General features: G+C 44.8%; 2 pseudogenes; both read left to right on the top strand.

Annotated features, from left to right (window-relative positions):
* Window positions 1-7,523: 7,523 nt before the first annotated feature.
* Window positions 7,524-8,456, top strand: Smokyl-ps1 (sperm motility kinase Y like, pseudogene 1; annotated as a pseudogene).
* Window positions 8,457-29,184: 20,728 nt separating this feature from the next.
* On the top strand, window positions 29,185-42,671 carry LOC148007026 (sperm motility kinase Y pseudogene; annotated as a pseudogene).
* Window positions 42,672-59,897: the final 17,226 nt, after the last annotated feature.

Raw genomic sequence — 59,897 nt, forward strand, 5'->3', positions numbered from 1 at the left:
AGCTGAAAGCCACAGCCAGTCCTCAGATGGAGCTCGGGAAGTCTTGTGGAAGAGTGGGGGAGAGTGACAAGCAAACTGGTTGGGTCAAAACACTACAAGAAGTCCCCTATAGTCAGATAACTTGGACCATGGAGTATGCTAGAGCCTGTGCAACCAACCCCAGAGCCGGCTGTACCTATCTGCAGTTGGTCTCCATGTGGGTCATCTAACAAGTAGATCCAGGACTGACTCAGTCTCTGTTGCCTCCATGGGATCCCTTCCCCTACCGGGACTGCCTTATTGTAAATCTGTGGGACAGAATGTGCTCGGTCTACCTGGGAGTAGATGTCCCGGGGTGGTGTGGTACCCAGGGTGTCTCCCCTTGTCTGAAGAGAAGGGAAGCATTATGATAGAAAGGATTTGTAAGGTGGGACTTGGAAGGGAAGAGGGAGAGTGACTGGGATCAGGATGTAACCTGAATAAAGAAGACATTATTGGAAGTAAAAAAGTTAGCCTGGAAAATGGAAAGATTGGTAAGTGGCTAAGAGCACTGAATGCTCTTCCACAGGTCCTGAGTTAAAATCCCAGCAAACACATGAAGGCTCGCAAATGTCTCTAATGACATCTGATGCCTTCTCTAGTGTTTCTTAATACAGCTACCCGTACTTATGTATAACAAATGAATGAATGAATAAATAAATAAATAAATTTTACCTGGTCTTAGTTTTCAGGCAATGAATAAAACGTCGAGATTGTGTTCCTAAACATGTCATGGATTGCCTGGATCTTTTAGATCTGCAGGAAACATCTCAAGGAAGAACAAGAGAGGCTGGAGAAGGATGGGGAAGGGTTTGATCCCTGAAGTTCCGCAGTGTCCACTAGCACAGCACTTGTCCTGGGGAGATGACATCTTTCACTCTTCCAGACTGTTGCACCAATCAGAATTACAAGCTCTGTGGATTGACCTGTAAAAGAGGACAATTGCTTTTGGGCCAAAATGGAGGTTCCTGGCCTCTCAGCAAGTTCACTGCTGACTTTTGAGGTCCCTGGTAGGTGAGCAAAATGAGGAGGCTCAGATCAACATCAAGTTAAGTCAGCCAGGCCCACAGGGCTCAGTGGTGTCTCTCAGATTCCCAGGCCCTCCCTGAGATTGAACACTCTACACAGTGTAAGAGGATTAGGGGATAACCAGGAAATGCAGTTGCTCAGGTGGCTGACTCTTTAGGAGGGAAGTAAATCAAAGTGGGAAGCTTCAGGACAGTTAGGTGACCTGAGCCCTCCACAGAGTCTAAGTCCAGACTCACAGACATTCATGTGTCCACAAGTCTCCTAAACACAGGCCTTGTCTGAACTGCAGTCCAGAGTAGGTTATCATACAGTGTCCCTTAGAGAGAGGACATATTTTCCAGTTAGGCCTCTTCTGTGTCACACTGAGACTGGGTTTGTGGTACAGGTGATGCAGATGGGGACTGGCCACAAGTGGCAGTCTATCGCAGATCATGCAATAAATAAATAAATAAATAAATAAATAAGTAAATAAATAAATAAATAGATAGATAGATAGATAAATAAATAAATAAATAAATAAATAAATAAATACCCACTTATCTCACGGCCTGCAATCCTCATTGTCACCACAAGGGAGCGCTGCTTTGACCTTCTCAGAAATAAAAGCTGACTTCCCTCAGAGAAATGGATGGATGGATGGATGGATGGATGGATGGATGGATGGATGGATGGATGGATAGACAGAGAAGTGATTTGACTTAATCAGTTTCTTCTAGTTCTTTTCTGAGCAAAAACACACTGGACATGTCTGCTGCAAATGCTTTTTCTTCATTTCTGCTTTCTTTGGCTTTTCATTCAAGTCAGCCCACTTAGAATCTGCTCATCTCAATAAATGCCCATCTGTGGAATGTATAGTTTCTCAGTTAGGAGCTCAGGGATTCTTGGAAGGACTTCCCAAAATCCCCTCTGAGGCAGTTGCCAGTGTTCTCTACTTCAGACAGAAGCTGCATGTAGCAAACAGACACCTGTCTAAACATTCCAGCTTGGGTGCACGTCACAGTGCACCTGCCCCAGGGTCCCTGCCAGTTGCACATGCCACAGGGCCACTACCATGAGGTCCCCTCCCTAGGGCTCCTGTACCATTGCACCTGCCCCAGGGTCCCTGCTCCACTGCACCTGCAACAGGTTCACTGCACTGTTGCAGCTGGCCCATTGTTCCCACTCAGTTTTACTGTCCCAAAATCCCTGCCCAACTGCACCAGCCTCAGGGATCCAATCTCATTGTTCCCACCCTGGAGCAGCTTCCTGAAAGTGCCGACTAACTATCCCGAGGTGGCATATTTGAAAATCTAACTCAAAGATCTCGCCAGTCAGAACCCATTTTCTTTGCTGACACCAAGTAGATATTAGCAGGGCTTCATCGCCTTCCCTTTCTCAATCCCTTCTCACAGTTGGCCATGTGGAAGCAAAGAAACTAGCAGCAGAACATGGGATAGTCACCCAGGATATCAGCACTCCTAGAATTCTCATGAGATTGGCTGCTCTGACATGTGATACAGGGGTGGCAGGTAGGCTTTGACATTGAAGAAGCCCAGGCTGCTGCCTATGCTCACATGGGTGCCAGCACCTTAGCCTGACTCTAGATGTCCTATACTCTGAGAGGAGGAAGGAGATCATCCTACATAGAGGCTGTCCTCTTTGTCTGTGCTGGCCAAGGTCAAGCCAGAGTGTTTGAACATGCCAGTTCCAGCCACTGAGGGTTCTCTACCTGCCTGGTATTTTGCTGTGCTTTACGTCTGGCACGGTGAAGATGTGGTCCATACTAGGAATATCTTTGAAGGTAGCTGCCCTGGGTTTCCATGCTAATATATATCTATGGACTGACATGGACCTAAATACCAACAACAGTGCCAGGAATGTGAATTCCATAAAGAAGAGCAAATGGGCCCTTGATGCTATCTTGTGCAGATCTGACAGGAGTCAGTATACACAATTCCCAGTACATCCAAGGGCCCGTGGGAAAATCCTCTGTCAAGGGCAGGTGATGCCTCATGAGAGTGAAATGTCAGGGTAGGACAAGACACTTGGGACTACTGTCCTGAACTCACCAGTCTCAGATGAATGGGCTTTGAAAAGTTTTCAGAACTCAGAATAGGGGTGTGTAAGCAAGGGCAGGTAATCTTTGGGAAACACATAGTTCCTGAGGAGGTTCTGAGAACTGTTGGATACACTCCTGGAGAAGACAGTATTGTTTCCGGGAGTACAAAGCAGAAGCCTGCTGATGCTATTCACAGTATTGCAATGGAGCAGTAACAACTCCCTTAGGAGCAGGATATCCTAGCACTCTCAGATCAAGCAGACAGCCTACAGCCTCTTAGCCTCATAGTTCCAAGAGAATGTGCTCATGTGTGAAGCTTCTAAAGTCTGAAAGCTGGGGAGGGGAACATGGACATTGTCTCAGTTAGGGGTCTACTACTGTAAAGAGACACAACACAACCAATGCAGCTCTTATGAGGACAACAGTAATGAACACAGGATTGCAGGTTCAGAGACTCAGTCCAGTATCATCAAGCTGGGAGCATGGCAGCAACCAGGCAGGCATGGTGTCAGAGAGAGTGAGAGTTCAACATCTTTATCTGAAGACTGCTTGGGGAAGATTGGCTTGCATGTGGATAGGAAAAGGGTCTTAAAGCCCATGACCAATGTGACACACATACTTTAACAAGGCCATGCCTCCTAATAGTGCCACTCCCTGAGCTAAGAATATACAAACCATCACAGACATCTTCCAGGAGGGGGAACTGTTTTATCAGAGAGAAGTCTCAGCTCCCATTAATATACTGAGTTCAACCCTAGATAGGGCATAGAGCAATCCACACATCATGGGATTCAATGGGGCATTTTATGAAAGAGCTATTTCCCAGGAGCACACATGTGTGTCAAGGCCTCCATTCCAGCTAGGCCTTTGGAATCTCCAGTGTCTCTTCCTTTGCAGAAGTGAAGCCTAATAAAAATTCACACTTCACAGACAGTGAATAGCAATAATGGCGAAAGGTGTAAATAGAACCGATTAGTACCAGAGTATGTGGATTGATTTTATATGAAATGTGTTTGGGTGCAGTGCAGTATCCTCTTCCATGTACCTACATACTGAGCAACTACCCTGTACAATTTCTCTCTAGACAGAACCATCTGGAATTCACTCACTGAGGGACTTATGCCCTGGAGTGGCAGCTACAGGTAGGACTTGTGCATCCATGTCACAGAGCGAAGAGACAGAGATGCATAGATTAAATGTAGAGAAGCAGACTGGAATGGTGGAGAGGCTAACCTGCCAACAACCCCAAACCCCCAGCAGGATGAAAATGGAGAACTGCAAGCTGTTTCCCAGCCAGCCTCACTCTCCATAGCCAGACTTCTTCCAGTCCTTCTGTTTTCCCAAGGAAAGAAAAGTTCAAAAAGCAGGGACAGGGAAAGAAAAACTGCTCTACTCCCAGGAGCCAAGGACAAGCACCCTGGTACCTCCCTGTCTGAGCCCATAACCAGCCACAGCCCAGTACTGGGATCATCTCTAGAGGCTCAGGGACCCAGACAGATGAGCCCTTGAATCACAGACGGCTCCTCTACAGCATTCTATGGGTGTCAGTCCTGAGACCCTGAGCCTGAGGTGCTCTGCAGAGCTATTCAGAGAAGCCTTCTCCTGATCTCTGTACAACGATCTCTCTGTTGGATGTCAGAGGAGAGTGTCCACCCAGCATGGGTTGGGACTCTGGCCCTCTAATCTGTTGGTCCATGTTAACTTCTCCACAGAGAAAGCTTATGAGCTTTGCTGATGCATCCACTAGGCGTTTTGTGGATTCAAACTCAAGTCTATGCCTAGTCCTGCAGCTTTGTCTCAGGTGTTTGATGATAACCTAGAACCTTTATGTGGACTTATAAGAACAGCATCCTCTTGATGGGTCAGTTTAGAAACAACTTTGTCTTTAGAAAAAGAAAACTATACCATCAGTTTGAGGCTAATCCTACAGAATTCAAAGAAAACATGACACCCTGAGTGTAGACATGAGGACTTTAAAGCAGGAGGCAGAGGAAACATTCAAAACAGAGAACCATGGACAGCTAAACATCTTACAGGGTTTTATTTCTAACAGCCTAAAGCATTCCACAGCCCATAGAAGCCACAGTCTCAGAGTCCTTCCCAACCATGTCATGACAAGTCCTATTGTGACCTCATGAGGAGCGATTGTGAGGCGGCCCAGCAAACAGATATTAAGCTGTTGCCAGGCCTGGAATTCTTTGAGTGCTTTGAGAGGAGGTGTGGAGTGGAGCCCTCTGCAACTTGGTTGTATCTAGTGAGCTGTGTGTGGTTGTATCGGATTTTACTGTATGTGTATATGTGTATATATCAGTCTGTGTAAGAGAGTGTGTGTTCACAGATTTGCCTGTGTGTGAGTGTGTGTACACTTTTGCCTGTGTGTCAGTATATGTAGGAGTGTGTGAGTTTACAGGTTTGTATGTGTGTATGTGTTTGTATGTGTGTACGTCTTCTTGTGCGTGTGTGTGTCCCTGTTTGTATGTGTGTAAGTGTGTGTGACGTGTGTTTTTCCAGGTTTGCTTGTGTGTAAGTATGTGTATTTTGTGTGAATCTGGGTGTTTGTAAGAGTTTGTGTGAGTATAAGTTCACTTCTGTGTATTTCTGTGTGTGCCAGTTTGTGTGCCTGTGGTGTGTGTGTGTGTGTGTCTGTGTGTGCACATGCCCATCCCCTTTTGCCCCTTGTATCTATATTACCTGCACCTCAGTGCAAGAGAGTGTAGAGGCCAGCAGTCAACCCGACTGCTGTTCCTGAGGTAGGTCCTCAACCTTTTTTTCAATACAGGCTCTCTCACTGGCCTGCAGCTGCCCAAGTATTTGGGCTGGATGACCAGTTGCTCCCAGATACTTGGTATGCCAACCCCATAATATCATTTTAAAGGTCTATGTAGATGACTGGCTGCCTATTTCTTGATTGATTGATTTTTGGATGATTTCAAGAGTAAGAATTAGGTCACATATTGGCAAAGGCACTGGCTGTTTCCTTATTATGGTGTTGATTTTTATTCATGCTTTCTTTCTTTCTTTCTTTCTTTCTTTCTTTATTTATTTATTATGGATTGCTGGATTCATTTTTGTGGTGGTTTTAATGTTTTCATGCGGTATATTATTGCTTTGATTATATACATTTGTGTACTCGGATGATTCACTCTATCTCCATTTTCAATGTCCTGCGGTTTCATCTTTTTACATTATTCCTGTTTCTCTATTTATTGAGTACAAGCAATCATTGGCTTAGACTTGATACAAATTTGCCCTTTGTGACACTTTGACTCTTCTGCCTTTGTTTAAGGTTTACTATTCACTGATATTTAACTGCCTTATTCCTTGTCGTTGGTTAATTTTAATTTTCAGTATTTTGCTCTGGAGAGTTGTGGATTTTTGTGGATCACTAGGTCCTGAAATTCAATGGAGTTTTCCCTTAGTGTTGGCTTTTTATATTTGTTTGTTTTGTCTTATACTAAGTCTTTCTCCTCTCATTTCTTTCATCTGACCTTTTTCTTCAAACAATCCATTCACAGTATTGATCAGCTTTGGCCGCCCAATCCTATTGTAGTATGACGATTTTTATTTTCATCATTGCATTTAGTATGTGTGTGCTCTTGGCTTTCTCTTTTGGGGTTGGTTATTTGGCTGGCTTTTACGTATGTTTCTTCATATTTTCCCCCTTTTCATAATTTTACTCTATTTTTCTAGTCTAGTCTTTTCTTTGTTTTTATTTTTTTCTTTTTGTTTGGTTTGTTTCTTTTAGGTTCCACATGTGTAATTTTAGTTCCTGAATTGCTCCATCTTTTTCATTATTTGATTCCTTTTTTGTTATTTTTAGGTAGCATTAGTACTGATAAAATGCCTACAGAGACTTAGGAGGAGTTACCACCTCCTAGCCCCGATCCCAGTATCACTCAGGAGTGAACCTTTCATTCCCAATTTAAAGTATTGAAGACTATTGGAAAAGGAAGCCATGCCAAGGTCCTCCTGGCCCACCACCGGCTCACAGGATCCCCGGTGGCAGTCAAAGTTCTCTGAAAGGACAAGCAGTGGTTCCAGCCAGCCATGAAAGAAGAAAACATAATGAGAAAGATCAACCACCCCAACATTGTTTCTCTCTTACAAGTCATTGAAAACAAAACAAGAATATACCTCATAATGGAGCTGGTGGAAGGCCAACAACTCCACCAGTACATCAGAGAGTCACGGCACATAGAGGAGGATGAGGCTCGGCAAATATTTGAACAGATATTATCAGCAGTGAGCTACTGTCATGGAAAGGGGATTGTTCACCGAGACCTCAAACTGGACAATATAATGATCGATATAAACAAAAAGGTAAAAGTCATTGTTTGGGCTTTGCACCGAAACACAACTTGGACAAATGCTAAACCAGCACTGCGGTGCGTACTCTTTTGGTTCCCCGGAACTCTTCCTTGGACTTCTGTATGACGGGATGAAGAATGACATGTGGACAATAGGAGTGGTCTTGTATTATATGGTAGTGGGAAAGCTCCCATTTGATTCAGTGATCATCCAAGAATTACAAAAACAAGTTGTTGCAGGGGTGTATCCTGCCCCCTGTGGGGTTTCAGAAGAACTGGAGAACTTCCTTAGTCAATTACTAACAGTAAATCCAATGTATAGACCAAAAGCCAGCGAGGTGATGAAACATGCCTGGTTCAAAGAACATGGAAAGGGGTTCACAGGTCATTGTGAAGAACTGCTTCCCCTCAGGCCAGACCCTGAAAATTTGGGTGCAATGAAATGCATGGGATTTCAAGCCTCTGTAATAAAATACTCCCTAATAAAAAGAAAACATAATGAGGAAATTGCAACTTATTGCTTCCTACAACAGCAGGCTCTCCCAGGATATGGTTGCACAGCCCAGGCACATCAAGTGAGTCCCGTTACAGCCCCATTCCCTAGCCTTGATCCTGCTGCTGCTTTTAGATTACAACGAAAGAGGAGTGGAAGCCTGCCAGTTCTTGGCACCTTGCAGGTGTCATTCTCCCACGGTCAAGTATCTCAGTATGGCCAGAAGGCTCATCCAAAAGCAGGCAAAAGAACCACTGTGGCTGGTCGTCTCAGGCCACTACCGATGACACCTACACAGGACCACTATCACAAATGTGCCGTGAGTGTCCCATGCATTCAAACAAGCATCTTCAGTGAGAAGAGTAGCAATAAGGAAATCAAAGAAGACAACCTACTCTCCCATAGAGCCCCATTAGAGGATAAGCCCATCCCCAGCAGAGTCAGGGTCCGGCACAGAGGTTTTAAGGTGTGGACCAGGAATATAGCAAATGCCCTGAAAAATCTTTGTTGCTGCTTGCCAAGGAGAAAGAAACCTCGCCTGGGGCAGAACAGCATCTCACCCGAGAAATGAGCCATAGGGAGAGTCCAGAGAACAAGCATCAGGCATAGCCCAGGTACCTTTGTGCTTTGTCCTTTCCAGTTTGCTCTATGCTCCTCCTTCCTCTTGTCTCTGGTTTCCATTTTCCCCACAATTCTTACCTTGTATCTTCTCTAAGTTCTTTATGAGGTTTCTCCAAAACCAAGCCTCCTGCCTCTTCTTGATTTCTCCTCTTCACAGCAGGGACCCAATAGGATTGATGAGTTCCCCACTCTACAGAGTTGTCTTTTTCCCCTAACCCTTCAGATGGACTCCATCCCCCCCTTAGGCCAATAGCTCCTACAGGGTGAGGACTAGAGGTTCATGGGCTCATGGACTCTTCCATGGGCTACTGGTCCTAGCACATGTGATCATCAATCCCAAGTGCTGCAGAACAGAGTCTTATCTTTTCAAATGTGACATCCCATTCCATTAAGCCTTAAAATTAATAACAAGGTTTGTCATTGAATAAGTATCAACAACCTAGTTTGTGGGTTATTGTTGATGGTCAGAATCCTGGATGCATGCATAGTTTTTTGCATACTGATTTTTTTTGTTCCTAAGGCCTACTGATTGGTAACATTTCTAAATGATTTCTTTCAAAAATCTTAACTGAGAAGTAGAAGAGAAGAAGTAATAAAATAATAAAGCAATCAAAGCTCCAAATGGTAATCTAAGTATTCTACCTCATATTTTTTTTGCTTAGAATAAATTCTTTTTTTCTTTCACAGTGCCATCTTGAAATTCTGTCATATCCTGTGTATAAACAGGTGGTGATTTCAGACACATGGCCAATGAAAAGACACCAGCAGAAGCTACAGCACCAACAGGAGTAACAGCAATAGCACCAGCAGCATTAGCAGTAGCAGAAGGAGGAAGAGGAGGAAGAGGAGGAGGTGGAGGAGGAGGAGGAGGAGGAGGAGGAGGCAGAGCAGGAGGAGGAGGCAGAGCAGGATGAGGAGGAGAAAAATCTGGAGGAGAAGGAATAGGAAAAATGGAATAGGAGGAGAAGAAGGAGGAGGAGAAGGAGGAGGAGGGGTAGGAGGAGGAGGAGGACTTTGCTTCCCTGTCCTGGGATAATTGCTGAATGACTTCTTTTGGAGACAGATACTATGCTGAGCAATGTTTATGAAACAAATTATCAGAATATTAACCATTCATAGAAGACATGTCAATATTCCTGAAGAGGATCACCCCTGGAAGACAGAGTTAGATGGCAGTGCAAGCTGTGCGGAAAGTCCTTAATGAGGACGACTTTCTCAAAGCTGATGATGTAATAGTTCTGAAGGAGCATTTTGTGGGAGTCAGGGTCCCATCTACCTCTGTCTGGGCACACAGAGCTCCTGGCCTTGCATCCTGCCTGAGAGGTGACCTGGATTATTGGCTTCCCTGGTCCCCACACGGTCCTGGATTGCTTGGTTGCCCCTCATTCCTGGTCTACCCTGTGCCTCATGGTGTTTGCAGCTTCTATGGGCTGAATTTAATCAGTGATTCACTGGAGCTGGATCTGAACCCAAACCACAGGGAAGCCCTGGGCACTGAGGACAATAAGAGCAACAGAAAACATCTCCTCTACTGCTTCTCTCTCTGCTCCACAAGGCAAGGCAGCTCTCACACAGGAGGCATCCAGCCTAACTCCCAGCAGGGAGAGTGTGAGATGTCTGTGGATGAGCCCACATTACAGTACGATTCTGTGGGAAGACATCTGGTAGCTTCTGATGCAGCTGCAGCAGTCAGGACACATGGAACTACAGTGGAGGTGAGCTATAGGACCAGGTAGCAAAGAGTCTGATCTGGCGAATGCTGATCTGAATCCCTGGGTGCAGGCAGGAACGGTCACTCTGGGCTACAATGAATGCCAGTCATGGGCATGCAATGTGTCACTAACACTGTGTGTGACCACATTCTCAAAGACTTGTGCAGAAAAAAACAAGTGGTCTTGAGCACTGAGTTTCAGTCCCGACTCATGGGGTACAGGATAGCAGATTGACTTGAGTATGAAATTGCATGAATATGCCCTCTGGCTTCTCCCTCGGCTCAAGATAGATGGGCCCTGAGAAGGCACCATTCATGGGTCCGCAGGAGTAGGGGAGAGCTTGGCATTCATGAGCCACTCCTAACCTTTTCTTGAGCCACTCTGGGGAGGAGATGGCATCATTTGTGAGATGGGCTTATGTGGGACAATATGCTTTGATGTATGGCACAGACTGCTCCCGTCCTTCTTGCTGACAGTTCAGGCACAGCTGTCCTCATCTCAGACACTCCCATGAGGAGTGGTGTTTGGTTCCTGCTTTACAGTTAGGGCAGGAAAACACCTAGGATATGATGGGCCACTGCAGTGAGTACGGGCCACGTGCCTGTCATGTCCTTGCTTACTTGTTTTTTCCTCTTCCTCCTCCTCTACCTCCTCTTCTTCCTCCTCCTCCTCCTACTCCTATTCCTCCTCTACCTCCTCCTCCCCCTCCTTCTCCTCCTCCTTCTCCAACTCTTCCTCCACCTAATTTCAGGAACTACCCAGAGACCTTCACAGGAGTGTAGTTCATGCTAATCAGAATGCAGGGCTGGAGATCAAATTCTGGGTAAGGTCTCAATCCAGCCCTGTTTGCTCCCCCACACACCTTCCCTACCTGAGATTTCCAAATTGCGTTTTCAGGGTCGTGGAGAATCCTCTACAGTTAGCCCTGCCGATACAGCCAGTTTCTTGGGAACACTGGGTTTAGCAGGAATCCTCTCCATCAGGCTCAGAATCTTAGAGTGAGTGAGAGGGCTTGCTGAGTGGCACACCAGGACCAGAAAAGTGTAGAGCCCTCCAGTGGTAGACTTGAAGTACTGCAGGAGTTTATTTTCTGATTTCTTCATCTCTACCTTGTTCTAAAGCCTTTTAAGGGACCCATAGGGACCTAAGAAACTTGACTTTGGACCCCCATAGCGCAACAGAGAGACTAAAGCAGCAGCCCTGTGAAACTTCTGCAGGGGACAGTGTGGACTCTGTGTTTATAGAGTGACTCTGGACTGGCATGTAGGCTGACTGACCAGCCAGTCACAGAGAGCTAGGGACAGTTAGATTCTTGGAGGAGAGAGCATGAGCGGCAGACACAGCAGAGTCGAGGCCTACAGAGGAGCCAGCTCATTTAATAGAGAAGCATATGCCCTCCCAAAAGGCTGTCAGCTCATGACACTGCACTGAAGACCTGACCCAGTAACATGCCTCATTTACACATCACCTACCTGTGCCTTGTGTAGGGTCCTCAGGTTAGATCCTAAAGTCCATCATGACTTTAAAGCAGAAGTTTGTACATCACTGCAATGTGGAGGCTACTCTCAGCTGATGGGACCCACACAGTCTGTGGACAAGTTTGCTTAAGTGAAAGTTGGCCGTCCTTGAACTCTCTGGTCTTCCAGGGTAGTGTGTGTTGACCACATGCAGAGCCATTCCTGAAGGACATAAGTGCCAAAATTCAACAATAGGGAGAGAATCCTATACTGGATGGAAGCACTCGGCTCAGTGTGGACACAAAGACATCCTATGCCATGGCATGGAGGCTCCCAAGAACTTCTAGGATCAATGTGAGGCACACAAGAGCCCACAGTGCAGCCTGGGAGAACATTAAAGTATCTGGAATTATCAGGGACCCTAAGGTATGTTGGGCAGGATATGGAGCTGATGCATGCTGGGATGCTTGGAGGAGACAGCCTGAGGTAAAATAGAGGGCAGTGTGTCACGAAAACTAAGACAGAGCAACCAACAGGATGGCTTATCTGGCCCAGGACAGATCGACTCTGCCAGAATTAGATGGTCTATGTAGAGCTTCAGTCCTGGGATTGTAGGAGCATAGAAAGCGCCAAAAGTCAGGGTGCGGACTACCTCCATGTTTTCGTATCTCCCTGTAGGTTGAAGAGGCAGAGAACAACCACAGAGGTGACCAGTATGTCCTTAGCCTGGACAACAAGTGTCTGCTCAATCATACAGACAGCTCACGACTATCTCACCAAGTGAAACCTGAGACTGCACACTGGTGGACCACCTGGTTCCTCAAGAGGTTAGCTCTCTCAATGGCATGAAGTTCAGGTGCTACCTCTTCCTATACTGGCCTGGTGAAGACAGAACCCTGGAGGACATTGTGGTCTGGGCAAGAGATATACAGCAGCCCTTTCTGTGCCAGCCAGCCTTGAAAGTTGCTTGAGATCATTCCAGCATGACCAGTCTCCAGCCTTTTCCAAGCAAGTAAGTTGTTGCCCCTTACCACTTCTGCCCACCACATCAGTCGCCTTTCCCTACCCACTTGTAGGAGATGGGACTAGCTCTGACTTAATCATAGGGCTTTGGATGGGCTCTATTTTTCCTGTTTCTGGTTGTAAGCTACTAGGATTCTCAGGAGCATAAGTGTATGAGAGAAACAAGTGTCTTGTTAGCCCTGAAGCAGCTTGGGCTCTGGTCTTATCTGCTAGAGATGTCGTGAAGGGACATGGGCAGTAGAGGGAGGTCTATGACTGCAAAGCCTGCCTAGGCTCCAAGAACCCAAACTGGGTACTGCAGAATTTCCTAGATCACAGCTCTGCAGTTACCCTTCTCATGTCTTGGTTTTAACTACTGCACCCAACACAAAGCCTCCCTTGCAGTATGTCTCAGATCCATTTGAGACTCCGCAAACCAGACATCTTTGTATGGAATGGAAAAGAACCCTTACTGCACATCTCAGGTTGTGGAGGCTGGTCCATCCTGTCTGACAGTGTTTCTGAGTCACTGGTATAGGGCTGTTTGGGGTCTCCTCTCCTCACCTTAGCCAAGGAGGTCCAGGGTCATCAAGCAGGTACAGTCCATGGGCTCTGATATGGTTCATGGTATGTTATCTACTCATGGAACCCTCAAGATTTCTTTACTGCCCAGGGTCCAAAGAAGTATTTGATGTCCCTTTACTTGGATGAGAGGAGACTTGAATGTCACTGCTGCTCACAGGTTCTTGGTATTTGAGCCCAATAGTGGATGCCTTTTTGTGAGTCATATCTGCACGTCCTCCTAACATCTGTTAGAGTAGAGGAAGTCTGTCTGGCTGGGTGGGGCAGTACCTCCTCATCTAGGCCTTCTTGTGTGCATCTTGACCTCGGCCAGAACATGTGGAGTTGGGACAACCATTCAGGATGTCAGCTGATGCAATGCCTCACACAGAGGTGCTGGCAGAACTGAGGGTTCTATTCCCTGGACATTGTGACACGAAACAGACTGGGAACAGTGGGAAGAGGAGGGTCCACAAGACTAGCTCAGGCTCCAATCTCTAAAGATCAGATTTCATCTTTCGTGCAAAATCTGGTGAAGTAGTCCTGTACGAGACGCATATTACCTTCCATTAGAAAACCTTTGGGAACAAAAACCCTAGTGTAAAGTGGGATCTGTGCCAACTGTGGGTGCCTGGCATCGGTCAGGTCTGGTGTCAGGATAGGCCCATCCACAGACATACACAGGCACACACACACACACACACACACACACACACACACACACACACACACACACACAAACAAACACATCAGTTCATGCAAGCCTACACCCCCCCCCCAATCACCTGCTATCTTGGGATTTGTCCAGGCTGCCTCAACTTAGCTTCTTCCCAACACATATGTCCCTAAATTGTGTGAACCAGGGGTGGTCACTCCCCTTGCTGGGTTCCCTATTCCTCAAGTTCAGGTGAGGTCACTCTGCTCCTCCTGATCCTTTCCTTGTCTAGAGCTTGTCACTTGACCTTCTGGTTCACAAGTGCGCCCAAGGAAGGAAAAATCCATGTCTCCATGTTTACTTGGTTGCCCATACTGCTGATTCATGGCAGGAGTCAAGTGTGGAAGGGTACATGACAGGGTCTTGGTCCTTAGTTTGTCAGTGTCTCCATGAACACAGCATTCCTGTGAGACCAAAGCACTCCAGACACAGCTTGGGATATGCTGAGTGGCATGGCAGAGTATGCCCCTGAAGAGCAGGCAGGCCCAGCATGGCCACAGTACAGCCTTGGATGTGCCTGTCTGCCTTTCCCACCAGAGCATGGCCTGTTGTAACAGGTGCTTGTCATTATCTTGGGGAACACAGCAGTGAGAACCCTGCTGGGGCTTCTGGTCTCCAGGGAGCAGGCAGGGGCCTTGTGCTCACTTGTCCCTCACTAGTCTCCTTGGCCCAGGGATTGTGGTTTTCAGGACTCCCAGAAGCATCAGAGGCCAGCACAAGTCATCCTTAGTGTGTGCAGCAGCTACAGGTGCATGCAGGTCAGGACCTGTGATGTGCCCTGTGTCTTCAGAGATAAGAAGGAGCCAAGAGCATTGGCTTACCCTGAGAAGCCACTTGGGTCTCATAAAGATTCTATTTATGTCCTTCCTCTGGGCCTGTGGAGACATTGTAGGGAACTATGCCAATTTCTTTGGATGCCAGGCTGTGCAGAACTGCAGACTGTGGTCACAAAACATAGGGAATGGACAGGACAATTACAGGCCACGCTCTGCCATGCCTCTGCCTAAAAGTGTGCAATGGGGTCAGGGTATGGGCATAAGGAGGAGCCCATGCAGATTCGAGTCTCCTTCCAATATTCATCTGTGGGCTGGGTAAAGAAAGCCAGCACAAAATCACAGTAACTTTATATGATTGTCTTTTAAAAGAAACATCAAAGATAACAGGTGTAAATCATGAAAATGGCATCTGTGTGTGCGTAGACAGCTGTTTGCATGTAGAGTGTGTACCCACACTCCAAGCACGGACTACAGGCATGGGGAGTGTCTGTCTACACTTGGAGCAGAGCATACATGCTATCAAACACACAATAAAGGCCATCATGCCCAAGCCTTGCGTCTATAAGCCACTGAAAGCCTCTCACTCCTCAGTGGGGTCTGATGTCCAATACCTTAGAGACATCTGCAGACTGTGCTGTCAGAACATGAAGAGCCATGAGAGTCTCCCCTGGGAACTCTGTAGTCTTGCTGGAAACGCAAGAGGAAAGCCCAGCCTCTAGGCCAACGTATAGCATAGTTCATACAAGTATCACTGACACACAAAGACGTTGAAGACAACATGGCAGGGCCTGGCAGAGCTGTAACTTGGCCAAAGGTGGAGTGGCTTGACAAAAGAACAATCATGGCTGTGGTAGCTCCCTAAAGCCTGGATTTCTGCCCCCTCTATTATGGGGTCTCTGAGGAAGACAAACGGATGGACTCCTAGAGCATCCTGTTGATTAGCTTGCTGTTCAGATGTGGGATGTGGTCACAGTGCTCTGACAAGGCCACAAGAACATCCATGTGAGTGAAAACTAGCCTAGGTGTGTCCTACTGTGCCCAGGGATCTGCACTCTGGCTTATGGTGTGGAGGCCCAGGGTGCAATGGGGTCAAGGTATGGCATAAGGAGGAGCCCACGCAGCATAGCATGTGAGTCCTTGAACTCACTGCATTTAAGTCCTGGGGTGAGTCTCATGTGGTCAAACTCTGCATGACTCAGGTGGCTGACATCTTACCTGCTGTGATTGACATCACTGGCTTTTACAATGTGGGTGTAGCCTTAAGAACCATGTTATATACTTGTCAACTGGAAAACAGAACTTGTGTTTCACTTAGGATGGATGTGTGTCCTTCCAAAGTATGAGTGTACCATACTTTTGTTTTCTTCCCTCCCTCTCCACTTCCAAAGTCTGGAAGGCCTCCTTGATGAGGGCTCTAGACCACCAACGCTCACTGCAATGATCACTTGGTTTTGCCATGAATGAACTTCTGTACTGGGAACTGACCTGGCACAGGGCTAGGCTTCCCTTCCTTGCTGACCGAGCAGAAACCTGTGACAATCAAGTGACACCTGGAAGAGTTCCTGTGCACCAAGTTGGGGTGCAGTTCTCTGAGTTGCATGCCTCTGTGGATGAGCCCCACAAACACCAGGGCACTGGTGACAGGCCTGGAAAAGGACAGCATATGTCACAGGAGACCCCAGGTTGATCTGGCAAGGGATAAGCACTCTTTGCTATGATTAACCTTATCTTGCTCATTGACAGACAATTCTCATTTGAGCCAAGTGTGCTAAGTTTAAGAAAATAGGCTGGGGCTGGAGAGCAGGCTCAGTGGTTCAGAGCCTGGCTGCTCTTTCAAAGGTCCTGAGTTTGATTCCAGTCACCATATTATGGATACTAACTAACTATAGTCAGATCTGATGCCCTCTTTGGACACACAGATGTACATGCAGATAGACCACTCAAATAATTGAATCTTAAAAGAAAGGAACAAAGGAATGAAAGAAGGAAGAAAAGAAAGTTAAAGAATGAAAGAAAGGAAGGAAAGTATGAAAGAACGAACGAAAGAAAGAACGAAAAATCAAGAAAGGAAGAGAGAGAGAGAGAGAGAGAGAGAGAGAGAGAGAGAGAGAGAGAAAGGAAGAACGAAAGAGATAGATAGAAAGGAGAAGAAAAGAAAGGAGGAAGCAAGCAAGCCGGTCAGCCATAGAAAAAAGGGCCTGTAATACCAGACAATCAAGACACACAGTAGGGAGGGGGATCAGAAGTTCAAGGCTAGCCTGGTCTACAGCATGAGTTTCAGGTCTGCTTGGACAACTTAGTCATACCCTTTTTCTAAAGGTGAGGAGGGCTAAGGCTACTAACTCAGTGGTAGAGCACTCGTGGGGAAAGCAGACTGCTGTCCATTGATACCTCTCCTTCCTTGCTCTGAAATACACAATGGTATTAGAAGAGTCAAAGGTTCTTGGCCTAGTATCCACTATTCTATTTGCTACATCGTTAAGGGTGCAGTTTTTGGTATTTTGGTCAGGGATCAAATCTATGAAATAAAACTTAAGCAATACTCTTATTTCTGTCAGAGTGGCAGGTGGATGTTAAATGCTTGCCCACCAGCATCAGTACAAACTGGTTCCTTGGACTCCCTGCAAACACATCACTGCTAACTGTATGCCTTGTGTAGGCTTTTCCAGCACTGTACATAGCTTGAAAACATTCCCTGCTATGGACCCTTGAGTGGGCATCCTGCCTCTCAGTCTCAGAATGGAGCACCTGGTCACCTCTAGGTTCATAGGTCAGGGACCTCTTCCATCCCATGGTGAACAAGACTGGCACGGCTGCACACACCTTGAAAGAACAATATATTGGCAACCCTTAACGAAAAAGATGGTTCTTACTTTCCATTATGGCATTCTATAAAATACGGGTATTTCCTGGTACAATCACACATGTCATTGATTGTGTGTGTGCGTATGTTTTTGGAGGTTGGAGGGGGATAATTAATTTCTCTAAGCCCCTTCCTCAATGCTAGGCGAAAAACATTGACTCTCATATAGACTTTTAATAATTATACAGTTATTTATATATTTTTAAGATTTGTTTATTTTTCCAACTTTTTGTAGCGCTCTCTCTCTCTCTCTCTCTCTCTCTCCCTCTCTCTCTCTCCCTGTGTGTGTGTGTGTGTGTGTGTGTGTGTGTGTGTGTGTGTATGTGTGTGTAATTAGATATAATACTCAGGGTCAGTACATCCTACACTTGAGCTACCCTAAACTTTTATGTTTTAAACAGCTTTATTATATCTTTGATATATAAAGCTGATATGTGCTAGAGGTGAGCATCTTGATGTTCTTAAAGACATGTTCTTTCTCAGATACAGAACGCAAGCTGTCTAAAATCCTTGCTGCTCCTGCAGATTAACCTTGTCATGCACTGAAGCAATGGGGCACATACTAAGCACACTCCCTGAGATGCTTCCTAGTTTGGTGGCACTGGCTCCATCCCAGGCACAGCTGGAGTGGGCAGCTGTAAGGTCGAGGACCTGCACTCAGGACACTGGGCCCCAGGAGCACCTCACCTGCTGGTCATCCTGTGTACCTCTGAATGTCACTCCTGGGTTCTCACTGCCTGGCACTTAACCATAGACATCACTGTAGAACTGTGTAAGGTCAGAAGGGCAAAACCATTGTTGTTATAAATTTCTACTATGGAAACGTCAAATGTTGAGCTTCTTGAACAGTATTCTGAAATGAACCTGGGAGAAACGCAAGAAATATGGCCTGAAGTCTCTTCTGGAACTGCCACTCCAGCATAAGCTTCCACAGGCAGTCAGTCTCTTCTGCACTGCTGACCCCCTTGTTTTGCAGCTCATGGATCTCCTTGCTTAGCATATCCACAAGGTGCATTTGCTGTTGCTTCTCCAGCTTCTTCCTGGCATTTCGTTTCCATGGGTCTGGAGACAGACTCCCCAGAGGACAACTCCTCTTTACTGATAGTTATGAACTGCAGATCCCTGTGCTCAATAGTGGGGGGCTGCTGTGGGGACTACAACACCAGAATGACTGTTTCTTGGGGCCTCTGCAGTGTGGAAGGTGTTCCTGGTTTGGTCGGTGTGGTCAAAGAAGAGAAGGAAGCAGGTTCAGGGAATGAGAGTGCATCTGTCACCCTTTCCTCTTCTGCTCCCTGTGCTTCCTCTCTGCTTCCTTGTCCAGACAGGCCTTCTATATCTCAGACCACCGCTACTGCTCCTCACTCTTTTTTGCTAGGCAGCAGCCACCTGAGCAGACTGGGATCCTGCCTTGTTTGCAGAAGGTGGTGGGAGATGCAAATCCACTGAAATGCCGCCAAAATCTGGTGTAGTGGACCTGTGGTAGAGGAGGTGGTGGAGGGAGGTCTGTTCATATGGGCTGGGTGACAGTGACAGGGGTGGGCAGCACCTCTGCTGGGGGTTCCCAATGGCCAGGACCACTCTTAGTCAGAGTGGAAACAGGGGTAACTGACTTGGAGGAAGGGTTCAGGTGCTCCTGTCTGGATGTCATAGATTCCACTGAGGAGCTCTGGATCCACACACATATCACTGTCACACTAGAGACCCTTGCCAGCCTCTACTCAATGGAGCTCAAGTAGGTAAAAGTCTTCCTGAAGTTCTTCCTTGGAACTTCAGGGACTCACCTGAGATGTTAGCAAAATTTCATGCATGTTTCTTCCTCACAGAGGAGGTAACAAACATGGGTAATGGGTGAATAACCAGACCTGACACTGCTTTATAGCTTACCCACCAAGTAGCCAGCTGTTCCTGTGTCTATGAAGGAATAAAAAGATTTTTCTATACACTAATGCATTCTGTTTGTGGCACTGTCACTCCTGCAATTTAGTTCCTAACCAGGTCTAGGTTGAGGGGTCTGTTCTTGTGAAATGTAAAGAAATAAACAATCAGATGCTTAAACCTGCATAAAAGGCGTACTTTTTCCTCAGGGATCTGTTTTACAATCTTTTAAAAAGCATTCAAGGGGGTTGAAACCCCGAAAGGAGCTTTGCCATTTCAGGAAAGGGCGATGGAGGGAAGATTTGTATGGTGGGTTACTGGGAAGACAGGAAGGGTTAATATTGGATTATAAAGGAAATAAATAAATGGTTTTCTAAAAAGCATGTATTTTAAATGCTGTGCTAAAAATGTAATGTTGACCCTATGCTTTCAATAAAAAACATTTCAAATTTTCTTATTTACTCATTTACACTAATTCTCATTTTCCCAGATTCATTAATTTAGTATTAGTTTACTTGAGTAGCGTAATAAAAATAAAACTTCAGTGAACAAAATTCAGGAATGATAGTTAATGTAATTTGTTGGGAACTTTATCAAACAAGTCAGATATTTGACAAGTAAGAAAGTGTTCCAGCTCATCTCAGACCTCAGTGCAGAGGTCTCCAGTGGAGACAGATGTTAGTTGCTGTTCTATGGTATATGCACACTTCTCTCCAGGAATAGGAGGTTGATCTATTAGAAATAGTGTTAAAAACCCAAGTGCCACATTAAATGACAAGTAAAATAAACATAACATTCCTTTAAAAGCATGAGCCATGGCATACCCATCATACACTGAAGGCAGGATGTTTAGCACTGAGCCACAGACAAAGATGTACCAGAAGTCGGCTTCACGCACCCCTACAAGTCTCCTGACACCACAGACCAGGATAAGGACTTTCTCCAGGACCAGATGAGATCTGTGCTAGAGACATGAGAGTAAATATGTGAAGCCATTTGGAGGTTGAAGCCTTTTGGATTTGGGGTCTCTATTCAGTATACTTCATCCTCACTACTTTGTTAGCCAGCCTTTTAAGTGTAAAAATGATCTCCACTACCTTGGAAACCTGACACTTTTTTGAAGACACATTTGCAGTGCATTTTGATCTATAAGGTCAAGGGTTTTTCAAATAAAATCCTAATTTTGGACTAATTTGAGACCTCTATGAAAACAACAATGATCAAAGTACAATGTGCCTCACTGGCTTCTGGGTGACAAGTTGACTTAGAGAGTGCCTCCTCTTATCACATTGGGGCTGAAAAGGTGATCTGCTCAGTTTTTCATCAGCCTGTCTTTACCAGACAGTTTCGTTGGGTCACTCCACTGTCCAAGGCTTTTGAGGACTCTCTGGGGAGCCGTTTTGAGCTGAATTATTATAGGGCTCAAAACCTTTCCTCTTCCACCTATCGAGGTTGGACAATGCCATCGTCTGCTACACATGTGGCTAGAGCCATGGATCCCTCCATGTGTACTCATTAGTTGATAGTTTGCTACATGGTAGTACTGGTGGATTGTGGTTGGTTGATATTGTTGTTCCTCCTGTGGGGTTGCAAACCCCTTCGTCTCCTTCAGTCCTTTCTCTAACTCCTCCATTGGGGTCCCCATATTCAGTGCAATGGTTACATGCAAGCATCCTTATTCCAGAGCACTGAGATGGGAATGGGTATGTGGGAGCGGGAGCATCCACATAGAAGCAGGGGCAGGGGGTTGGGAGAGTATGGGAAGGGGATAACGTTTGAAATGTGAATACATAAAATATCCAAGAAAAATAAAACTTACAAAAACTTCACTCTGTGTTCTGGGTTTACTTGAGCCATAATGATCTGAAACTGAAACCAAAGCCAATTCATTCATTCTCTCCCTCTCACTGGTTCTAAGACTTGAAGAGCTTCAAAGTATGCATCTAAAATTCTTATATTTAATAACTGCTCTTGGTACAATAGGGTGATCTCTATATACATTCTTTGACTAGCCAAAAATGCAAAACCAACCAAGCAATCAGAAGAAATCATAGCCCAGGGTCTCACTATATATTTGAGGCTGGCCTGGAATTCACTACACAGGCAGGTGCACCGGAAACTAACAGAAATCTGCCTCTTTCTGCATTCTTAGAGCTGGCATTAAAGGTACATGCCACCACAAATAGCTTTATATGAACATTTTCAAAAGCTTTTACATATACTGTGTCTAGAAAAACATTTCATTTACTTAGTATGTATCTATGGGAGAAACTGACCTTATTTATTTTCTCAACACCTGAATTGTAACTTGTAAATAACAAAGTAACCTTTTTTAGAGGAATTTTTAAAAAGCACTCAACTTCTCTTCTCTCACCTGATAACACACATATTATTATCCATCAGAATTACAGAATCACATGGTGCTGTCACCTGGTGTGGTTATCCACACCTGTTCACAGTTTAGTCTTCCTGTCTGCTCACCTGGGACTCATTTGTTACCCACGTCCCTCTTTGAGTTTGTAAATGGTGTTCTGCTTTAACATGCCAACACACGGTCTAGCCAGGATTGTTTCCTGTTCTACGCTTTAGTAAACAGGATTCTAACTGTCAGATACTGATACTGTTGTTGATACTCTAGCTACAAAGGTCAGGGCTAGGATGTGCAGGTTCCAAAGCTGAGTCAGGGTCAGAAGAGGGTTCACAATACTGCATTATACCGACTGTGAATATATCTAGGAAACCGTACCATTAGATCTGATCTGAATCATGATCCAGAAGTATTTCTCAGCATCATGCACTCAGTCTCAACTAACTTCTTCCTTGAAGAGCTGAGCAAGAGCTGTGGTAGGAGCTACTACATGGGACTTTTAGGGCCTCTCTTTATAAAAATAATTTATGTGTATGAGTGTTTGCCCAGCATGTGTGCACACGGATGCTTGACTGGTATCCAAAGAACTTAGAAGAAAGCTTCAAATCCCCTGAATTTAGGTGCAGTTGTGAGCTAACACTGGTCTTGTAAAATACTGAACCATTGTTCCAGCCCCAGATTTTGATAACTTTTAAGAGGAGCCATATCTCAATACAGGACTACTATATGTTAGCTAACCTGGCTTGAGCCACTAGCTCTTACCTCTCTGCACCACGGAGGACAATGGCTGGTTAAGAAAGGTGGACAGGCAGTGAGAGAGGATGCCTTGATTTTCAACTTCCAGGGTAACCATGGAACTGGTACTAGTCATGAGTTCAGCTGCCTTAGGTAGAAAATATAAAGAAACAGCGGTCACTGTCACAGTAGAGTCTATGTTCAGAATACTTGTGCTTAGGTTCCTCAACCCGGTTGCTGTGTGGGAAATAAACTAGGCTTTCAGAAGATTATGTCCTGTCCACATCACTTATGATAATTAATTATAAAACAGGTAAATATATTCTATTCTATAACATTAACATTAAGATATTTAAACATTTTACAAGCTCTAAGTATATGTGTACATATTTATATAATTGTTTAAGGAAATACTCTAAAGAATATACATTCTTATGAGTGAACACAAATGAGATTCATGTGCTCTAACAACTAGGATTATAGGGGAAGATGAGTAAACACAAAGAGCTTTTACATCACTTCTTTTTGAATTCAAATTTCAAAATAAAAAGCAAAATATCACTTCAATACACTAAGACTAACCAATCAGCTTTAAAGTAACCAATTAGTCTTACCTTTCCTGAGAAAGTCCAACCAGACTAAATCCATCCACAATGAGGAGTTGGTCATGGGCACCTAGTTGTCCAACCTGAGCCACCAGAAGGATGCAGGTGTAGGGGGAAAAGAAAAAAGGCAGCATCAATGCACAGCAGCATTCCTCACAGCACAAGTCAGTGCACAGCATAATTCCTCACACCACACAGTCAGTGCACAGCAGCATTCCTCACACCACACAGTCAGTGCACAGCAGCATTCCTCACACCACACAGTCAGTGCACAGCAGCATTCCTCACACCACACAGTCAGTGCACAGCAGCATTCCTCACACCACACAGTCAGTGCACAGCAGTATTCCTCACACCACACAGTCAGTGCACAGCAGTGTTCCTCACACCATATTCAATGAACTGCAGTGTTCTTCACACCACTCAGCATCCACAGCCATGACCATCTGCAAAGTTTTTCAAAAAGCTCGAGTGCAGAATGCCCTTCACTGATTCCCTTAAAACAAATACTGGCCACATCTGCAACACCGCCTTGGACAACGACTTAACATACATTTCCAGTTTATACCGGCCAGCACTCTATGCAAAGACAAGGTCAGAACAGCACAATGAAATCACACAGCAGGAAATGAGCAAAATCCTACCCACATATACCCTGGAAGCTTGACTAGTTAGGAAAGTTTCTATTTTATGGTTCCAAACTTGTAAGAAAAATACTCCTGTAAAATGGACAATTGTGTCAGAAAATGCCTATGGACTTGGAATACTCAAAATGATTATTTATAAAGTCTAAAACAGCTACAAATCTAAAGGAATGAGAAACATAACAAGTGACCAGCCCTTACCCACATCAGGACAGAAAAGCAGCTTGGTACTAAATAATCCAGCATCTGCCTTCTCTATCTTCTATTTAAACATAATTTATAAATTTTAAAACAAGAAATTAACTTCTTGGAGGAAGCAGTTAACAGCATTTTGTAAGGAACTATTATCCAGAAAGTACTCTACTGGAATTCATACCCTGGAACTGAACAGTCAAATGCACTTATAATAGCATTCTATGGAAAGCTAATGAAATGTTTGAGGAAAAATCTTAGGTATGGTATATAATTTCAGGATCATCAATATTCTGCTTAGAGATCATAATATAACAACAAAAGAGTTTTGCGATCACATAGGGAAATATTATACAATGCAGTCATGTGCATGAAGCCTTACCCGGACATTACTGGAATTAGCACAACATTATGAGTATACTTTTGTACTAACAATAAAAATAACTTACCTTAATAACTGTGAGATAGTATATCATATAATAATGTACCATAAAAAGTGACTTCAAGAAATGAAGAAAAATTTCTAAAGAAGTAATCAAGAAGATGTTATTTTATATGCACACCATCTGTATTTCCACCCAGTAGTTAACATTTTAGTTTCCCTTTTTCATTGGTGAGACTGGTCCATTTTCTCCCCTGCAGTAGAGAGTAGGGACAAGGCAGCAGTCATCAAGTATGCAGTGTGTTACTGTTTCATAGGCATACAACCTGTGTTTTATTTACATATAAATATATGGATGTATGTAATAAAATTATGAATAAAATATTAAATTACATTGTACATAAATATATAAATAGAAATTATATATTATAACAGAGAATTGTCTTATACAGGGTTCTTTAGAGTCACAGAACTTATGGGTAATCTCTGTACGGAGAGACAATTGGTTGATGACTTGCAGTCTGTAGTCCAACTCCCCAACCATGATCAGCAGCAGGTATGAATGGGAGTCCAAGGATCTAGCAGTGGCTCAGTCCCACAAGGCAGGCAGACAGGCAGGTGAAAAAGAGAGACTCTTCCTTCTTCCAATGTTCTCATGGAAATCCCCAGCAGAAGGTGTGTCCCAGGTTAAAGGTGCATACCACCACAGCTGGATCTGGGACTTGCTTTGTCCCAGGTGACCTTGAACTCAGAGACCTCCTTGCCTTAAGCTCCTGAGATTCCTAGCCACTTTGCCTCATGATCTCCATGCCAAGATGCAGTTCAGAAACTTGTATCTCCCAGCCTCAACATCAGGATCAAAGGTGAGCTTTACAATTCTGGGTTGTAGTTCATTCCACATATAGTCAAGTTCACAACCAGGAATAGCCACTACGAGTATATACGATGTGTCATTATACATGCACAATATATATATATATATATATATATATATATATATATATATATACATATAAATTTGAAAACACCACAACATTTTATTAGTATATGTTAACCGAGTAAAGTGACAGATGTGGCATTTGTCTGCACATCATGCATGGGTGGGAGAAGAAATTATAAGCCCTTGCATCAAATGAGGAGCTGCAGTTAAGAGCAGCTGATAGAAATTCATTCTTCCTTGGGGGAAGGCCATTGGTACGACTCCCAGTGAACAGCTGTACACACAGTATGCAAGCCTGACCAGGTCTAACAGGGCTTAATGGGATACAAAAAATGTGTTTATGTGTATTTCTGTACACACACACACACACACACACACACACACACACACACACACACACACAGAGGGGTGGTTTAGTGGTGCTGACTTTTAACCCAGGATCTGATTCAGGTGGACCTCTGTGAGTTCTAGACTAATCTGATTTACACAGCCAGTCCCAGACTAACCAGGGCTATAGAGTCAAAAGGGGGATTCTGAGAGGAATATTTTAGAATTTGGAGGAGAGAAGTTAGGGTTGATAAGACCATATTTTACTGTATAGATGTATGGAAATTTAAATAAGTGAGAAAATACATGAACTAACTGAGAGGAAAAAAGTACACTCAATAATGGCAACTTTTTGAACTGACTTTTGTCCAGTTACTTGGCAAAGCAGAAATAAATATGCCTTTAACTGATTTCATCTATGGCAATGCCACTTTCCTTGAGTCGAAACACTTAACATAGATGATTGGAAATGACCTTGAAATCACAGTTACCCTCAGCATCCATGGGCTACATTGAAAATTTATAGTTCTGATTAAAAGCTGGAAGATATTTCATGACTTTGTATTATCCACTGCGGATTATTTTATAGATCTATAGAATTCCACAACTCAGCTGTTAATTCATTCAATTCTCCCAGTAAACATCCATGATACAGTAATGATGCCCTAATCTCTTTGAACAGGTGCTCTGGTGCAGAGTTTGCCTGAGATAGCCCAACAGCTGCATCCTCTCTTGTCTCCTTCTACAGAGCTTCATGACTCTGCTGAACAGAATATAAAGTTGGTTATTTGTTTGGATTTTACTTGGGATTTTTGTTTTTAGCCTTTTCCCTGATATCTTTCCATGATATATATTCTATTTTTCTAACTTTGATTTTAGTTCATTTCAAGCATATTATGCTACATGCAATTTTAAAATAACCCAGCACTAAGTCTGGCTAAACACAGGCATCAGAGTTTCACACAGACTCCATGGCTAATCTATGCACTTGTTACTCTGCATCCTAAGGCTCAATTGCTAAGCCGATTGTGAACCAGTTTAACATAAAATGCCTTGACTACTCAAGATGAAATTGCTCTTTGTTTGAGCATGTGAAAAGATAGTCTTTTTATGAGCCAAATTTAATAATAACCAATCTTAAGTCTTTGCTCATGCCTTGTGAAGGATAGCATAAAGAATCTTTACCTTTCTTGTTTGGTTCTCTAGGATTTTCTAGTTCTTCAGGGTGGCTCCCTCTGCCCTTTCTGACCCAGAGAACTCTGGAAGTAGTCCAGGGCCTAATTACTTTTTCTATAAGCAGAAACATAAGGTCTTTCTCCCAAACTAGCATGTCCTTTAGCCAGTAACCAGAAAGATTTTTAGCTTGACATCTTTCCCAGAAAAATAGTAAAATAACCAGAAAATTCAAAATCACACACATTTTGAAAATTAACTTCTCAACAAAGTAACTAAACCAAACAAGCACAATAGAAACCTTTCTTTCCGGCCTTTTCTAATCTGCCAGGCCAGGATATTGAACCCACTTTTGAGAGAACAGGAACATCCTGTGAGACACTGAGACTTTCCTAGAGGATTTTATCCTCATCCAATCTCTGTTGTCTGCTTTGCAGGTTGTAGTTTTTTGTTAGCTCAGCTTCTCCCTGCACAGCAGGAGCTCCCAGATAATCTGGGCCCATTTTCCCTGAGTTAGCTCTGAACCTCAGGAGGAATTCCCCAGGTGACTGAGGCCAAAATTGTGTCCTCTTCTATCCAATTAAACCAAATTAGCAACAACTAAACCAAACTTTATTAAAAGCAGGCACCCTTTACTTTCCCTCTCTGCCTGGAGCCATTCATTATACTGATTCTTTTTACAGGAGGAGAACTCAAAGCCTGATTTGGGTCTGTCTATCCCTGTGTTTAAGATTCCCATGTGCTGGAGTCCCTTGACTCATATCTGCTCATTCAGGAATCTAATTCTCTCATCCCTAGGACAAGAATCCTAACTCCCTAGTGGATTGTTGACTACCACACTCGACGTCATCTATTGCATGTAGTTTTAAATTAAACCCATGCTAATTCATTCTATGCTCTGGTATCAGTGATTAGGTTCATCCTACATGGCTAGTTCTATGCAGCCATCTTGTCTTGGTTCCTGCTGTTAGTTTGCTACTTTAACCAAATTTTAACTGAAGTGCCTGGAGTGCTGTTGCATTTCTCATCCCACCCACACCCTCTGGCTGGCCTGCAGAAGGCTGGGTAAAGTTCCTCTCACAGGACTTGCCTTCGTCATTTGAAATGAAAATACCAAAGGTTTATACTAACCAGATTTACATGGGTAAATCTCCAAACCCAAAAGGCCCATGCAAGGAACAGAAAACTCAATAATATAACGACAAAGTGTGCGATTAGATTAGACAAATACACCTCTACACTACTCTATTACCCATTTATGAAATCTCTAGCTACGTTTGGCTCCTCCAGGCCACAGGGGTCTGCTCCATTTTCAAACTCTTCCTCCTCCATCTACTTCTTGCCCACATCCTCCATCTCTATTTTTCTTTCTCTCCCTTTTCCAATGCATTCTGCTCTACCTTTTCATTCCATTGTCCAATCAGGGGAAGTAACCTTTATTTGGCTAATTACTATTTCACCTGACATCATCTGAATATGTGATCTACTGCACTACAGGTCCACCCTGTTGGGAAAGCAAAAATACAAAGAGCAATCCACAAGACATTTTGCTCATTTTGAGTTAACACATATAGTAATTTCACTACATCTTTTTCATCATTTTTATTCTATTCTTATTAAGTTATTTCTAGGGAATATTTGTAGTTTTTAACTACAATGCTTACACATAGTAAGGAGGAGTTACAACACCCTAGACCTGAGCAGAATCTCTGAGGAGGTATACTTCCACTGTCAATACAAAGACTTAAGGACCATGGGACACAGGAGCAACACCAAGGTCCCAATCCCACACCATCAGCTCCCTGGCAGCCCCATGACCATCAAACTGCTTCTAAAGAAGCAATGGTGCCAGCCACTCATGACCAAGGCAGAGACAATGATGATGGTCGACCACCTGAACAGCATCTTATTTCCCCAAGTAAGAGCTCATTGAAGGACAATAGTTTTATGAAAACACCAGAAAATGGGGGTAAGCTAGAGGAGGATAAGTTCAGGCAAATATTTAGGCAAATTAGAGCAACTGTGAGCTAATGCCATGAGCACGGTATAGTACACAGGGAACTCAAACCATATAAGATTATGTTGGACATGAATGGATAAGTTAAAATCATAGACTTTCACCTTAGAACCCAAGTTGAACCAGGGCAATGCTGAACTGGCACTGTGGTGCTTTGTCTTTTGGAACTCCTGAACTCTTGCCCAGCAAACTTTATGATAGTCCACAAAATGACATTTGGACCTTAGTTTTACATGGTACTTAAAAAGTTAAGATCTTTACTCTGTATTCATACTAGATTTGAAAAGACTTGTTGTGGCAACTGTATCCTGCCACCTGTTGGGTGTTAGAAGAGATGGATAACCTGCTTAGCCTCTTAATGATACTCAACATGAAATATAGGATGACAGTCAATGATGTGATGATGTACCGCTGGTTAAAGGAAGACCGGTAGGCTTTCTCAAATCCCTATGAGGACTGAGCGCCATCACACTAGATCCTGTAATTGTGGACGACATGGAACATATTGAGTCCAGAGCCTAAGATATTACAATGTATAATCAACCCATGGGATCATGTTGCCTACTGTCCTGGCAAGTTCTCCAGGTGCAAGGCTGAACAACAGAGGCTCACACATTGAGTTCAGTTATTCCCTACCCTTGATGATAATGATTCATTCCCTTTGGGCCAAGAGGAGTGGAAGCTACCCCACCCTAAGCGCACTGGTCTCATCATCCTCAAATGGCCTTGTGTTTCCCTGCGGCCATAAACTGGCCCAAGATTAGGCAGAAGAGCCCCTGGTGCTGCCCTTCTCTCTTCAGGCCACTCCAGATGACACCCACACTGGAGAAACATGCATCCATGCCTCCAGTGTCGCCTGAATACACTAAATAATCAGCCTCACTGAGAAGAACAGTGGCAATAAGAACACAGATGCCAATCTACTCTCCTGGTATGCCTCAGTAGGGAGAAAGTCTGTCCTCAGCTAGTGCCAGCCCAGAGGCTTTAAGGGACAGACCAAGCAAAAGTGGTGTTCCTGACACAGTGAGGTCCATTGTCAATGGAAGTCCTGGGACAGTGGATGTGCTTCAACAGTTGAGGTCCTCAGAATATAGAGTAGAAGCTATGGAGGTCCCAGGACAAGGGAAGTGCCATAACAATGGTGCTTCGAGAACTGTGGAGGTGCTGCAACAGTCGACTTCCTTCAAATTGGAAGACTTGTGACAGTGGAGTGGCTGAGTTTTTGGAGGTACTGCAAGAGTGGAGGTACTGTGACAGTTGAGGTGCTTCATCTGTTGAGGTCCTGTAACAGTGGAGTTCCTAAGACAGTTCAGGTCCTGTGACAGTGGAGTAGCAGCTGGGACAGTGGATATGCTGCTACAGTGGAGGTCTTGAAAAACTTCAATTGATGCATGAGTCAGGATCTTTGACCTAGGAGGTGATGGGACAGTACAGGTGTAGGAGAGCCAGTAGAGGTGTGGCGACAATAGAAATGCTATAATAGTGAAAGCCTTGCAGCACTAGATGTCCTGTGATAGTGGAAGTGCTTTGACAGTAGACGTACTGTGACAGAGGAGGTCCTGCCAATCCTAGTTTCAGAGGAAATAGATGTCCTGAAAAGTGGAGGTTGTTCAATAGTGGGCTTCATGTGATAGTTGGGGTGCTACCACAGTGAAAGTCCAACATCAGTGGGTGGACACGCTGTGCCAGTTGAGGTAATGGAACTTGGATTTCCTGAGTTATTGGAGGTCCTGTGACTGTGGGGTCCTGGGAGAGTAGAGGTGCTGAGACACTGCTCTGTGACATTGGATGACCTTGTGACAGTTTAGGTGCAGTGACAATGAAAGTCCAGCAACAGTACACATACTGTGACAGTAGATGTCCTGAAAATTGAGGGTCCTGACAATGCAGCCGCTGTTAGTGAGAAGGTCCTATGACACTGGAGGTCTAGTGATAGTGGAGGTACTGGGACAGAAGCCACACTGGAACAGTGGATGTCCTGCTACAGTGCACATCAAAGTGCTTGTAACGATGATGATTTTTGATCACTCCAACTTTATTTCACTATGCAAGTAATTGAGTCTGAGACAAGATAATACCTTGTCATGGTGCTATTTGAATGCCACCAGTTTTACAGATAAGTCTGAAGGTCTAGGCTGTGACAGAGGAGGTCCTTTGACAGTGATGGTCCTGCAACATTGGACGTCCTACAAGACTGGAGATCCTGCAACAATGGAGGTCCTGAGACTCTAGATTTACATTGACATTGCAGGTCCTGCAGCAGTGGAATTTCTCTGAGAGCTGAGGTCCTGCAACATACTAGTTGCTGAGAGAATCAATTTTCTGCAACAGTGAAGGTCCTACAATAGTTCAGGTCCTGAAAAGTTAAGACTCTGTGAGAGTAGAAGTACAGGGAAAGTGTATGTCCTGTGCCAGGAGAGGCCCTGGAATTTGGAGGCCCTGAGAATGTGGAGTTGACTTGAAACAGAGTTTCTACCACACTGGTGTTCCTGTGACAGTGTCCAACAAAGTCCTTGTATTAGAGAAGAAATAATGCCAGCCAGCAATGACCATGGCAGTGATGATGATGGTTGATCACCCCAACATCATCTCGATTCTTCAAGTAATTTAGACCAATACATCTCTTCATGGAGCTGGTTGAAGGGCAACAGCTTTACAAATACACCCAAAAGTATGGCTATATAGAGCAAGGCAAGGCCAGGGAAATATTGTATAAATAATAGCTGTGATGAGCTACTGCTATGGGCACACAATATTTCACAGGGACCTAAAGCCTATTAATAAAAGTCAATCCAAACTATGGGCTGACAGTCACAGAGGTGATGATGTACCCCTGGTCAATGAAAACTGGAAGAGGTTCACAAATCCTTATGAAGAAGTGATCCCTCTCATGCCAGATACTCCAAAAGAGGAAGAAACGTAATATATTGAGTTTTGAGATAAAATATTATAGATTCATTGCATCAAAAAGGTATAACCAGAACATGGCATCCTATTGCTTAATGTAACAGCAAGATATACACAGGAATTGCTGCACAACACAGGCTCAGCAGCTTTGTCCAGTTACGGTCCCATTCTCTACCCTTGCTGATTTCCCTCTAGGACTAAATAGGAATAGAAGTGAACACAACATAGACACATTGTTCTCCTCATCTTCCAATGGCCTAGTGTCTCCCTATGATCATAAGGCTAGTCAAAGAGGAAGCAAAGAGCCTTTGGGCATGCCCTTCTTCTTTTCAGGACACTCCCGACAACACCCACAGTGAATAAAGCATACATACACACCAGAAGTGTCCTGTGTCTTCACTCAACAATCAGCCACAATTAGAAGAGCTGTAGCAACGAGAAAACAGAGGACAACCTACTTTCCTGCTGTCTCTCAGCAGAGAGCAGGACATTCCCCAGCTGGGGATTTCCCAGAGGCATTAAAGGATGAACCAATTCCAATGGGGAAATTCACTGATGAAGTTGTGTTGCTGCTTTCCTTCAAGAATGAAACCTTACAAGGGGGTGGAGGAAGAGTTTTCTCCCAGAAATGAGGCCAAGGGAGATTATCCAGAGAACACGCAGATGGCAAAACCCACGTGCCTTTGTACTTTGTCCTTCCCAGTTTGCTCTGTGCTCATTCTTTCTCTGGCTCTGTTTTCCAGTTCCCCATAATTCTTACCTTCTTATATCCTCTAAGTATTTTATGATTCTTCCCCCAACTCAAGCCTTCTCCCGCTTCTGGATTTCTTCTCTTCCCAGCAAGGACTCAATATGACTGCTGTGTAGCCCACTCTAGAGCGTGGTGCAGCTGAATGCATCCATTCACCTGAAGTTTATCACACTCTAAAAACACCAGCTTCCACAAAGTGAGGTGGAGAGTGGTATGAGCTCATGAAGTCTTCCATAGGTTACTGGTCCTAGCACACACGGCATTTATCACAAGAGCTATAGAACAAATTCTTATGCTTTCAAAAGTAGCATCACATTTCATTCAGCCTCAAATCTAATAACCAGCAATGACTTTGAAAAATTGAAATTACAGTTGCTGCAACAGTGCAGATCCTGTGAAGAGGTAGGTCCTGCGACAGTGGAGGCACAGAAATAGCGCCGGTTCTGTGACAGTGAAGGTCCTTTGAAAGTGGAGGCACTGAGATCATGGAGGTCAATCTACCTACAGGGGAGCTGCTGCACAATTGAAGGTTCTGCTACAGTGGAGGTCCTGCAAAATTGGAATTGATGATACAGGGGTATTCCTGTCACTGTAGAGATCCTGTGGCAGTGAAGTTGCAGAATCATGGGAGATCTTGCTTCAGTTGATGTCCTGAAACACTTTAGTTGCTACGGGTGGTGCTACAACAGTGGAATTCCTGGGATAGTGGAGGTTATAGGACAGTGGGTGTCCTGAGAAGAGTTGTAGTGCTCCTACAGTGGAAGTCCTGTGACAGTGGAGGTCCCGCAATAGTTGTGTTGCTTGGACAGTCCAGTTCTTGGACAAAGGAGGTCCTACGACACTTGAGATGCTGAGACTCTTGAGCTCCTGAACAGTAGAAGTGCTGTGATAGTTGAAGTGCTGAGACACTTGTGGTCCTGTAACAGTGGAGTTGACACACGACAGTGGACTTCCTGAGTTAGTGGTGGTGCTTAAACACTGGATGTCCTGTGACATAGGAGGACCTGCAATACAGGAAGAACAATATATGCTGGCTGATGACCCAGAGCTTCCAGAAAATAGACCACCAACCAATATACATCAGAGGATGGCATTATTTGAAACCAATTGGATGGAAGGCCCTTGTTCCTGTGTAGATGTGATGCTCGAACGTGGGAGGAGGCTGGAGTGGTGGGTTTCGAACAGTGCGGTGAGTTTAGGAGCAGCATCATAGTGGCAAAATGGAGGGAGGAGGGAGAAGATGTAGGAGTGGGCATTTGTGGATTGGCACCTAGAACGTGGGACATCATTTGAGATGTTATAAACAGTGGAAATGATAAGGTTTACATTGTCTGACCCAAACCTAAGGGATACTACATAAGGAACACAAAAACCCACAGGTGCTCACCAACAATCAGATAAAATTTGGCCTTTGGCGGTCTACTCCAAAGAAACTATTCCAAGAACACTGTTTAGTTTTTTCAAACAAAGTTTAAAACGCTTATGTGTACTCTCAAATCTGCCCTAATTTGCATAAATCGGTCAAAACTGTTGGCTTTGTAAATACTTCTATCTTGTCCCAATAGTCACATGCTGGTCATCCCAACAACAAGATACTTGTCAAGATGGGAGTCAATCAATATGGGATCCTTGTTCCAACTGGGCCATGCAGACCCTGAGCTCACCTTCAGTTTCTCATACACACATACACACACACACACACACACACACACAACACACATAGAGAGAGAGAGACAGACAGACACACACACAGTCACAGAAACACACACACATGCACACACACACACACACACACACACACACACAAGGACACACCCAACCATGAGAGTGGGAGAAGTAGAAAGAGAGAGAGTGAGTGAGAGAGAGAGGGGGGGAGAGAGACAGAGAGAAAGAGAGAGAGAGAGAGAGAGAGAGACAGAGAGAGAGAGAAGGGAGTGCTTATCATCTACTTTCTAAGGCATATTGTGTGCTCTTCGCGTTGAGCACAGAGACTTGCACATGTAAACCAGTCTTGTACACCTAGGAACATTTTCTGTTCTGTATTTTCTCTTTTCTATCCAGTTTTTAGGATATCTTTAAAAGCAAGTAGGGTATTGTCCTACCATGAAATCTTGGACCTAAAGGTACATTTTAATACAAAGCTTACAAATCACTTACAGATGACTCTAGTAGGAAGTACATTAAGTTCAGAATCATTCAATCAGAAACCCTTAATGTGTATAAACCATTCTCACTGCCTTCACTTAACCTCATGTTTAGACCACTGTTCCTAGCTGGAGATTCCTGTTTATCTCCCAGAATAAAAGGGAGGCTCCATGCTCAAGTGGAACAGCAGATTCAAGGTGGGACTGTTGGGTGACATTACAGTGAACATCAGGGACTGTCCCACGGAGGGAGGACATGGCCCTTTCTTTCCTCCAGGGGAAGCAGTATCTACATTGTCCTGAGCAGGGAAGGATCCTCTCATTCTAGCAGATATTCTGGATGACACAAGGAATGTGAATAGATTATGAGATCACTTTACCACATTTCTTTCTGAGGCAGAGACCCTTGAGACCCTTGGCTCAGGAGTAACAGTTCCAGATAGCAAGGTGAGGTCAGTGTGGGCCCTGTGTTGACCTATGAATAGTTATTTATGTTAATCACCAAATCTTTAAAACTTACAGCATATGAGAGAAAAGTTTCCCAGGAGTCTCAGCTAAAACTAATCAGTGAGTTTTTAAGAACAAGAACAAGTAGGAAATTTAAATTCATGTGATTGCTACAAATAAAGCAAGACACTGTCACTAGATCACCTTTGTGTAAGGGCCTTGACGACATACACAACTTAAGATGTGAAGTGCTCAGCTAGCATGCTTAGTGGCATGAACCCAAGACACAGTTTTTCTGTGTCTCATCACCTCTGAAGCATGGTCCACAAACAATGGCAACAAACCTTCTCTTCCTCAGAGTTCAAAGTTACCTTTATTGTTAGTGATAGTTTCCACAGTTAACTAACCTCTACTGGATAGACAGGTTTGACTAACCTTCTCTGAGCTTCTCCCAACCATGTACAGATGGTACATCCCTCTGCACATGAGGCCTGTTCCTCTCAGGCCTGCTGTTCTCCTTCCCAGATTAGAAACTGGATACCTTTCAAGCCTACATTCTTAAGTCATCTATCAACTTTGGGTACATGATAAGCACAACGTGACATTGGGTGCCAAATAACACTTTCCTACCTGACAATGAATATGATCCAGGGGTACCAAACATGGACACTGGTCAGGTAATGTCAGGTAACCCCCATGCTATCTCCATGTGGAGATAAAGATTGACACACCTTCCCAAGCACACTTTCTCAGCTGTCTCAGCCTACACAGCAGTCCTTTGCTGAGCTTCCTTACTCCCAGTGACTGATGAGAGTACATGAGAAGATGCCTGATTTCTGGAAAGCCCTGGGCCCCATGACCCACAGTAGCAGCAGCTTCTGATCACAGGTGATTTCAGGAACTGAAAATGCCTAATGTTCCTGTGTTGATTTGAATATGCTCAGCCCAGGGAGTGGGACTATTTGCAGATGAGCCCTCATTGGATAGGTGTAGCCTTGATTGAGGAAGTGTGTCACTGTAGATGTTCCTTGTCCTAGCTGTATGAAAATCAGTTTTCTAGTAGCAGCCTTCAGATGATGATGTAGAACACCCAGCTCCTCCTGTACCATGTCTGCCTAGATGCTGCCATGTTCCCACCTTGATGATAATGAACCAAACTGCTGAACTTGTAAGCCAAACCCAAAGCAGTGTTCTTCTTATAAGATTTGCATTGGTCATGGTGTCTGTTAATAGCAGGAAAACCCTAAGTAAGTCACTTTCTACCACAGATTACAAGGTTAATTGAGTGATGTCATCACCTGAGGAGACATGGCCTCTTATTAAGGTTCTAATCTCCTAAGTAATTGCAGGCTCTCTTCTGGCCTAGGCATTGGCTATAATATTAATCTTCCCAGTGTCTTTTTCTCTGTAAACTATACATTTTGCATTTCTATTTGCCCCATTTGCTCTTTTTCATTGAAGACCTATAACCTCAGTATAACAGAGGTCATACTGGGCTCTCTTCAAATTTTCATCGAAGGCTGGAGTGGTGGGTTTCCAAAAGTTGGGTGAGTTTAGGAGCAGTATTATAGTGGGAAAATGGAGGGAGGAGGGAGCAAATGTAGGAGTGGGCATTTGTGGATTGGCACCTAGAATGTGGGACATCATTTGAGATGTTAAAAACAGTGGAAATGATAAGGTTTACATTGTCTGACCCAAAACTAAAGGATACTACATAAAAAAAACAAAAACCCACAGGTGCTCACCAACAATCAGATAAAATTTGGCCTTTGGCGGTCTACTCCAAAGAAACTATTCCAAGAACACTGTTTAGTTTTTTCAAACAAAGTTTAAAACTCTTATGTGTACTCTCAAATTTGCCCTAATTTGCATAAATCGGTCAAAACTGTTGGCTTTGTAAATACTTCTATCTTGTCCCAATAGTCACATGCTGGTCATCCCAACAACAAGATACTTGTCAAGATGGGAGTCAATCAACATGGGATCCTTGTTCCAACTGGGCCATGCAGACCCTGAGCTCACCTTCAGTTTCTCATACACACATACACACACACACACACACACACACACACACACAACACACACATACAGAGAGAGACAGACAGACAGACAGACAGACACACAGACACAGAAACACACACACTTGCACACACACACACACACACACACACACACACGGACACACCCACCCATGAGAGTGGGAGAGGTAGAAAGACAGAGAGAGAGAGAGAGAGAGAGAGAGAGAGAGAGAGAGAGAGAGAGAAGGGAGTGCTTATCATCTACTTTCTAAGGCATATTGTATGCTCTTCGCGTTGAGCACAGAGACTTACACATGTAAACCAGTCTTGTACACCTAGGAACATTTTCTGTTCTGTATTTTCTCTTTTCTATCCAGTTTTTAGGATATCTTTCAAAGCAAGTAGGGCATTGTCCTACCATGAAATCTTGGACCTAAAGGTACATTTTAATACAAAGCTTACATGTCACTTACAGATGACTCTAGTAGGAAGTACATTAAGTTCAGAATCATTCAATCAGAAACCCTTAATGTATATACACCATTCTCACTGCCTTCACTTAACCTCATGTTTGGACCACTGTTCCTAGCTGGAGACTCCTGTTTATCTCCCAGAATAAAAGGGAGGCTCCATGCTCAAGTGGAACAGCTCTTTCATAAAACGCCCCGTTGAATCCCATGATGTGTGGATTGCTCTATGCCCTATCTAGGGTTGACCTCAGTGTGTGTGTGTGTGTATATATATATATATATATATATATATATATATATATATATATATATATATATTAACTTGAGTATTTTTTATATACATTTCCAGTATTCCCTTTCCCAGTTTCCGTGCAAACATCCCCTTCCCTCCTCCCCATCCTCACCCCTTGTCGCCCTCCTCCCAACAATCTAGTTCACTGGGGGTTCAGTCTTAGCAGGACCCAGGGCTTCCCCTTCCAATGGTGCTCTTACTAGGATATTCATTTTCCATGTTCCCTTCCCCAGCTTCCAGATTTAGATGACTGGATGCCCTGACTGATTTTTACACAGGATAAAAGTCGGCTACATTTGTGTTTGATTATTAACAGTGCCTCTGGAACTAAACTCAGATCATCAGCTATTCTTTTCACCTCTGAACCATCTCAAAAGCTCACAATATATATTCTGTTCTGTCCTCAGTGTACCATGTATTGCTATAATCACCAGCATTGTTAAAGCAAGCCAAAGGAGATTTATAAAATCTTCAGATTTCTCTCTAGACAGAACCATCTGGAATTCACTCACTGAGGGACTTTTGCCCTGGAGTGGCAGCTACAGGTAGGACTTGTGCAACCATGTCACGAAGCAAAGAGACAGAGATGCATGGATTAAATGGAGAGAAGCAGATTGGAATGGTGGAGAGGCTAACCTGCCAACAACTCCAAACCCCCAGCAGGATGACAATGGAGAACAGCGAGCAGTTTCCCAGCCAGCCTCACTCTCCATAGCCAGACTTCTTCCAGTCCTTCCATTTTCCCAAGGAAAGAAAAGTTCAAAAAGCAGGGACAGGGAAAGAAAAACTGCTCTACTCCCAGGAGCCAAGGGCAAACCCCCTGGCACCTCCTTGTCGGAGCCCATAAGCAGAGACAGCCCAGTCCTGGGCTCATCTCTAGAGGCTCAGGGACCCAGGCAGATGAGCCCTTGAATCACAAAGGGTTCCTCTACAGCATTCTATGGGTGTCAGTCCTGAGTCCCTGAGCCTGAGGTGCTCTGCACAGCTATTCAGAGAAGCCTTCTCCTGATCTCTGTACAAAGATCTCTGTGTTGGATGTCAAAGGAGAGTGTCCACCCAGCATGGGTTGGGGCTCTGGCCCTCTAATCTGTTGGTCCATGTTAACTTCTCCACAGAGAAAGCTTATGAGCTTTGCTGATGCATCCATTAGGCATTTGGGGGATTCAAACTCAAGTCTCTGCCTAGTCCTGCAGCTTTGTCTCAGGTGTTTGATGATAACCTAGAGCCTTTCTGAGGACTTATGAGAACAGTGTCCTCTTGATGGGTCAGTTTACAAACAGCTTTGTCTTTAAAAAAAGAAAACTATACCATCAGTCTGAGGCTAATCCTTCAGAATTCAAAGATAACGTGACACCCTGAGTGTAGACATGAGGACTTTAAAGCAGGATGCAGAGTAAACATTCAAAACAGAGAACTATGGACAGCTAAACATCTTACAGGGTTTTATTTCTAACAGCCTAAAGTCTTTCCATAGCCCATAGAAGCCACGGTCTCAGAGTCCTTCCCAACCATGTTGACAGGTCCTATTGTGACCTCATGAGGAGCGATTGTGAGGCGGCCCAGCAAACACATATTAAGCTGTTGCCAGGCCTGGAATTCTTTGAGTGCTTTGAGAGGAGGGGTGGAGTGGAGCCCTCTGCGACTTGGTTGTATCTAGTGAGCTGTGTGTGGTTGTATCGAATTTTACTGTACTGTGTATATGTGTATGTATCAGTGTGTGTAAGAGAGTGTGTGTTGACAGATTGGCCTGTGTGTGAGTGCGTGTACGCTTTTGCCTGTGTGTTTGTCAGTATATGTAGGAGTGTGTGAGTTTACAGGTTTGTATGTGTGTATGTGTTTGTATGTGTGTATGTCTTCTTGTGCGTATGTGTATCCCTGTGTGTATGTGTGTATGTGTCTGACGTGTGTTTTTCCAGGTTTGCTTGTGTGTAAGTATGAGTGTTTTGTGTGAATCTGGGTGTTTGTAAGAGTTTGTGTGAGTATAAGTTCACTTCTGTGTATTTCTGTGTGTGTGCCTGTGTGTGTGCCTGTGCCTGTGTGAGTGCCTGTGTGTGTGTGTGTGTGTGTGTGTCTGTGTGTCTGTGTGTGCACGTGCCCATCCCCTTTTGCCCCTTGTATCTATATTACCTGCACCTCAGTGCAAGAGAGTGTAGAGGCCAGAAGTCACCCCGGCTGCTGTTCCTGAGGTAGGTTCTCAACCTTATTTTCAAGACAGGCTCTCTCACTGGCCTGCAGCTGCCCAAGTATCTGGGCTGGCTGACCAGTCGCTCCCAGGCATTTGGTATGCCAACCCCATAATATCAGTTTAAAGGCCTATGTAGATGGCTGGCTGCCTATGTCTTGATTGATTGATTTTTGGATGACTTCAAGAGAAAGAATTAGGTCACATATTGCCACGCCACTGGCTATTTCCTTATTGGGGTTTTGTTTTTTGTTTTATTTATTTATTTATTTATTATGGATTGCTGGTTTCATTTTTTAGTGGTTTTTATGTTCTCACATGCTATATTACTGCTTTGATTATTTACGGTTCTGCAGTCGGATGATTAACTCTATCTCCATTTTCAATGTCCTGCGGTTTCATCCTTTTACATTATTCCTGTTTCTCTGTTTATTGAGTACAAGCAATCATTGGCTTAGACTTGATACAAATTTGCCCTTTGTGACACTTTGACTCTTCGGCCTTTGTTTAAGGTTTACTGTTCACTGATATTTAACTGCCTTATTCCTTGTGGTTGGTTAATTTTAAATTTCAGTATTTTGCTCTGGAGAGTTGTGGATTTTTGTGGATCACTAGGTCCTGAAATTCAATGGAGTTTTCCCTTAAGTGTTGGCTTTTTATATTTGTTTGTTTTGTCTTATACTAATTCTTTCTCCTCTCGTTTCTTTCATCTGTTTTTTTTCTTCAATGAACATCTATTCATAGTATTGACCATCTTTGGCCGCCCAATCCTTTTGTAGTATGACGATTTTTATTTTCATCATTGCATTTAGTATGTGTGTGCTCTTGGCTTTCTCTTTTGGGGTTGGTTATTTGGGTGGCTTTTACTTATGACTCTTCATATTTTCTCCTTAACTTTTTCATAATTTTGCTCTATTTTTCTAGTCTAGTTTTTACTTTGTCTTTGTTTGTTTTTTTTTCTTTTTCTTTTGTTTGTTTCTTTTAGGTACCACAAGTGTAATTTTAGCTCCTATATTGCTCCATCTTTTTCATTATTTTATTCCATTTTTGTTATTTTTAGGTAGCATTAGTACTGATAAAATGCCTACAGAGACTGAGGAGGAGTTATCAACCCCTACACCCGAGCCCAGTATCTCTGAGGAGGGCAACTTCCATTCCCAATACCAAGTATTGGGGACAATTGGGCAAGGGGGCAACGCCAAAGTCCTCCTGGCCCACCACCGGCTCACAGGAGCCCCGGTGGCTGTCAAAGTTCTGCGAAAGGACAAGCAGTGGTTCCAGCCAGCCATGATGGAAGCAAACATAATGAGAAAGATCAACCACCCCAACATAGTGTCTCTCATACAAGTTATTGAAAAGGAAACGAGAATATACCTCATAATGGAGCTGGTGGAAGGCCAAGAACTCTACCAGTACATCAGAGAGTCAGGGCACATAGAGGAGGATGAGGCCCGGCAAATATTTGAACAGATATTGTCAGCAGTGAGCTACTGCCATGGAAAGGGGATTGTTCACCGAGACCTCAAACTGGATAATATAATGATTGATAAAAACAAAAAGGTCAAAGTCATCGACTTTGGGCTTAGCACCCAATTTCAACCTGGAAAAATGCTAAACCACCACTGCGGCACGTACTCTTTTGGTTCCCCTGAACTCCTCCTTGGCCATCGGTATGACGGGCCGAAGAATGATATGTGGATTATAGGAGTGGTCTTGTACTGTATGGTAGTGGGAAAGCTCCCATTTGATTCAGTGATCATCCAAGAACTGCAAAGACAAGTAGTGGCAGGGGTATATCCTGCTCCCTGTGGGGTTTCAAAAGAACTGGAGGACCTCCTTAGTAAATTACTGAGGGTAAATCCCAACTTTAGACCAACAGCAAGAAAGGCGATGAAACACCCTTGGTTCAAAGAACACTGGAACGGATTGATAGGTCCCTATGAAGAAATGCTTCCCCTCACACCAGACCCGGCCATTTTGGATGCCATGAAAAGCATTGGATTCCAAGCCTCTGTAGTAAAACACTCTTTAAAACAAAGAAAATATAATGAGGAAATGGCAACTTATTTCTTTCTACAAAAGCAGGCTCTCCAGGGGGATGGCTGCACAGCCCAGGCACAGCAAGTGAGTCCCGTTGCAGCACCATTCCCTAGCCTTGATCCTGCTGCTGCTTTTAGATTAGAACCAAAGAGGAGTGGAAGCTTGCCAGTCCTTGGCACCTTGCGGGTGTCATCCTCCCATGGTCACGTATCTCACTATGGCCAGAATGCTCATCCAAAAGGAGGCAAAAGATCCACTGTGGCTGGTCGTCTCAGGCCTCTACCGATGACACCTACACAGGACCACTATCACAAATGTGCCGTGAGTGTCCCATGCATTCAAACAACAAGCATCTTCAGTGAGAAGAGTAGCAATAAGGAAATCAAAGAATACAACCCACTCTCCCACAGAGCCCCATTAGAGGATAAGCCCATCCCCAGCAGGGTCCGGCACAGAGGTTTTAAGAGGTGGACCAGGAATATAGCAAATGCCCTGATAAAGCTGTGTTGCTGCATGCCAAGGAGAAAGAAACCTCGCCTGGGGCAGAACAGAATCTCCCCCCAGAAATGAGCCACAGGGAGAGTCCAGAGAACAAGCAGCAGGCATAGCCCAGGTACCTTTGTGCTTTGTCCTTTTCAGTTTGCTCTATGCTGGTCCTTCCTCTGTCTCTGGTTTCCATTTTCCCCACAATTCTTACCTTGTATCTGCTCTAAGTTCTTTATGAGGTTTCCCCAACACCAAGCCTTCTCCCTCATCTTGATTTCTCCTCTTCCCAGCAGGGACCCAATAGGATTGATGAGTTCCACACTCTACAGAGTTTTCTAGTTGGCCCATCCCTTCAGATGGACTCCAGTTCCCCCTTAGGCCAATAGCTCCCACAGGGTGAGGACAAGAGGTTCATGGGCTCATGGACTCCTCCATGGGATACTGATCTTTTCACATGTGGTCATCAATCACAAGTGCTGCAGAACAGAGTCTTATGTTTTCAAATGAAACATCCCATTCCATTAAGCCTCAAAACTAATTAACAAGGTTTGTCATTGAATAAGTATCAACAACCTAGTTTGTGGGTTATAGTTGATGGTCAGAATCCTGCATGCATGCATATTGTTTTGCATACTGGTTTTTTTTTGTTCCTAAGACCTAGTGATCTATTGAATTTTATAGGTAGTAGTTCTAAATGGTTTCTTTCAAAGACCTCAACTGAGAAGTAGAAAAAAGAAGTTATAATATAGTAAGGCAAATCAAAGCCCCAAATGGTAAGCTAAGAATTCTACCTCACTGTCTTTTTTGCTTGGAATAAATTGTCTTGTCTATTTCACAGTGTCATCTGGAAATTCTTTCATGTCCTCAGTATAAACAGTAGGTGATTTCAGACACATGGCAATGGAAAAGACACCAGCAGAAACTACAGCAGCAACAGGAGTAGCAACAATAGCAGAAGCAGCATTAGGCACAGCAGCAGCAGGAGGAGGAGAACGAGGAGCGTAGGAGGAGGAGGAGGAGGAGGAGGAGGAGGAGGAGGAGGAAGATGAAGAGAGGAGGAGAAAGAAGAGGAGGAGGAGGAAGAGAAGGAAGAGGAGGAGAAAGAGGAGGATGAAGAGCAGGGGGAAGATTTTGATTCCCTGTCCCCGTGAGAATTGCTGATGACTACTTCTGGACACAGATATCATGCTGAGAACTGTTTATCAAAATGATTTAACAGAATATTAATTTTCATAGAAGACATGTCAATGTTCCTGAGGGCATTCAGCCCTGGAAAAGAGAGCCAGATGGCAGAGGCAAGCAGTGTGGAATGTTCTTACTGAGGAAGACCTTCTCAAAGCTGATCATGTAATAGGTATGAAGGAGCATTTCATGGGAGTCACGGTCCCATGCCCCTGTGTCAGGGCACACAGAGCTCCTAGCCTTGCATCCTGCGTGAGAGGGGACCTGGAATATTCCCTGATCCCAACAGGGTCCTGGATTGCATGGTTCCCCCTCAGTCATGGTCCTCCCTGTGCCTCATGGGGTATGCAGCATCTACGGGCTGAATTTATATCAGTGATTAACTGGAGCTGGACCACAACCACACCACAGGCAAGCCCTGGGCACTGAGGACACTAAGAGCAGCAGACAACATCTCCTCCACTGCTTCTGACTCTGCTCCACAAGCTAAGGCAGCTCCCACACAGCAGGCATCCAGCCTAACTCCCAGCAGGGAGAGTGTGAGATGTCTGTGGATGAGCCCACAGGGACTACAGGATTCTGTGGGAAGACATCTGGTAGCTTCTGGAGCAGCTGCAGCAGCCAGGACACATGAACTACAGTGGAGGTGAGCTATAGGAACAGGTAGCAAAGAGCCTGATCTGGCCAATGCTGATCTGAATCCCTGAGGGCAGGCTGGAATGGTCACTCAGGGCTATTAGAGTGAAGGCCAGCCAAGGGCATACAATGTGTCACTAACATTCTCAAAGTCTTGTCCAGGAAAAAACCACTGGCCTTGACCACTAAAGTTGAGTCCAGACTCATGGGCTACAGGATAGCAGATTGAACTGAGTCTGAATTCCCATGAGTATGACCTCTGGCTGCTCCCTAGGCTCAGTATAGATGAGCATGAGAAGGCACCATTGCTGTGTTTGCAGGAGTAGCAGAGAGCTCGGAATACATGACCCACTCCTAACCCAGACTGGAGCCACTCTGGGGAGGAGATGGCATCATTTGAGAGATGGGCTTATGCGGGACACTGTGCTCTGGTTTGTGGCACATACAGCTCCTGTCTTTCTTGCTGACAGTTCAGATCCTGAGCTGGCCTCATCACGGACAGTCCCATGAGGAGTGGGTGTTTGGTTCCTGCTTCCCAGTTAGGGCAGGAACAAGCCCAGACGCAGTGAGTAAGGACAGTGCTTCTGTCTTGACCCAGCTTCCTTGTCCTCCCCCCTCCCCCAACTCATATCAGGAGCCACCCAGAGACCTTCATAGGAGTGTGGGTCATGTTAATCGGAATGCCCAGCTGGAGATCAAATTCTGGGTAAGGTATCCATACAGCCCTGGTGGCTCCCACACCCTGCCTACCTAAGTTTTCCCAATTGGGTCCTCAAGGTCGTGGAGAATCTTCTACAGGCTGCCCTGAAGATACAGCCAGTTTCTTGGTAACATTGTGTTTAGCAGAGGTTCTCTGCTTCAGGCACAGAGCCTTCCAGTGAGAGGGTTTGCTGAGTAGCACACTAGGACCAGAAAAGTGTAGAGCCCTCCAGTGGTAGACATGAAGTACTGCAGGAGTTTATTTCCTGATTTCTTCACATCTACCTTGTTCTAAAGGCTTTTTGTCAGACACATAGGGACCTAAGAAACTTGAGTTTGCACCCCCATAGGGAACCCAGGACACTAAACCAGCAGCCCTGTTAAACGTCGGCAGAGGACAGTCTGGGCTCTGTGTTTATAGAATGGCTCTAGACTGGTATGAAGACTGATTGACCAGCCAGTCAAGGAGAGTTAGGGACAGTTAGAGACTTGGAGGAGAGCATGAGCGGCAGACAGAGCAGAGTCCAGGCCAACAGTGGAACCAGTTCATTTAATAGAGAAGCATATGCCCTCCCAAAAGGCTGTCAGCTTAAGGCACTGCACTGAAGACCTGACCCAATAACATGCCCAATTTACACATCACCCACCTGTGGCTTGTGGAGGGTCCTCAGGGTAGATCCTAAAGTCCATCATGGCTGAAAGGCAGAAGTTTGCACATCATTGCAATGTGGAGGCTACTCTCTGCTGATGGGACCCACACACTTTGTGAAAAAGTTTGCTTAAGTGAAAGTTGGCCGTCCTTGAACTCTCTGGTCTTCCAGGGTAGTATGTGTTGACCACATGCAGAGCCATTCCTGAAAAACGTAAGAGCCAAAATTCAACAATAGGGAGATAATCCTGTGCCAGATGGAATCCCTCAGGCCAGTGCGGATTCAGAGACATCCTATGCCATGGCATGGAGGCTCCCAAGAACTTCTAGGATCAATGTGAGCCACACCAGAGGCCACAGTCTATCCTGGGAGAACATTAAAGTATCTGGAATTATCAGGGACCCTAAGGTAGGGTCGTCAGGATATGGAGCTGATGCATGGTGGGATGCTTGGAGGATACAGCCTAAGGCAACGTAGAGGAAAGTGTGTTATGAGAGCTAAGACAGAGCAACCACACAGTCTGAGAACAAGTTTGCTTAAGTGAAATTTGGCCGTCCTTGAACTCTCTGTTCTTCCAGGGTAGGATGGCCTATCCGGCCCAGGACAGAGTGACTATGCCAGAATTACAATGGTCTGTAATAGAGATGGAGAAGGTGTCAGGATGGGACTTGGGCAGTGGATGGAGCTCTATGACTGCAAAGCCTGCCTAGGCTCCCAGGACCCAGAGCTGGCTGCTGCAGGAAGTCCTAGATCACAACTCTGCAGTTCCTCTTCCCAGGTCTTGCTTTTAACTACTGGACCCAACACAAAGCCTCCCTTGCAGGCTTACCAGAGCATGAAAACGAAATGGCCACCTCCTGTAACAAGAAACACTTCTAGAAGAGGAAGGAGACATCAATACATTCACAAAACCTTCAACTCGAAATCTGTCTTGCCAATAAGTGTGCAGGGATAAAGGTAAAGCAGATATTGAGGGACCAACTAGTCAATGACTGACACAAAGTGAGATCTGTCTCATGTGACAGACACAACCTCTGACGCTCTTTATGATATTCTTTCTGATTGACTTGCAGACAGAAAAGTAGCACACCTGTCTCCAGAGGCTTCACTCAGCAGCTGAAAGCCATAGCCAATCCTCAGATGGAGCTCGGGAAGTCTTGTGGAAGAGTGGGGGGAGAGTGACAAGGAAACTGGTTGGGTTAAAACACTACAAGAAGTCCCCTACCGTCAGATACCTTGGACCATGGAGTATGCTAGAGCCTGTGCAACCAACCCCAGAGCCGGGTTAGCTATCTGCAGTTGGTCTCCATGTGGGTCATCTGACAAGTAGATCCAGGACTGTCTGAGTCTGTGTTGCCTGCCATTGGATCTGTTCCCCATACCCGGACTGCCTGATTGTAAATCTGTGGGGCAGAATGTGCTCGGGCCACCTGGGACTAGATGTCCCGGGGTGGTGTGGTACCCAGGGACTCTCCCCTTGTCCAAAGAGAAGGGAGAGCATTATGGTAGAAAGGATTTGTAAGGTGGGACTGGGAAGGGAAGAGGGAGAGTGACTGGGATCAGGATGTAACCTGAATAAAGAAGACATTATTGGAAGTAAAAAAGTTAGCCTGGAAAATGGAAAGATTGATAAGTGGCTAAGAGCACTGAATGCTCTTTCAGAGGTCCTGAGTTCAAATCCCAGCAAACACATGGAGGCTCACAAATGTATCTAATGACATCTGATGCCCTCTCTGGTCTTTCTAAATACAGCTACCCTGTACGTATGCATAACGAATGATTGATTGAATGAATGAATGAATGAATGAATGAATAAATAAATTTTACCTAGTCTTAGTTATCAGGCAATGAATAAAATGTCGAGATTATGTTCAAACCCATGTCATGGATTGCCTGGATCTTTTAGATCTGCAGGAAACATCTCAACGAAGAACAAGAGAGGCTGGAGAAGAATGGGGAAGGTTTTGATCCCTGAAGTTCCTCAGTGTCCACTAGCACAGCACTTGTCCTTGGGAGATGACATCTTTCACTCTTCCTGACTGTTGCACCAATCAGAATTACAAGCTCTGTGGATGAACCTGTAAAAGAGGACAGTTGCTCTTGGGCCAATATGGAGGTTCCTGACCTCTCAGCATGTTCACTGCTGACTTTTGAGGTCTCTGGAGGGTGAGCAAAATGAAGACACACAGAGTAGCCTCAGGTTGAGTCAGCCAGGCCCAGAGGGCTCATTGGTGTCTCTCAGATTACCAGGCCCTCCCTGAGATTGAACACTCTACACAGTGTAAGAGGATTAGGGGATAACCAGGAAATGCAGTTGCTCAGGTGTCTGGCTCTGTAGGAGGGAAATAAATCACAGTGGGAAGCTTCAGGACAGTCAGGTGACCTGAGCCCTCCACAGAGTCTAAGTCAGGACTCACAGACATTCATCTGTCCACAAGTCTCCTAAACACAGGCCTTGACTGACCTGCAGTCCAGAGTATGTTATTATACAGTGTCGCTTAGAGAGAGGACATACTTTCCAATTAGGCCTTTTCTGTGTCACACTGAGACTGGGTTTATGGTACAGCTGATGCAGATGGGGACTGGCCACAAGTGGCCGTCTATCGCAGATCATGAAATAAATAAATAAATAAATAAATAAATAAATAAATAAATACCCACTTATCTCACTGCCTGCAATCCTCCTTGTCACCACAAGGGAGCGCTGCTTTGACCTTCTCAGAAAGAAAAGCTGACTTCGCTCAGGGAAATGGATGGATGGATGGATGGATGGATGGATGGATGGATGGATGGATGGATGGATGGATGGATAGGTGGATGGATGGATGGATGGATGGATGGATGGATGGATGGATGGATGGATGGATGGATGGATGGATGGATAGACAGAGAAGTGATTTGACTTAATCAGTTTCTTCCAGTCCTACTTTTCTGGTCGAAAACACACTGAATGTCTGCTGCAATTGCTTGTTCTTCATTTCTGCTTTCTTTGGCTGTTCATTCAAGGCAGTTCCCTTAGAATCTGCTCATCTCAATAAAGGTCCATCTGTGGAATGTATAGCTTCTCAGTTAGGAGCTAAGGGATTCTTGGAAGGAGTTCCCAAAATCCCCTCTGTGGCAGTTGCCAGTGTTCTCTACTTCAGACAGCAGCTGCATGAAGCAAACACACACCTGTCTGAACATTCCAGCTTGGGTGCACGTCACAGTGCACCTGCCCCAGGGTCCCTGCCAGTTGCACATGCCACAGGGCCACAACTACAAGATCCCTTCCCCAGGAGTCATGCCCCCTTGCATCTCCCCCAGGATTCCTGCTCTGTTGTAACTGAACCAGGGTCCCTGCCCGGTTGTTCCTGGCTCACGTTTCCTACTCAGTTTTACCTGCCCCAACGACCCTGTCCCACTGCACCAGCCTCAGGGATCCTGTCCCATTGTGCCCACCATGCTGCACCTTCCTGACAGTACCTACTAACTGTTCCTAGGTGGCATTTTTCAAAATCTAATTCAAAGATCTTGCCAGTCAGAACCCATTGTCTTTATTAACACCAAGTAGATATTTGCAGGGCTTCCTCACCTACACTTAATCAATCCCTTCTCTCAGTTGTCCATGTGGAAGCAAAGAAACTAGCAGCAGAACATGGATTATTCATCCAGAATATCAGCAGCCCTAGAATTCTCATGAGATGGGCTGCTGTGACTGTGATACAGGGGTGGCAGGGAGGCTTTGACACTGAACAAGCCCAGAGTGCTGCCTCTGCTCACATTGTGCCAGCACCTTAGCCTACCTCTAGATGTCCTAAACTCTGAGAGGAGGAAGGAGATCTTCCTACATAGAAGATGTTCTCTGAATCTGTGCTGGCCAAGGTCAAGCCAGAGTGTTTGAACATGCAAGTTCCAGCCCCTGAGGGTTCTCTGCCTGCCTGGTGTTTTGTTGTGCTTTATGTCTGGCAAGGTGAAGATGTGGCCCATACTAGGAATATCTTTGAAGACAACTGCCCTGGGTTCCCATGCTAAAATTCAATTAGGGACTGACAGGGACCTAAATAACAACAAGACAGTGCCAAGACCATGAGTTCCAAAATCAAGAGCAAATGGGGCCTTGATGGTATCCTGTGCTGATCTGACAGGAGTCAGCACACACAATACTCCTGCACATCCAATGCCCCTTGGAAAAATCCTCTGTCAAGGGTAAGTGATGCCTCATGAGAATGAACTGTCAGCGTAGGACAAGACACTTGGGACTACTGTCCTGAACTCACCAGTCTCAGATGAATGGGCTTTGAAATGTTTTCAGGACACAGAATAGGGGTGTGTAAGCAAGTGCAGGTAATCCTTGGGTAACACATAGTTCCTGAGGAGGTTCTGAGAGCTGTTGGATCCACTCCTGGAAAAGGCAGCATTGTGTTCAGGGGGGTAAGAAAGCATGAGCCTGCTGATGTTTTCACAGTATTGCATGGGAACAGTAACAATGCCCTTAGGAGCAGGATGTCCTAACACTCTCAGATCAAGCAGACAGCCTAGAGCCTATTAGGCCCATATCCCAAGAGAATACCGGTCATGTGTGAAGCTTCTATAGCCAGGAAGCTGGAGCAGGGAACATTGACATTGTCTCAGTTAGGGGTTTACTGCTGAGAACAGACACACCATGACCAATGCAGCTCTTATGAGGACAACATTAATGGACACAGGATTGCAGGTTCAGAGACTCAGTCCAGTATCATCAAGCTGGGAGCATGGCAGCATCCAGGCAGTCATGGTGCCAGAGTAAGTGAGAGGTCTACATATTCATCTGAAGGCTGCTTGGGGAAGATTGGCTTGCATGTGGATAGGAAAAGGGTTTTAAAGCCCATGCCCACAGTGACACACCTACTTTAACAAGACCATGCCTCCTAATATTGCCACTCCCTGAGCTAAGCATATACAAACCATCATAGACATCTTGCAGGAGGGTGGTACTGTTCTATCAGAGAAAAGCCTCTGCTCCCGTTAATATACTGAGGTCAACCCTGGGTAGGGCACAGAGCCCTCCACACATCCTGGGACTCAGGGAGGCATCCTATGAAAGAGCTTTTTCCTAGAAGGACACATGGGTGTAGGCCTCCCTTCCAGCCAGGCTGTAGGGAGTCTCCAATGCTAAACTCTGTCTTTTTGCAGAAGTGAAACAATGAAAATTCACCCTTAACAGTACAGTGAATAGCAAAAATGGTGAAAGGTATAAAAAGAACCAATTAGTACCAGAGCATGAGGATTGGTTTTATATGAAATGTGGGTGGGTGCAGTGCAGTATCCTCCTCCATGTACCCACATGTTCAGTAACTACCCTGTTCGATGCAGCTTTACACAGAACCATCTGGAATCCATTCACTGAGGGACTCCATCCCTGGAGTGGAAGCTACAGGTGGGACTTTTGTATCCAGGTCTCCCAGCCCTGGGACAGAGATGCATGGATAAAGTGGAGAGAAGCAGACTGGAATGGTGTAGAGGTTATCCTGCCAACAACCCCAAGCCCCCAGCTGCATGACAATGTAGAACAGCGAGCAGTTTCCCAGACAGCCTCACTCCCCATAGACAGACTTCTTCCAGTCCCTCCTTATGCCAAGGAAAGAAAAGCAAAAAAAGTAGGGGCAGGGAAAGAAAAATTGCTCTACTCCCAGGAGCCAAGGACAAGCCCCCTCCCATCCTCTGATCTGACCCCATAACCAGCCACAGCCAAGTCCTGGGCTCATCTCTAGAGGCACGTGGACCCAGGCAGATGAGCCCTTGAATCACAATCGGCTCCTCAAAAGCATCCTATGGGTGTCAGTCCTAAGTCCATGAATCGGAGGTGCTCTGCACAGCTATTCAGAGAAGCCTTCTCTTGGTCTCTGTGAAGATCTCTCTGTTGGATGTCAGAGGAGGGTGTCCATCCAGCATCAATCCAGGGACTGTGGCCCTCTAATGTGTTAGCCCATGTGAACCTCCCCACAGAGCCCCACCTGTCCTTGTGCAACTCCTCCTTGATCGCCTTTTATAGGAAGATATTTAGGGTCCCTTGCAGGAGGCACGGAAAATGGCACACAGCTGAGGGTGGTAGACAAAGCTGGGAACACATCAAATATTGAGTTGGTGTGAGGCTCCCTAAGCCATGCTTGGGCAGGTCTGTGCCAGCGATCCCATAAGACCCTTTGATTCTCCCCATGTACACAGCAGGAACCAATTGCCAGGCCTACCCTCTGCCCAGAGCAAAGGGAGATTGGAACTTGGATTCCAACCCTGGCCATTCCTATAATACCTGACCTTGTAACCCTTGCTCCCTTTGGGGCTCAACAGTCCCCCTCAAATGTAGACAACAATGTCTAGATGGTGTTCACAGCTTTTCTTGCCTGAAACTGTGCTTTGTTTGATACTACAAACCAGGAAGTAGGGACTTAAACTTGAGATCACTGACTCAGGCTAGGGAGGACTCCAGGGCACCTGAGCTCAGCTGCAAAGGCAGAAGCTGAACCACAGTGAGCAGAGGTGGCACATTGTGCTGTTTCTTTCCTTTTCTGCTCTCAGGCCTTTCAGTGAACTCTACAGATGAGGATCTTTCCTCCCAGGCTTAGTGTCTGCAGCCATGAGAGTCCTCTACAGGGGACTCCAAACCCCAGAAGAGTCTTCAGAAGGAAAGCGCTACACACTGCACTGCCCCCAGCACTCTGAGAAACAGAGACCCTTTCTGGGCTTAGGCCAGTCAGTGCTCAATAGTTAGCTTCTGGCTGCACTTGCTGCTCACAAATAACACAGCAGACTGGGTCCTGTGACCTGGCTGTCACAGACTGTGATTGAGAATTCATTTCAACTGTGTCAGCATAGCCACTCTGTTCCTTCTGGCCCCAGGTTGCACAGAGCTCCTTGTCCTCATACATGCCTCTTCCATCACTGGACCTTAACATTTAAAGTGAGCCCTACACTCAGGATGGACTTGGTTTTCTATACATCATGCCAACCTCTGTGTGATAGGAAGTGTCTGCCTGTGTATGCATACCCCCTTATGTGCCTAGGTGTCCATGCATACCACTACCCCATGTCCTGTCAGAGGCCATCCTCTGACAGGTCCTCACGCCTGCATGTCAGACCACCTGTCTTCAAGCCCCAACCCCTCCCCACTGCACAGATGCTGAGCTTGTGGGCTTTGCTGATGCATCCAACATTGATGGGGGTTTTGGGGATTGAAACTCAATTCCTTACCCTTGGGAGGCAAGTGCTCTGCCTATCCCTGCAGCTTTGTCTCAGGTGTTTGATGATAACCTAGAGCCTTTCTGAGGATTTATGAAATCAGTGTCATCTTGATGGGTCAGTTTAGAAACACAGCTTTGTTTTTTTTTTATTTTTTTTAACAGTGTACCATCAGTTTGAGGCTAATCATTCAGAATTCAATGAAAAAGTCACACCCTGAGTGTAGACATGACGACTTTGAAGCAGGAGGCATAGAAAACATTCAAAATAGAGAACTGAGGAGAGGTAAACATCTTACAGGCTTTGATTTCTAAAAGCCTTAAATCTCTCCATAGCCCACAGAAGCCAGAGCCTTGAAGCCCTTCCCAACCATGTCATGACAGGTCCTAATGTGACCTAATGAGGAGCGACTGTGAGGCGTCCCAGCCAACAGATATTAAGCTGTTGCCAGGCCTGGATTTCTTTGAGTGCTTTGAGAGGAGGTGTGGAGTGGAGCCCTCTGCGACTTGTTTGTATCTTGTGAGCTGTGTGTGGTTGTATTGGATTTTACTGTACTGTGTATATGTGTATGTATCAGTGTGTGTAAGAGAGTGTGTGCTGACAGATTTGCCTGTGTGTGAGTGTGTGTACACTTTCGCTTGTGTGTTTGTCAGTATATGTAGGAGTGTGTGAGTTTACAGGTTTGTTTGTGTGTATGTTTGTATGTGTGTACCACTTCTTTTGTGTGTGTGTGTATCCCTGTGTGTGTGTGTGTGTGTGTGTGTCTGTGATGTGCATTTTTCCAGGTTTACTTGTGTGTAAGTATGTGTGTGCCTGTTCCTACGTGAGTGTGTTTTGTATGAATCTGGGTGTTTGTCTGTGTGTGTGCCTGTGTGTGTGTGTGTGTGTTTGTGTGTGTTTGTGTGTGCACGCACGAGCCCATCCCCTTTTGCCCCTTGTATCTATATTACCTGCACCTCAGTTCAAAAGAGTGTAGAGGCTAGAAGTCACCCTGGCTCCTGTTCCTGAGGCAGGTCCTCAACCTCATTTTCAAGACAGGCTCTCTCACTGGCCTGCAGCTGCCCAAGTACCTGTCTTGGCTCTCCAGTGGCTCCCAGGAATTTGATATGCCAACCCCATAATATCAGATTAAAGGCCTACGTAGACTGCTGGCTGCTTATTTATGGATTGATTTTTTTTCTATGTGTTTAAGAGATAGAATTATGCCATATATTCTCAAGACCACTGGCTATTTCCTTATTGTGGTTTTGTTTTATTTATTTATTTATTTATTTATTTATTTATTTATTTATTTATTTATTATGGATTGCTGGATTCATTTTGGTGGTGGTTTTTATGTTCTCACATGCTATATTACTGCTTTGATTATTTACGGTTCTGCAGTCGGATGATTAACTCTATCTCCATTTTCAATGCCCTGCGGTTTCATCCTTTTACATTATTCCTGTTTCTCTATTTATTGAGTACAAGCAATCATTGGCTTAGACTTGATACAAATATATATATATGTAACATTTCTAAATGATTTCTTTCAAAAATCTTAACTGAGAAGTAGAAGAGAAGATTTGATAAAATAATAAGGCAATCAAAGCTCCAAATGGTAATCTAAGTATTCTACTGCATAAGATTTTTGCTTAGAATAAATTGACTTTTATTCTCTCACAGTGCCATCTTGAAATTCTGTCATGTCCTGAGTATAAACAGGAGGTGATTTCAGACACATGGCAAAGGAAAAGACACCAGCAGAAGCTACAGCACCAACAGGAGAAACAGCAATAGCACCAGCAGCATTAGCAGCAGAAGGAGGAGGAGGAGGAGAAAGATGAGGAAGAGGAGGATTCCCCAACACCAATCTCCTCCCTCCTCTTGATTTCTCCTCTTCCCAGCAGGGACCCAATATGAATGATGAGTTCCCCACTCTACAGAGTTGTCTTGTTGACCCATCCCTTCAGATGGACTCCATCTCCCCCTTAGGCCAATAGCTCCACAGGGTGAGAACTAGAGGGTCATGGGATCATGGACTCTTCCATGGGCTACTAATCCATAGAGAAACGGGCCTGTAATACCAGACACTCAAGACACACAGTAGGTAGGGGGATCAGAACTTCAAGGCTAGCCTGGTCTACATTATGAGTTTAAGATCAGCTTGGACAACTTAGTGACACCCTTTTTCTAGAGGTGAGGAAGGCTAAGGCTACTAACTCAGTGGTAGAGTACTCGTGGGGAAACAGACTGCTGTCCATTGATACCTCTCCTTCCTTGCTCGGAAATACACAATGTTATTAGAAGAGTCAAAGGTTCCTGGCCTAGCATCCACTATTCTATTTGCTACATCATTAAGGGTGCAGTTTTTGGTATTTTGGTCAGGGATCAAATCTATGAAATGAAACTTAAGCAATACTCTCATTGCTGTCATAGTGGGAGGTGGATGATAAATGCTTGCCCACCTGCATCAGTACAAAGCTGGTTCCTTGGACTCCCTGCAAACACATCACTGCTAACTGTGTGCCTTGTATAGGCTTTTCCAGCACTGTCATAGCTTGAAAACCTTCCCTGCTATGGACACTTGAGTGGGCATCCTGCCTTTCTCAGTCTCAGAATGGAGCAAAGATCCCCTGCTCACCTCTAGGCTCACAGGTCAGGGACCTCTTCCATCCCATAGTGAACAAGACTGGCACAGCTGCACACACCTTGGAAAAAGAATGTATTGGCAACCCTTAACAAAAAAGATGGTTCTTACTTTCGATTATGGCATTCTATAAAATACGGGTATTTCCTGGTATAATTACACATGTCATTGATTGTGTGTGTGCGTATGTTTTTTGAGGTTGGAGGGGGATAATTCATTTCTCTAAGCCCCTTCCTCAATGCTGGGTGATAAACATTGACTCTCATATAGATTTTAATAATTATACATTTATTTATATATTTTTAAGATTCGTTTATTTTTCCAACTTTTGTAGCTCTTTCTGTGTGTGTGTGTGTGTGTGTGTGTGTGTGTGTGTGTGTTTGTGTGTGTGTGTGTGTGTGTGTAATTAGATATAATACTCAGGGTCAGTAATCCTACCCTTGAGCTACCTTATAACTTTTTATGTTTTAAACAGCTTTATTATGATATCTTTGATATATAAAGCTGATATGTGCGAGAGGTGAGCATCTTGATGTTCTTAAAGACATGTTCTTCCTCAGATACAGAACGCGAGCTGGCTAAAAGCCTTGCTACTCCTGCAGATTAGCCTTGTAATGCACTGAAGCAATGGGGCACATACTAAGCACACTCCCTGAGCTGCTTCCTAGGTTGGTAGCACTGGCTCCATCCCAGGCACAGCAGGAGTGGGCAGCTGTAAGGTTGAGGACCTGCACTCAGGACACTGGGCCCCAGGAGCACCCCACCTGCTGGTCATCCTGTGTACCTCTGAATGTCACTCCTGGGTTCTCACTGCCTGGCACTTAACCATAGACACCACTGTAGAACTGTCTAAGGCCAGAAGGGCAAAAACATTGTTGTTATAAATTTCTACTATGGAAACATCAAATGTTGAGCTTCTTGAACAGTTTTATGAAATGAACCTGGGAGAAACGCAAGAAATATGGCCTGAAGTCTCTTCTGGAACTGCCACTCCAGCATAAGCGTCCACAGGCAGTCAGTCTCCTCTGCACTACCGTCCCCCTTGTTTTGCAACTCATGGATCTCCTTGCTTAGCTTATCCACAAGGTGCATTTGCTGTTGCTTCTCCAGCTTCTTCCTGACATCTTATTTTTATGGGTCTGGAGACAGACTCCCCAGAGGACAGCACCTCTTTTCTGATAGTTATGAACTGCAGATCCCTGTGCTCAATAGTGGGGGGCTGCTGCAGGGACTACAACACCAGAATGACTGTTTCTTGGTGCCTCTGCAGTGTGGAAGGTTTTCCTGGTTTGGTCGGTGTGGTCAAAGATGAGAAGGAAGCAATTTCAGGGAATGAGAGTGCATCTGTCGCCCTTTCCTCTCCTGCTCCCTGTGCTTCCTCTCTGCTTCCTTGTCCAGACAGGCCTTCTATATCTCAGACCACCACTGCTGCTCCTCACTCTTTTTTCCCAGCCACCTGTGCAGACTGGGATGCTGCCTTGTTTGCAGAAGGAGGGGGGAGTGGCAAATCCACTGAAATGCCACCAATATCTGGTGTAGTGGACCTGTGGTAGAGGAGGTGGTGGAGGGAGGTCTGTTCATATGGGCTGGGAGACAGTCACAGGGGTGGGCAGCACCTCTGCTGGGGTTTCCCAATGGCCAGGACCACTCTTGGTCAGAGTGGAAGCAGGGGCAACTGACTTGGAGGAAGAGTTCAGGTGCTCCTTGCTGCATGTGCTAGATTCCACTGAGGACCTCTGGATCCACATATCACTGTCACACTAGAGACCCTTGCCAGCCTCTACTCAGTGGAGCTCAAGTAGGTAAAACTTCCTGAAGCTCTTCCTTGGAAGGGGTAAGAGGCTGAGAAAAGAAAAGAGGAAGCTATACTACTTCAGGGACTCACCAGAGATATTAGCAAAATTTCATGCATGTTTCTTCCTCACAGAGGAGGTAACAAAAACTGGGGAATGGTTATATAACCACACCTGACACTGCTTTATGCCTCACTGGCCAAGTAGCCAGCTGTTCCTGTGTCTACAAAGGAATAAAAAGATTTTTTCTATACACTGATGCATGCTGTTTGTGGCATTGTCACTCCTGAAATTTAGCTCCTAACTTCAGGTCTAGGTTGAGGGGTCTGTTCTTGTGAAATGTAAAGAAGTAAACAATCAGATGCTTAAAACTGCATAAAAGGCATACTTTTTCCTCAGGTATCTGTTTTACAGTCTTTTAAAAAGCATTCATGGGGTTGACACCCCGAAACAAGCTTTGCCATTTCAGGAAAAGTGTGATGGAGGGAAGATTTGTATGGTGGGTTACTGGGAAGACAGGATTGTAAAGGAAATAAATAAATGGTTTTCTAAAAAGCATGTATTTTAAATGCCCTGCTAAAAACTATAATTTTGACACTATGCTTTCAATAAAAAACATTTCACATTTTATTATTTACTCATTTAAACTAATTCTCATTTTCCCAGATTCATTAATTTAGTATTAATTTACTTGAGTAGCGTAATAAAAATAAAACTGAAAAAATAAAAAGTAAAAATAAAAGCTGAGTCAGGGTCAGAAGAGGATTCACAATACTGCACCTAACAGACTGTGAATATATCTAGTAAACCGTACCATCAGATCTGATCTGTATCATGATCCAGAAGTATTTCTCAGCATCATAAACTCAGTCTCAACTAACTTCTTCCTTGAAAAGCTGAGCAAGAGCTGTGGTAGGAGCTACTACATGGGACTTTTAGGGTCTCACTTTACAAAAATAATTTATGTGTATGAGTGTTTGCCCTGCATGTGTGCACATGAATGCTTGACTGGTGTACAAAGAACTTAGAAGAAGTTTTCAAATCCCCTGAAATTAGAGGTTTAGGCAGTTGTGAGCTAACACTGGTGTTGTAAAATACTGAACCATCTTTCCAGCCCCAGATTTTGATAACTTTTAGGAGGAGCCCTATCTCAATACAGGATTACTATATGTTGGCTAACCTGGCTTGAGTCACTAGCTCTTACCTCTCTGCACCATGGAGGACAATGGCTGGGTAAGACAGGTGGACAGGCAGTGAGAGAGGATGCCTTGATTTGCAACTTCCAGTGTAACCATGGAACTGGTTGTAGTCATGAGTTCTGCTGCCCTAGGAAGAAAATATAAAGAAACAGTGCTCACTGTCATAGAGGAGTCTATGTTCAGAATACTTGTGCTTAGGTTCCTCAGCCTGGTTGCTGTTTGTGGAAATAAACCAGACTTTCAGAAGATTATGTCCTGTCCACATCACTTATGATAATTAATTATAAAACAGGTAAATATATTCTATTCTATAACATAAACATTAAGATATTTAAAGATTTTACAAGCTCTAAGTATATGTGTACATATTTATATAATTATTTAATGAAATGTTCTATACTAATATACATTCTTATGAGTGAACCCAAAATGAGATTCATGTGCTCTAAGAACTAGGGTTATAGTGAAGGTGAGTAAACACAAAGAGCTTTTACATCACTTCTTTTTGAATTCAAATTTCAAAATTAAATGCAAACTATCACTTTAGTACACTAAAACTAACCAATTAGTTGACGCGTTTAAGTGACCAATTAGTCATACCTTTCCTGAGAAAGTCCAACCAGACTAAATTCATCCACAATGAGGAGTTGGTCATGGGCACCTAGTTGTCCAACCTGAGCCACCAGAAGGGTGTAGGGAGAAAAGAAAAAAGGCAGCGTCACTGGTTGCTGCCGCTGCGGAGAGCTCATAGGCAGCACCCCACGAGCAAACTTGAGCCTCGGGACCACAGGTAAGACCAACTTTTCTTCTGCAAGAGACCTGCCTGGTGAACTCAGGACACAGAGAGGCAAAAATCCTCTAGGACCAGGCACTTCCGGGGTTTACCGAGAGTCCCAAACCCGCGGATCCCGAAACGCAGCAGCTCTCTGCTCCCGAACCCTGTGGGAGAGAGACCTCACCACCTGGTCAGGTGGGCACTCCTGAGGCTGCAGAGCAGAGGAGACCACCAACACTGCCCACCCCAGCCCACATCCCTGGCCCAAGATGAAACTGTATAAGGCCTCTGGGTTCGTGCAGAGGAGGGCCCAGGAACAGCAGGACCGCTGCGTCTGAGACACCACCAGAACCTTAAGGGACAGACCAGATAAATAGTTCTCTGCACCCAAATCCCACGGGAGGTAGAGCTAAACCTTCAGAGAGGCAGACACGCCTGGGAAACCAGAAGAGACTGCACTCTGCACATATATCTGACGCCAGAGGAAAACACCAAACTCCATCTGGAACCCTGGTGCACGGAAGCTCACGGAAAGGGCAGCGCAGATCTTCCT

Source organism: Rattus norvegicus, chromosome 1 (assembly GCF_021556685.1).
Source record: "Rattus norvegicus strain SHRSP/BbbUtx chromosome 1, alternate assembly SHRSP_T2T, whole genome shotgun sequence".
Taxonomy (NCBI): Eukaryota; Metazoa; Chordata; class Mammalia; order Rodentia; family Muridae; genus Rattus; species Rattus norvegicus.